This window comes from Vitis riparia, chromosome 6, assembly GCF_004353265.1.
Source record: "Vitis riparia cultivar Riparia Gloire de Montpellier isolate 1030 chromosome 6, EGFV_Vit.rip_1.0, whole genome shotgun sequence".
Lineage (NCBI taxonomy): Eukaryota > Viridiplantae > Streptophyta > Magnoliopsida > Vitales > Vitaceae > Vitis > Vitis riparia.
The window spans coordinates 19,474,130-19,529,970 of record NC_048436.1 but is presented as its reverse complement, the minus strand read 5'-3'; the positions used below and the strand labels follow the sequence as shown (position 1 = coordinate 19,529,970).

General features: G+C 36.4%; 6 protein-coding genes across 9 annotated transcripts in view; 2 read left to right on the top strand and 4 right to left on the bottom strand.

Annotated features, from left to right (window-relative positions):
* The window catches only part of LOC117916199 (homeobox-leucine zipper protein REVOLUTA), a 9,584-nt gene extending 9,437 nt beyond the window's left edge, over positions 1-147 (bottom strand). The window contains exon 1 of one of the 2 annotated variants that reach the window (XM_034832108.1): positions 25-147. The gene's annotated coding sequence lies outside the window, so the exon portion shown is untranslated. The other variant, XM_034832109.1, reaches the window with a different exon arrangement.
* A 6,651-nt stretch (positions 148-6,798) lies between these two features.
* Positions 6,799-11,511, bottom strand: LOC117916272 (double-stranded RNA-binding protein 2). The gene is made up of 3 exons (XM_034832223.1): positions 11,003-11,511; positions 8,911-9,130; positions 6,799-8,091 (listed from the first exon to the last, which is right to left on the bottom strand). Exons 1-3 carry the CDS (start codon positions 11,246-11,248, stop codon positions 7,316-7,318), a joined length of 1,242 nt encoding a protein of 413 aa, XP_034688114.1. The 5' UTR covers positions 11,249-11,511; the 3' UTR covers positions 6,799-7,315.
* A 2,233-nt stretch (positions 11,512-13,744) lies between these two features.
* Positions 13,745-30,264, bottom strand: LOC117916271 (vacuolar fusion protein MON1 homolog). Its single transcript, XM_034832222.1, has 15 exons — positions 30,052-30,264; positions 28,954-29,737; positions 27,124-27,203; positions 26,297-26,368; positions 26,107-26,146; positions 25,096-25,197; positions 24,757-24,878; positions 22,235-22,367; positions 22,044-22,135; positions 19,408-19,489; positions 19,137-19,201; positions 18,659-18,961; positions 18,446-18,540; positions 16,759-16,823; positions 13,745-14,032 (listed from the first exon to the last, which is right to left on the bottom strand). The coding sequence occupies exons 2-15, from the start codon at positions 29,452-29,454 to the stop codon at positions 13,937-13,939; spliced, it is 1,848 nt and encodes a 615-aa protein (XP_034688113.1). The 5' UTR covers positions 29,455-29,737; positions 30,052-30,264; the 3' UTR covers positions 13,745-13,936.
* Positions 30,265-30,355: 91 nt separating this feature from the next.
* On the top strand, positions 30,356-39,782 carry LOC117916274. Of its 3 annotated transcripts, none has more exons than XR_004651540.1 (4): positions 30,356-30,808; positions 30,963-31,026; positions 37,937-38,035; positions 39,326-39,782. XR_004651540.1 is itself a non-coding variant. In XM_034832224.1 (4 exons), the coding sequence occupies exons 1-4, from the start codon at positions 30,779-30,781 to the stop codon at positions 39,450-39,452; spliced, it is 315 nt and encodes a 104-aa protein (XP_034688115.1). In that variant the 5' UTR covers positions 30,539-30,778; the 3' UTR covers positions 39,453-39,782. The 3 variants fall into 3 exon arrangements, 1 of the variants encoding a protein (XP_034688115.1); XM_034832224.1 differs by having other exon boundaries at positions 30,539-30,803; XR_004651541.1 differs by having other exon boundaries at positions 30,528-31,026; positions 37,933-38,035.
* Positions 39,783-42,654: 2,872 nt separating this feature from the next.
* On the bottom strand, positions 42,655-43,541 carry LOC117915660. The gene has a single exon (XM_034831283.1). The coding sequence runs from the start codon at positions 43,431-43,433 to the stop codon at positions 42,930-42,932; it is 504 nt and encodes a 167-aa protein (XP_034687174.1). The 5' UTR covers positions 43,434-43,541; the 3' UTR covers positions 42,655-42,929.
* Positions 43,542-48,857: 5,316 nt separating this feature from the next.
* On the top strand, positions 48,858-51,810 carry LOC117916683 (60S ribosomal protein L12). Its single transcript, XM_034832832.1, has 2 exons — positions 48,858-49,418; positions 51,438-51,810. The coding sequence occupies exon 1, from the start codon at positions 48,904-48,906 to the stop codon at positions 49,402-49,404; it is 501 nt and encodes a 166-aa protein (XP_034688723.1). The 5' UTR covers positions 48,858-48,903; the 3' UTR covers positions 49,405-49,418; positions 51,438-51,810.
* The last annotated feature ends 4,031 nt before the right edge of the window (positions 51,811-55,841 follow it).

The following is a 55,841-nucleotide window of genomic DNA, read 5'->3' as shown; positions in this document are numbered from 1 at the left end:
GAAAGAGAGAGAAATGAGATGTACTGCTACTGTGACTGAGGTGTAGAGCGAGAAAGCGAAGAATGAAGTAAGCTCCAACAGTGGAATAATTAAATAAATAAAAAAACCAAAACCCAAAAAGCAGGAAACAAAAACAAAGAAAGAAGGCAATAAAACGCCCGCAAATCGAAAATCCCCGATTTGGTTTCTCTCTCTCTTTCCCTCCCTTCTCTCTGCTCACCAGCATTTACGCACTCCTCCCTCCCCACCCCCTCTCTCTCCCTCTCCCTTTCTAATCACACTTGTTTAATAATAATCTCCACATTTTCCTTTAATTTTTCCAAATTAAAGTTACTTCCCTACTTGGACATGCTTCTCTAGAAAGAATCAGGTCGGAGCCTCAGACAGCTTAATTGAAAAATCCAGCCCATCACAATTCTTTTTTCTCTCAAGAAAACGACTGATATTCAACCTGAATGTGAACATTAGTTGGAAAGTGTTTGAAGTCATTCTGTCTTTTGCATTTAGTCAATATCTTGTACGAATTAGTCCGGGATTAAGATTGAAAATGATCCCATAAGCATTTCTAACCAGCCTTTCCCTTAATGTTGGTGACCCTTCTTCATTCACTTTGGTAAAACTCTCCTTTTACTTTTTGGTCAATCTCTTCTCCATCCAATTTGATATGGATTTAAGTAGTGTGACTTTTTCTATTAAGTTAAAACTAATCTACCAATATAATTAAAATAAATTTATTATAAATATTTTTAATTTAATTAATTATATTAATTAACATCAATAAATTATTTTTAATTAAATAAAAAAATAAACATCATCTTTATTTTTTTTAAAATAATTTTATATATATATATATATATATATATATATATATATATATGCTTTTTAAAGTGTCACAATCATTCATTCTTACCCTTCAATCCAACTTAATTGTTTTCAATAGTTGAGATTCGAGTACATAAATGATGTGATCAACACTTTGGAATTGTGTGAATCTATGTGAAACCTAATTTAATGCACTCCCATCCAATTCATGTCCCTACAAAGTTAAATTATTATACATGGGGTATTATTATATGATTTGTGTCACGCTCCATAAATAAATAAATAAATAATATATCTATATGTTAAGTACTTGGGAAAAAAGCCAAATGTATTTTGGAGAATAATTTGAATTTTTATTTATTTATTTTTTACAACTATACTTCTAATATAGCACTCCATTGGACATGTTTGATAATTCAATCATTCAAACTAAACATGCTAAATGATTAAATGTTGATTTGTGTCTCAATCCTAATTCAAGCATGCTAATCACCATGATTGCTTTTATTTCAAGAAATGTTATTGTACTTAAAGTAAGTTTTTGGAGTAAAACTTGGTAAAAATCAATTTATCTTTGATGTTTGTACGGTGAAATTAAAATTAAAAAAAAAAAAAAAGTAGTAGTGTGATGGATAAGCTATTTGCTTATTGCTTTACATACATGTTTTTTTTTTTTTTTTGCATGTTTCATATGTTCGAAAGTGTGTTGTATAAGTTTATATTCCATCAAGAAAATTGAACAAAAAAATTTCTTCTTTTTGTGTTTTATTGAAATTGAATAAAAAAAATACATTTTTGTCTCCGACGAAGAAGGATAATAGTGGATTGGTCATGTGACATACCTTATTTGTTTAATTTTATTATTGAAAAAATTTTAAAAAATGAAATAAAATGAAATTGGATAAGACAACACTAGAATTCATTATAAGTTTAACAAAAAATATAAAACCACTTTTGAGTTGTTTATTTTTGTCTCAAATTTATCTTATTAGGATGGAATGGGATGGGATGGGAAAGGAAAATACCCGGAAAAAACTTTGGCTATTATCATGTCATTTAAAACGAAAATAATAAAAATAATAATAAATTACTCATAAAGTTATAAAAAAGTAAAAACAAAAGACATGCAATTCCACTGGAAAAAAAAAAAAAGGAAAATGGCAAAATTGAGAATATTAAAAGAGAGGAAGGGCAGAAAAGAGTGGAGGGGGGAGGGGGTTGAGGGACCAGGAGTAGAATTGAATAGAGAGGAGGGCGGTTTCTTAATTCCAGACCAACATTATAAAAAGCGAAATGCGCATGATAGTGAAAAAAGTGAATCCTCTTCTCTCTCTCCCCCCTTTCATATTATTTTATTTGATGTTTTTTCTCATTCCTTTTCCGGCGCGGACCGTCGGCGCACATTAGCCTCGGTCGGTGATTTTTGGGGATTTGACAAACGCCCTAAAGAGATATGTAAGAGGAAAAAAGAAGCTATTAATATACATTAAATATGCTTTGTATTTTGTGAAAACACTAAAAACATTTTTATTGTTTCATCTCCTTTTGGGCATGCGTGAAAAGCTCTCTCACATGCTTCCCACACACACCCTGCAAAATTTTATTTGTTTACAGGTCCCTTTTTTTCTTTTTTCTTTTTTTTTTGGTATTTAGTTTTGTTTAATTAAAAAAAGTAGCAATGGGGCAATATTGGATCACAAGCAAGGATGAAAAAGGGGGATTGAATTAAGAAATGGGCTTGGGAACATGGGGTTAAAACTAATCTTTTTGATACAATGATTGTATTTTTTTATGTCAATGAAAATGGGTTGGTGATCCGGTGAGGTTGGCTCCATTGTAAAGACTTGTGGAGCCTTAGAGGAAACTCCATTGTATTTTGTATGTATTCTCATGGGTAAGGGTGTAAGTGAAAATTAAAAATTCGGTATATCTGATTCAATCTAATCAAAATTAAATAAATGTGTATCAGTTTAGTTTTCAATAGTTATTAAGGTCAATTTGGTTTAAGAATTGTGAAAACAATTTAGTCAATTCAATTTTTAGTGTTTCAAGTTAAATTAATACATCATTAGAGTTGCAGTTGTTATTGCTTGTGCTTATGGTTTTTCTGAACAAGATCTCTCATTTCTTAATGAGGATACTTATAAAAAGGAAAATCCTAAGAACCCTTAGGATGCCCCTTTTAATTGTTCCATTAGATTTTCAATAATAGTAAGAAAATTTGATATAATTTTTGAAAAGAAAATTAGTCATTCTCTCTCGAGTGTCACCATAGGGCAAGTGACAACATACAATTGATTATACTTTAAATCGCATCGCAGTTCAAATTGGGACAATTGTCCGTTACTAGTTATGCAGTATGTAATGAAGAAGACAAATGACAAACATTCTCAACCATGCAATACTTATTTGAATGGTGGTTGTGTTGCAAGTTTGCCTAATTTGTCAAGTTCCACTAAGATGAGATTTTGTTATATTTTTGGACTTTCTGCCTTATATTACGTCGTTGGGGTGGTTTTGTCAAGACAAACTCCCTTCCATAATAAGTGCGCTATTATTCAACTAGTATACTTAGAAAGGTGATAGTGAGAGACAAATTTGACTCCTTACATATTATCATTTATATATCTTATGATTTGTAGATATATTTAACTAAATGAATCACCTTATCGTATTGCTACCTAGATATATAAGGTTATAACAACACAACAATAAGCTTGTATTAGTGTAACAATTAAAAAAAAAAAAACAATTTGTAACAAAAAAAAATCTAAATTCAAAGTATATTAGAAAAAAATAAAAGAGGAAATAAATATATTTTATTTTATTCTTTTTTTTGAGTGATACTATGTTTTCTCACAAGCTATTTTTGTTTTCAAAACAAAACCTATATACTATGAGTACTACGCCTATGAGTAGGTCCAAGGAATGGTTTGTTTCTATTATATTTTCCGTAGCAAAAAATCCACCCATTCAAAGGTTGGGTTAATCAATGGAACGAAATTTTCAGATGGTAATGATGAAAATATTTATTTGCAGTTTTCAAACTTTGAAAGTATTGTTGTGGATGTATTTCCACAAGTCCAATACTCAAAATAGAAAAGACCAAATGATTGAAACATATTTTCTTCCGTTTGGATTGGATAATGGGAAGATTGAAACCCCAGTTTCAAAAAGAAAAGATTTTCCAATCTCCTCTCTATGACTTTGCATTCCACTATCTCCATGCCAGTAGGATCACAAAACCATGTTGAAAATTTTGAAAAACATTAAAGTAAAAGAATTTGACCTTCCAACACTGAAAAGCCTTTTATGCTCCATACATGCTGTTGTGGGTCTTATTGTGTGTGGTCACTTTGGACATAAGTAATCTCCCCTCTCTCACACACACATGCTGCTAAGTCCTATGCATGCCTTAGATGGTTAAGATGGTGATGTTTTTAGGTGATCTACAAACCTTCATTGATTCACTAAGATCAAACCTTTGAATGGGTTTTTGAGGCTAATTTTGCAAAATATTATTACTTCATTGACTCACTATGTCAAAAAAATCAAAATATGTGATGGGTTCTCTAGGCAAAGATGCAATGGGCTTTTGAGACAAAATCATGTGGTTTGTTTTGGCTAGTTAATTGATTGAATAAGATGGGATAGAGTAATGGGTTTTTAGAGGGCAAAAATTGAGGGTGATGAAGGGGAGAGGTGGGAAAGAAGAGAGGGACAAGGGAGATGTTGGAGAAAGCAAAGAGAACACATACAGGAAGACATTCTATGAGTGACATATATAACAAGCATGTCCCAGATATAGTACAATGAATGGGGTATGATGAGCAATAACCAAAGTCAAATGGGTATATTTTTCTTTTATAAACTTTAGGGTTGATGGGATTAACATCCTTCCACTTTGTCTCCCCTCTCACTCACTCCTCATTTCTCTTTTGTTTTCTTGCTTTATTTTCCATGTCCCTATGGGTGGAGGGTTCCTATCGCCTTTTCCCTTCACCCATTTGCTTTTCTCATAGGAAAGGAATAATGCCACGGCCCTTCCTTAACCCACTTTTGGGCCCCATCAAGGTCCAATCAAGTCTCCCCCACACACACCTCTCTTTGTGGGCCCCAGCTGTCTGGGCTGGGCCCATTTTCTTTCTCTCGCATACACACACCTCCCCAAAAAATGTTGCGTAAATCAATAGAATGCTTACATGGGCTTTGCTTTGAGGTGTTGGTGTCTTTCAAGTGGAGACTATACCCCACCACGTCACACCCCATTTCCACTTGGATTTGCCACTCTGCACTCCCCCCTCCCCCCCTCTCTCTCTCTCTCAACCTTTGCTTGCCCATCACACTTATTGTAGTACCCTCTTTTTACATCATTTCACTTATCTCTCTCTCTCTCTCTCTCTCTCCCCAATTCCATGCTCTGTTCTTTTCACCATAAAGCTTTAACCCACATATGGATAAAGATGCCACTGCTGTTTCTTGGTGGTTAGGGGTGTTGCTGAAGCAAAATTGGTAGCTTTTGGGTTTTGGTGGGCTCACATCCCACTCTCCTGTAGGAGAAGATCATCCACATGATAGGCCATCTAATAGTGCTTCTTGTTCAATTAATCATTTAACTACCTGATGTAAACCCTTGATCTATCATAAAGATGTCTCATTATTAGTAGGTATGGTTTGTTATAGCCTTTTAAAATTCTATTGGGTTTTCACATGGCTCACCATAAGAACTCTTTTTTATGGGTGAGTGTGTAGGGTTGGTGAGATTTTCTAATATGTCCTGTTTTAGAGTTTATCATGGTTTAAATTTCAGTGTGGAAGGCAGAGAGACATCGAGAGCTTTTGTGCTCATTGGTATGGTGGATTGCAGAATTGGTTCTCTTTGTTTCATGTTCATGTCTTTTGTGTTTGATCATTGTGATTTGTTTCAACAAAACAGCATTCATTTTTTTCTCTTAAGTTGAAGCATGGGTAAGAGAGGGGACAAGCATTTAATGAGAGGCACCAAAGGAGATGAACATGCCAAAAAACTTTTGATGAATACGGCCATTTGAATTAAATCCCACTTTCAGAAAACTGTGTTAAAACAAGTACGTGAGGCAGTGGGTTCAAAATTAATTGACCAAATTTCATGATGAGATAATCCAAGAGTCAAGCCTCCGTCAGAACCCTGCTCTTAATCAAACCCCTCATTTACTCGCTGTCCTAAAGGGCCCACATCATCAAGCCCTTGATGATTCTTACCAAAACTCCACTCCACAGTGTTCTGGTAAGTTCTTTTTTCTCTTTAGGACTGTTCCCAGAACAAATGCTAGAAAGAGATAAAAAGGCTCGTGTCTTGGGCAGTGTATTAGTGTATGAATTTGAGCCTCTGCTGTCTTCGATATGATTCTGCAAATATGTTGGACATCATGGGCAATTAGGAGGGCTCAATAATACTCTCATTTTCTTGTTCGTATACTTGTAGAAAGGAGGATGCGTTTGGTGAGTAGGCTTGACGCTTTTGAGTCAAGGAATGCTAACCAGGGAGCCCTGTGGGGGTCTCCCAAAATTAAAGAAGAAAAAGAAAGGATGAAAACATTATTCCAGTTTGAAGTTTGAGAGATAAGCCGAGCCTTTAAAAACTCCTCTGTTTTTTCACATGAAAACCTCCTTTTTCATTCTAAGGGGGTTGTTCTAACTGAGATTGAAGGCAGAAACCAGTTCAGAGATGCATCTGGCCTGATTTGGAATCTCCCTTGAAATACTGAAAATTGGGTTGTTTGCCTAGTCATCTTCATTTGATTTCAAAGATAGATCTTGGCTTCAGTTTAGGATTATAACAGAGGCAAGGGCTAAAGCTTCTCCATCCACTTTGGCTTCAGAAATACCAAAAGCTTTCTGATCCATCTTTAATCGTACAAACACCTCATCATCCTCATAATTTCCGCTTTAATCCTAAATGGGAATCGAAGTTCAATCCAAAATAGCCTTTCGCCAGAGAAACCAAGTTGTAGCCACCATAAGATTATCACTAATATCTTATCTGTACAGAGTCACAATCCCCCATCCTAAGAAGTTATATGATCCCAGTATTGAGGAAATTACATTACAGAAACTAATTCCAATTTCCCCTTACACGCCCATGACCGACCATAGAAAGCTGCGTTACAGCATGGAAGGAACCCCAGGTGTGAACAAACACTTTATGGATACTAAATCGGCTCTACTATAAAATGATATGACCAACATGCATACATGATAAAAGTATAAATCACAATAAGCTATAGAGCATTTGCGGTGCAGCTGCTCTTGAATTGCAACGATTAAAGATTGCCGATGCTAATTTAACCTGCGAACAACGTAGCTTTAACAAAACAAAGAACTAGCAAATAAAGAGGGGGTTGAAGCGCACTCATATAATAAGATGAAAAAAAGAAGGCAAAAAACCTGAAAACCAACACAAGACCATAATATAATTCCTTGTCGATTTAAGTCCTACCCAACCCAACCGCCATCATATCTTTAGTTGTTCCAAGCTCTTTACTGCTTGAAATTCTTGCAGGTCATTGGCAGTTGCACTTCCAGTTTCCTCTACATGAGCTGGTGATTTAGTTGGCAGGGAAGGCAATGAAGCAGCTGATGGATCTTCTTTTCGAACAACTAGAGGATCTTCTTTTCGTACTGGTGGAGCAGCAAAAACTGGAACAGCTTGCCTAACACAAACTGGTGGGGCAATTCGCATATGCGGAGCCCGAATCACCTGAGGGGGCAGCCCAGAAGGTGGTGCAGAGAAAACAGGAACAGCATTCCTTATTGTCACTGGTGGTGCAATCCCATGATAAGGTGTCCTAAACTGCCGGATAGGAACATAAGGAACTGCCCCTGCTGCAGGGAATCTCTGGGGGCGGACTGCACGAACGTCCAGTGCTAGAGGCTGTGATGGTGGCACTGGGTTCTCACTTGATGTTGTTGACGTGGGTCTGCTTCGTGGCTGTGATGATGGCATAGAACCATCATTTGCAGTTGGTGATGGAGGTCTGTTTCGAGGAGGTGTCTTTTGGCAGATTAAAGGGAGAATTTTTGATGTGGCAACAGGAGGCAGCTGAGGACTAAACAATCTTGAACTCTGAATTGGAAATTTCTTTGGGAAAGACAACGTGCCACTAGGGGAGTTTGCTATTGCCATCTTTTCCTTCAGCCGATAATTCAATAGTGCTCGTGCTATTGTGATCTGCTCCAGCTCATCATTGTTCTCTGTCTCAGATGATGAACTTGCAGCCTCTTTTGCCACTGGGCATAAAAGAAAACATGTAATTTACGTAAGTTTCAAGGCTTTTGAGATGCATTGGAGGCAAAACTGAAAATCTCACTAGAATGTCAAACAAAAGGGGCAGCAGGAATCAAAATAATGGCCCATTGAATATTATAAAAATATGATATTATCAGGAGGAAATATACAGGGAAAATATTTTTTAGATGCGGTAAAGAAGGAATTGACCCAAGAGTTTTCCAACATAACAGATATTAAATCCTATAGAGAATGGAGCAGAAAAATAATATTTAAAATGGAAGACTCAAATCCTTAGCATCAACTGGCAGGCTCATATTAGAATGAGCCTTCTGCACCAACCCAGTTCTATGATATATCCACTCTTGCTTGATATACTAATCATATGTCCTAAGTTCAGGTGTGGGGTATAATGTCAGTCATCTTCCAACAACTTAGTAGCATTGCAATTGGACACGGATCATTAAATAAACATCAGACTTGATGCAAATTCTATCAACTCCAAATCTTTACGCTTGAACCCCCTTTTTTCCCTATTAATGTTAGAACCTGATTCCATTCTTCTCTAGTAGATAAATACATATATCATAAGTTCATCTTTGCCATAAAGAATTTCACTGGATAGACAGAGACTGATGGACAAAGCATGTATATATATCACTTTTCTTGGTGTAATTTTTCCTATTATTAATTTTATATATTTGATACATACACACACACACACACACACACATATATATATATATATATAACTCTCCATAAATCTACTACTGACTACCATTGCAGCTAACTACTAAAAAAAAATTTAGACTGGAACTTACATTGTTTTAGAGATGACCAAGCTGCCATTGCAGCATTCTTCTCTGCCTGTTTCTTATTCTTTGCAGGTTCCCCTGTGAATGTGATTCCAGCCAATTCTACTGTACCTGTAAAAACAGGTAGGTGCCCAAGGCCTGACCTGAAAGTTGTGTATTGAGGCAATGGTGCTCCTACTCTTTGTGCAATCTCCTGTAAAAGGTTCTTGTACACTCCCGTCTCATCCTAACAATGGTAAAACTTAATCAGTATCATGAAAAAAATATCTAATCATAGCTGTGAACCAAGTAGATCAAGGAATATGGATACACAACACATATTGAAAGCTACTAGTATATCTCCTTTTCAAGGCTGTGACAAAAGCACACAAATGGAATCTGAGGCCAAATTATCCCCATTTCACAAAGTCTTTATTTGTCTATCTTGACAGAATTTTTTATATCATTAAGTAGACAAGCAATATTGCCTTTGATGACTTCTGAAAAAGCCATGCATGGTGTGTTTCACATACAGAAAAAAACAGATAATGGTCCACGAGAATTATCGCATCAAAACAACATACAAGATGAGGACATGACATGGAGTAGTATCCCACTCTTAGTCAGCTATTTAATGACCAAATTATTTTAACAAATATTTTTACAAGGAAGTAGAAATTAAATAGTTGATTGGTTTTTTTTTAGATTTACTTTTATCCCATACTATGAAACTCCTTTCATTCTTTAGGAACTGAATATGTAAGAGGAATGACTTTTCTTTCTATAGGCAAACAGAGAATAGGCAAGAAAAATAATTGAAGCCTCACAATCAAACAGAGGCGGGTTTCAAATGAATTGCAAATTTGGAACAAATACCTCACAGAAAAGTTAAACATTCATTTGAAGCTTGAAAAATGCGTCCTTGAGGCTCATCTCACATGTTATTAAACGGTTGGGATATTTTCTGGGAGGTTTGAGGTTCAAGTCCCAATAGGAACAAAAACAAAAGCCTATCACCAAAAAGAGAAAATGAAGCTTGAAAAATGGCAATGAAAGAGGCATACATGAAATCCTATCTCCCAGAACAACTTACAATTTTTCCTCTTTTTCTAATGGTTTTTTTATCTTACAATTACATATGACAAAGGCCTCTGAGGAATTAGTATCTTACAATTAAATATTCTAACCCTGTGCTCCATCCAACAGGTTCAAAACTTTTGGAGACCAACCAAAGAAAGGAAAAAAAAGGGGAGGAAAATAGAGGTGTGGCTAAGAAAAGGTGACTACTTTTTAGGAAATCCTCTTGCGAATTGAAATGCTCAATTGACCTTTCAAGAAAATCCATAAAATGGAAAATGAATCAAACTCTTGAATTTCATTTCATAATTAGAGATAAGAAAACAAAAAACCACGCTTTAACAAAGACTAATACAGCCACCTGGCTCAATGGAGTAGTTTTCTTTTCCTCCAGACACCAAAATAAATCAACCCAAAATTTCCCTTTTTCTTTTCTCAATGGCCAAACAAGGAATGAAGAAGAAGAACAACAAAAAGGAATAGGCCCAAAATTGCTAGGTTTTACCACAAATTCCTTGACTGGAATACCCCTATAAGCAATCATTAACCCTGATGTACCAGAAGACTCAATCAGCAGCGATGGAATAATAAACACAAGCAAACTAGATCAATCTTAGTTATGGCTTCACAGATACCACACAGTTTTCACTTTCGCTTCCTAAATTAAGATTATCCGCGTCAGCTACCCAGAATATCCCACGACTTTGCAATTCTACCCAAAAATGAGACCCAAGGATATTTCGGTCATTTCAAAATCAACCCCTTTTCAAACCAATCCCCCCAAACCGCCGATCAAAAAGCATGCCGGAGTTACACTGGCGGGCGGGCGAAATATGTGAAAGAAGCTGCTCAAATGCACCGATCGTCGCAAGAAAATACAGAGCAATGGAGCAGATGAAAAACAGAAGGTCTCAAATAACACATGGCGCACAATAGCAAAGTCCAATTTTATTTTATTTAGCCTAAAAAGAAGATCGAAAAGCTTTGAGAATTACGGAAGCAAGAATATACCCTAAAGGCCGTTTAATGAAGCGTGACTCACCAGAATCCTGGCGGCGAGCGAGTGCGAGGGACCGCGGTTAGAAAGCGAGTTCAGGGCGACTTCAGCGGCGGAGTGCTCGGCTTGCCGCAGAGTGGTGCAGTAGTTAGGGCTCTCGAAGATCTCGCCGTTAAAGTTAACGGTGGCCTTGAACCTAGGCGCGTGATCAGGACCTTCTCTGATGCACGTGTATGACGGCAGATTGAAACAGCTCCTCTGCGCCAGCTCCTGAAGCTGGTTCTTGTACATCTCGCTCCGATTTCTCTCCCTCAGTCTCGCGCTTCGCTACTCCAATCCCTCCGCTTTCTCGCCCTAGAAACCGATTTTCTCACCCAGGAAATGCCTCCCGGAGCCAGATCCAAGTCGTAGTTCCCCGTTCGGAATGAGAGAAAAAGGCGCTGACTCGGACACCAGCGTTCACCGGAAATGAAGTCCGGCAAGATCGAGGTTTTAGGGTTTTTCTGTAGAGAGAGAGAGAGAGGATATGTAGTTGTGGTATTTTCTAGTGATGTTTTCTTTTTCCTTTCTTTTTTCTTTTTTGTTTTTTTTTCATTTAATAAATTTGTATATTTATTTTATTTGTTAAATGTTGGGAGTCAACTCAACGTTAGGCTTGCATGGATGTGATCTTCCCTTAGATTTTCCATGAATATATATATATATATATATATTTTAATTTTTTTTTCTTAGTAATTAGTTCTACTCGTTGTTTAGTTTATTAGTTAGTTAATTAATATTGATTATTTGATAATTAAGGAATGAGTCAGCTTTACCGTGTTGAAACCACCAAGCCTCCGTATTCAGGTCTGGGCCCAGACATCCATTTTTAAGAGTGGCCCATACGAAAGCTGGGCCTACAATATACATAATACATACGCTTAAATTAGAACTTTGTAGACTAATATGAAAGTCCAAACCCATTTTATAATCCTATACAATTTTTCTTATTTTTGTAAATTGGTTTGTTTTTCAAAGAGAAAAAAAAGAAGTTTGATAAACGTCAACATTATTCAATAGTTGATTAGAGGAACCTGAGGAAGTTTGAAGTTCTAATTTAGGGTAGGTAGCATTAGTTTGGCTGATCATCTTTAGGGCATAAATGCGTTTTTCATCTGCCTCGCCAATGAACATCGCATTCATTGACTTTAAGGCACCCCCATCAACAAATTTTTATTCCATGAATATATATATATAGATATTGTAAGAGAGGGAAAAAAAAGTCCAATGTGAAGGTGGCATGGCTTAGGCGCCGGACTTTCGCTTAACACAGAAATGATGAGGAGGAAGGAATCTGGGAGATGCAGGAAGTGAATTACAGAAATGGGCATGGAAGTGATGGAGAAGGGAGGGATTAGAAAGGGATTGGGGGGGGAGGAGAAATGGCCGGACTTCACCATCATGGGGGAGGTTAGTGGGGAACAACCTTTAATTAATCTCAGAAATCGATGAAGTTTGACCACCACCCAATAACAAAAAAGAGAGTGTGTGGTTTTTGACGAGTTGAAAATTGAAATTGCTTGGAACCAACCCCACATCCACTAATAGGCCGCGTGGAGGGTGACCCAGTGCCACTCTCCCACTCTCCACAATTAAACATTCCCTGGAATCCACCCATCAATTTTGGAATCTCTCTTTTCACTCCTTCACTCTTTTTCTTGTCAAACAAGGCCTTATGTTTTTTCGTTTTTATTTTTTTGCCCTTTTCCAAAATAGATAAAACCATCATTCTCACTAATTTCCTAGTGAATAGGGAGGAAAATGGGTATAATGATTCAAATAATGAGGGTTGTTGAAGGTTTGATTAATCATTGAAAGTGGGTTTGGGTGGAGAATGGGGGAGAGGGAATAAAAGTGTTGGACGAATTAACCCAAAGGGGGGAAAAGGGGAAGGGGGTGATGGGGACAATGTATGATATGAGTGATGAGTGGATTACAGGCCACACATGACAAGGGCGAGAGAAGCCGTTGGAACAGCGTTTTCTCCCCATTTACACATTTCCAAGGGCAATGCCCACTTCACTTAAATGCAACCCCAACCTCCCCAACCTACGCACTTTTCAAACACCCACATTCTTTCTAGATTTATCTAATTGCTTTCTCAATTTTGGATGTTCATATAAACACCTCCCCGGTGTTTGACTTACCTTTTCCTCTTTTCCCCTCTAAATTTTCCATCAAACATCATATAAATTTATCATTTTTGCGCTCCACGTCATTAGCTTGCAAATGCATGTCATCCTCATATGGATAATGGGTTACACCCACCACTAAAAACCCATGACAAAATGGAAGATGGGAGAAAGCGGGGGGGCCTCCTGTGTCATTGCAGCCCAGCCCACATTGGAGATGTGAGGGTTCGTTGTGTGGGACAGGAAGGGAAGGGGGGGCCGGGAGAGAAGGGGATCCTAATCTTGGGACAAACCTTAGATCATGCATATCACTTCACAATCTAATTCTCTATTAAGCCAGATCCAGTATTTAAATAATAATAATAATCTGGTATTAAATTCATTTTCTGTTGGATTTCTAGATTTTCCAACTCTATAGAGTTATCCACCCATGATGCAGGCTACAAAGACAGCAACACACAGACATAATCAAAATACAAATCAGGCTCATAGCTTTCTCAAATTAGTGCTTGTAATAAAAACCCTTGACCCACTGAACACTATCTATTTTTTCTTTCCAATCCTACTCAAATGGTTCGGATTCTGTTTTAGCATGGCTGTTGCGCTAGATACTAAATTACTGAAATGAATACCGCCTCAGATAATTTATTCAATATACTTTTGTATACAAGCGGGGTTGACAACAAGAGGATACAAATCATGGTGATTTCTTTTATAACAATAATAATAATGATAAATATGAGGTATTTTATTAGAAAAACAAAATTAACTATAGAGTCCATGCTGTGTTACAAAATATTTGAGAAAATCACCATGAAAAGGGGCTTGCTCCCAACAAGAAAATCTCATTTTCCACATCCTTTACCCATTGACAGACCCGGTTGCACGTCCGTATCGCCAAGGCCTGCAAAATCATGTCCATCACAAATTGGATTGCATAGAAAAAGGCAACATGCTAAATCAACAGTTGAGATTCCTTGGCATTATCAACTACATTCTTGTGCACTTCCTCACTTACCTTACGGGGTTTTTTATAAGACCTTTTTTTATTTGTTACAAAATGTATTTTGTAGGAAAGAATATTTTTTTATCAGGAAAATGGGGTGGTGAGAGGACATCACTGTAGGGTAAAAGGACTTGTGTTCCTCCCAATCTTATCAATTATTCCTTGCCACATACCTCAAGAACTCTTCAATTTCTAATAAATCATCAAAGAAAGTACTTGATATTGTCAGAAAAACAAGGCCTCCAGGTGGCAGTGGCATGTAGCAGCATTTGATGGAGGAGAACAGTATGCAAGTAGAAATCATTTTTTTTTTTCCAAAACCGAGTAACCTTCCATGACCAAGCCCTTAAGACTCTTCATAGGGATCCAAACCTCGGGGTGCTGATCGCCCCACAACCACCAGCACCAGGTAAATTCAAGGTATCATTAGTAGCAGGATTCGAACTCAAACCCATGTGCCACTTACTGGGACTACACTTCTCAGTGTTCACCCTTACCAATTGGACTACTGTCAGCTCCTTAACCTCTTGACTTAACCATGGAGGAATATGCCTCATGGGTAGGCCTTGCACCCATGAGAGCCTAGGATGAAAGCAGGGAAAGCCTGGAGGTTTGGTGGTTCAGACTCCAGGGGCTATGTGAGGAGGCCACGAGCGAGCCAGACGCGCACCGTGGTGCGCGCACTGTGGGCGAGCCAGACATGCACCGCGTGCACACCAGATGGGCATCGCGTGCGCACTTGACTTAGGTGGTGCAGATGAAGGCTGAGGGAATTTTGGAATTTTAATTTATAATTATTTATTATTCCATTATGTCTCCTCAAGAAACAATGAAAACGGCCCGTATTGCTCTCTAAGAGGGGCGGGGGGGTTAGGTGACTCAAAGGAGGGAGCCACCAAGGGAAGCCTTGACTGCACCAAGGAGGCACCATGGCACGGCCTTGGGCGTGCCTAAGACACACGGACGCGACTCGAGCATGCACACATGGGCTCCACGACATGTGTGGTGTGCACCCCGTGGCCGCAATGGCATGGGGCCTGGTGCGGCTTACCCCCTCCCCACGCCGGCACGAGGGCGCCTAAGCCTTGTGCGGTGAGCCAGCTGATGAAACCATGGGCACAATGCCATGGTTTGATGGCACCAAGCAATAGTTGACTCGCACCATGATGCCTACGCATAGCACATGAGCGCAATGCCCTGTGCACCAAGAAGGATCAGCCATGGGCGCAATGCCATGGCTCGTTGCTATGACGCTGGACAGGACAAGGGAAGCAAACAACAAGCCCAAGCCATGGGCACCTAGACATGGCACGGGCTCATACATCAGTGTGAGGAAGGCACACTGATGTACCAGATGGTTGGTGCACGCTGCCTGGCTCAGAAGGCCTTGATCAAAGACATGCTGATGGACACCCGGTCACAAGAGGCACCTTGCGAGGAAGGAGTCGGCTTGTTAGGGGGACTCTCCAACAGCTTGGCGAGCAAGACCTGAGGAGATGGCAGTGCAGCTAGCTAGTGGCAGCTAGCTCAGACAACAAGTGACCAAGTCAAGCCATCATTTGACCTGCAGTTGGCTGAGGGATGATGGCTGGTGCAAGTGGGTGGCATGTGCAGGTCACTATCTAGGTGGTGGGTGGTTATGCAAGGCAGTTGAGGGCAGTTCTGACCAGTTGCATAACCACCAAGTTGGCTCCAACATTTGAATTTGGAAATTCAAATTTGTAACTGCAGCTTGAGTCTTTTAAAAGGGCTCCTGCAGCCTTGAAACAGAGGGAGAGAGTTTGGGGAAAGGGTTCCTTCTCGTATGCTTGGGTGAGAGCATTGTACTCTGGTTCAGGAAATGATTTTATCTTGTAAGAGTGAAATAATACAAGTTGGGAAAGGATTCCCGTAACCTCGTATGTGTCCTTGTTGCTTTGTTCTTTTTGTGTTTTACTCTGTTTTTCTAAACGCTGGGAAGGAAGGTTGGCTAAGGAAGGGTCCTTAGCACCGCACACTCGTGAAAAATTAAGTGAGATATTCAGAGGTGTGACAACTACCATAACGGGTATGCAAGTGATATCATCTGTTCTCAAATGCCTGGTTGGGGTGTTCATACATTTGATAAGAACAAGCAATACATAGAGAAGTTTAAAATCGCATGTGTGATGAGAGGAGTGTGAGACCCTGACATATGTAAAGCATCTAAGTAGACCATCATGTGTTTACTATTAAGCTATCACTTGGGCAGGACCAAAGTTCAATATTGACTTTTGAGCAGTATGCTTCATAGACAAATTATATGAACAGTGAAAGGAATTTGTATACTGATCTGGTATGAGCAATAAAAACATTCTTAATTAACATACATGTGAATCACACTTTTGTAAGGGTAAGAAGGTGAAGAAAGCTATCATTGTGAACAATAAAATATACAAACCTTAATTCTCATCTCACACTACATTTCCACATAATGCAAGCACACAGCTAATTACATGTGAAAACTGAATAATTTTAGTTGATCAAATAGAGAAACTATCTAGCAGATGATAAAGTCCAACAAAAACTCTTATGCGAATCACAAGATATTTGATGTAATATATGAGAAAATTGTTAGATGTAGAGGAGGATGGAGGGAATCATACCTTATCTGCAAGTGGATCAAATGCTGCATAAAGTTCAAACTCCGGGGTAACCCAGCAGAGGAGAACTGCCACATAAAAGCAATATGGAACTTCATCAGAGGAGCCTTACATTCAAGCGATGGAATGTAACCATGAAGATTAATTATGGGTAACTGCAAAAACCATTAATTTATGGAACCTACAAACTATTTTAACAGTGCAAAAGACATTCAAACAACAGAGACAATCCTGATCACTTAATATAAGCATTTACTACTGTACAATTCAAGCATGAATAAGAAAAGTTACCACAAAGTCTCAACATCAAAAGGTTTATCATCCAAATAATAGTCAGTATGGAAATGTGCAAACAGTGAAACAAGCTTTCAATTTGACAAACATGCTCAGTATAGCAATAACAAGTAAAGGAAACTTTTTTAGCAAATGATTTACAATGGCCAGGTCTATACATCCAGTTTATGAGAGGAGAGAGCTTCCATGAATAAACACAAACAGTAGATAGGAGAAATCAAGTAGTTGAGAGAAAATAAGGCTTCCCTCCATAATTCAAAAATTAAATGTAAAGGAAAATGCTAGCCCTATATTCACAAGTTTTGCACATTTTATGTACATATATATAGACATGCAAAAGGCGCATATGTATTAATAGCACCTAAGCAAATGGGGCAGCAAAATACACATGATGTTACATTTGGCACCAAACACACGAGCTCCTTCTCCTTATTTGGAGCTAAGCCTATCGTGATCAAAGAATGATCACCTATGTATACTTTGACCCATTCCAAAAAAGTATTCATCATTCATCAAGTTTTGTACATAAATATACTTTTACAGAAAAAGGCTTTTGTTTTAATTTGTTGCTGTTATTATTACAAGGATGGCATTAGAATTAACATCATGCGTTAAATGACATCCATTTTTATTTAATCCTTTCACCAATAACGATCAAGATGATAATAACTTCCAAAAAATATGTAAATTTCTACATTTTTTTTTATTAATATAAATAAGGTTACCTTTTTTTTATGCCAATCTCATGTTATTTTTTTATAGGTTTTTGAACTCGGGTTACTGGATTCAGAGTCCAATGTCCTGACCACTAGACCATGGGACCAAGTTATGCCAATCTCATGTTACAGACAAGACATTTCAACTTCCATTTATCAATTATTCATTTTCAGTTTGGCTGTCAAAATGTTCTGATTAATGATTCCTCTGTATGATTAGTTCAGATATTATTTATAATTCATCAATTTGTCAGGTAAGTGATGCCACAGTGATGGATGATGGGCCATGACATACCCACCTTAAAAATTTTCCGAGGCTTCCTCTGCATCTAAAGAAGTTACATAGTCACGACTTTGAACCTTCTTCAAAATTTTACACTGTTCCATTATATTTTTATTTTCAGAATATTTAACTTTTGGTCAATAGAACTCAGAACCTGAAATCATATTGAAGAAAACACATTTTTTTTATAGGCATATGCAGGTGAGAAAACACATGCTTCAAGTGGTTCCAATCTCCAATTTTTAGTACATTTCTGGTGGTTCATCAGTAATGTTTTCTCATACTACATGTAATTAACATCAACAAAATGATTAAGTGAGATTAGGAAACTACTCATGCACATGCACATATTTCTCATATTTCAAATTAGTATAAATTAAAGATAAAAACATTTTACCATAGTTTTCATCCCTTCTAAACTGTGTTTTATGGGGGGGGCCCACTCCTCTATCATGCATGGAAGCATAAAGCTTCTGGTAAGCTCTATATAATCTGCAAAAGAGGAACTTGTTATTTTCCTGACAGCAACAAAGCAGAAAAGACATAGACAACAGAAAAGAACCCAGAACTCATGTCCAGTGAAGTTGACACAAAGATTTAACACTTTTACCTTTTCTGCTGTCTGGAACTGTTAATTGGTGGTGAGAACTCCGAAGATACATACTGATCCAGATATATACTGCGATATATGAAATGCCAAAGTCCAAAAGGACCACCAACACCAATACATTCTTCCCTAGATGTTTCTGGAGAATCTGTTGGAAGTTTGTGCTGGCCTAAATGAGCAGATAAAATACCAGAGCGAGGAGATGTATCAACAGGCAAATCCTCCACACGCATCCCACCATCTAGCAGGGATCTCTGAACTTCGCTGAGAACATTTGACTTCAAAAGCACCGTCTCAATACGAAGCCTATAGAATTAGTTAAATCTTAACACAGGAAGAAGACAGGAAACAAGAATAAATTATCTGGAACACACTAGGCAAAGATGTGAATTTTCCATCATTCATGTGGAGAAAATATTTAGTTAGCTTCTGCTATCAAATTTCACCAAGCTATTTATCAAGTTAAAGCGTCATGGTTTACCTGCAATCTTTGAGATGATAGAAAGCATCTGATTTAGTAGTAAGCAACATCAAGTATGTGTCAACCTGCCACAAGAAAGTAAGAAAAAAAAACCATTCATGCTCTTTCTTGCACGAGTGCTACAAATATTAAGCATCCGTTGAGTGCAGAAAGTGACTATCAGTGGTTCTTCAGTCCCAAGACTAAATGCAATAACTGAACAGAATCCAAGAAGGTAAGCATTGAATGAGTATGAGAAGAAAAAGAAGTCTTTGAGACATATCCCACTCACATCAAGATAATGGACATAAGCATATAAAAATGCCATGGGATTATATCTTGGCAGGCAAATTGGTGAGAAAGATTCGGATGTCCTGCATGAAGCCCATGGAACAAGATTACAACTCCACAAACAAGTTCAACCACAACCACCCATACAACAAGATTAAGTCCATTTCAACAGAGTAAGGATATTTAAGATCATTTTTCACATGTGATATTCTTGTTGTATAAGTTATAAACATACAATAATGACAATAAGTAATTAAAGCAAAAAATATCAAATAATGGAGGCTTATGACATCAAGTCATTCAACAATGCACAAGAATAAGCTGCAGGCCTTCAGATGTGATAAATGTAAACAACTACAAGCCTCATGGTCAAGCTGCAAGCTAAGCACGTACCTAGTTGAGCATATATTGGAGGCTTATAAGTAATTAAAGCCAAAAATATCAAATAATGACAATAAGTAATTAAAGCAAAAAATATCAAATAATGGAGGCTTATGATATTAAATCATTCAGCAATGCACAAGAATAAGCTGCAGGGCTTTAGATGCAATAAATGTAAACATCTATAAGCCTCATGGTCAAGCTGCAAGTACCTAGTTGAGCATATATACAAGACATGAGATCAGATACTAAAGCACTGTATAGCCTATCTCCATGAAAATGCCAGTGAACAGATGATGAAGCCATCAATAGAGGGCATATAAACTGACATGAAAAACCAATCATATAGGCTGACATAGAAAACTAACCATAAAGCTATTGGAGAACCGTTGGCAGTATACAAACAGCATCCAGAGTTCTAAACAATAAGGTCAACATCTTTCATGAATTAATTCCACTAGCAGAATAATTGATTATAATCTAAACTGAAGCTTAAAATCTAATACATGCATATAAGTATATTAGGAGCTCATTTTATAGAGTTTAAATTGTTTCTTTTTGTTTTCTCCAAGTGCATACTCACCATGTACTTGGGTTAAACCCCCTTTGCAGTGTTTTCCTTGCTTATAAAAAAGGTAGTCCATAAGAGAGATTAGGGTTCTATCTGTAGTTCCTTATATTTTATATTAAACAGCACACAAATGACACCCTTCTACAGTTTAGAGAACAAAAAACAATAGAAGTAGTGGCATAAAGCACCACTGCCAGCACAAAACTACTGTGAGACATACAAACAGCCCAAGAACAATGGAAAGAACATGCTAAAATTAGGAATGCAACTTGGGCGGGTTGGTTTGATCCTACCCTATGTGTAGGAGGGATTGGGCAATTGTTTTTAATACTCAGGTTGGGTTTGGATTAAGCTTTTTCAATTCGAACCAATTTGGGTTGGACTTAAGCCAAGGTTCAAACAACCGGAGCCTACCTCAATTAAATATTTTTATAATATTTATAATGCATCTTATATAATAATATTCATTTTCTTTTTAGATTCTTAAGGAAAAATATCAAATCATAATTATATCATATACTTTTTCATTTTTCTAGAAAGATATATAATTCATATTATATTTTTTTATTATCTTGAAATTTTTCTCCATTTACTATTTAAATTTTAGTATAAATATATAGAACTTTTAAATAAAAAAAAAAATTGTAGATGAATTTTGAATCATATAATCTTACTAACCTAAGTCTAATCCAAATAAGCCAAGTCTAACCCGACCAACCGGAACACAACCCAAGTTCAAAAAAATGAACTTGGATTAAGTACCTCATATTAGAGTTTGGATTAATTATTTTTTAAGTTGGATTGGATTCAAATCACTCATCGACCCGACCAAATTGTAAGAAATGGATACAACATACCCCAACACAATGAACTCAAAAAACCCAATTATTAGCATGGTCCTGACATTAAGTGTCAGACAAGCCAAAGTATCATCTAATGTTGAGAGGGTAAGAGATACTAAAAAGGTGTTCTCACATAGCCTATGAATGATAAAGCGCCAGATCCTGAAAGAGAGATGGACTGATGGACTTCATTCAATATACACATTACTTATTAGGTATCTCTTCATACAGTACTAATAAACACTTAACTTACAAGATTGGTCTTCTTAACATTGGTACTATCTATATCTTTTCAAACTGTGGTAGGCTGGTAATTAGTAGCCAGTTGCACTTGAGGACTTATTTGGGGCATACATACACCTATAAAACAGAACATGCAGATACACAGATATACGGAAATAGAACACAGATAGGGGCGCCACTAGGAAAAAAAATTTGATAGTTAAATATTGATTATATTAAACCACGCCAAAAAGGCACACAAATTTATACACGATGAATACAAGAATGCCAACCAGCCAAAAAAGCATGGCGGGGGATACACAAAAAACAAATTTGCCTTACTTACAGCCTAACCACTCCATAAAGTTCAACATGAACAAAGAGCAATCACCTATAGACACCCTGACCCATTCCAACAAAATATACTTGAAAGATTGTTTAATTGCTTGGTCAACTTCTTCAATATCTCATTTCAAGGAGTAACAAAGAGAATCACATTTAACCAGCATGTGACAGATACCCAAAATAATCTGTATGCTTCTTAAATCATATGATACCAACAAAATGTTCAAGCAAGGATCAAGGAAAGAGACCTAAATTTTCAGAGTTAATCTGACTTGCCTAAATGATTCAGATGACATAACAAAGTTTGAAAGCAGCAGCATATCATCAGGGTGAAGAGATGCTTTTTGTGCACCGACAAGACTAATGACCTACAATTGAGCTTCAAGTTGTAAGATATTAAAAAATAAGTAATATGAGAAAATGGTCCTCATAAGTAAGAAAATAAAATAAAATAAAACAGAAGAAACCTTGTGTTTACACATTAGTATTGCAAAAAGGACGCCTGAATCAGCAACATCTTGTAATATGGCACCTGAAGCTTGCCTTGTCGCATAAGCAAGGGGAAGACAGGTGTATGCATGAAGAAATGTAGCTGGGTTCCTGAAACCACAGAAATGATCAACCAATAAACAATGAAATGTAATTTGAGAATCTGATTGGATTAAATCTTCCTTGGGTACAATAGTTCTTTTTCTGATTTGTGGACCATCTAACTGGGCTAGATGGTACAAGTATTCAACATGTGAGGATGTGGTTCTACAGTTTGATAAGTTTGATGAAAGGCCAGACATCGAAAATCTTTGTCCACAGAACCCCACAAAGAGCTCATAGGCGGCACTGGAAATCTATAATTTCAACTGTATCTAGTTGTTACTAATACATGTTTTGGCACCCTTGTATGCATCATGTGTACCATTTTTGTTTCTTACCTATCAAAAAAAAATGTGTACCCTTTTTGTAGACTTTTGACAAGAGTACGGTAAATTAAAAAAATTATTCTTAAATTACCATAGTAGGAAAAGTAATCCAAAATCTACGGCAATTTTCACCAGGTAGGAGAGCGGAGTTTGCCAAACTTGGAAATCGTCTTTTGAAAAGACGATTTGCATCAAAACAAGTAAAAAAAAAAAAAAACTAATCCCTCAAAAATCATCTTTTCAAAAGACGATTTAAAAAAAAAAAATTATTTAAGTGGAAATCATCTCTTTAAGAGACGATTTCCACCCAAATTTCAATTTCATATATTTTAATATCTTTAATTATCTCTATTTTATAAAAACAAATAATACAATTTAATATAAAAATATATTATAAATTCATTTTAAAATTACAAAATTAATTATACTTATACAATTATTATAAATATATATTATAAAATTAATTAATTTAATTTACTAAATATAATATAATATAAATAATATTTATCTATTGTTTTTTTTTTTCTTTCACTTTGCAATTAAAAAAACTATTATCAATTTATTTGAAAAAACAATTTTTTTATTAATTATTGGCAAAATAAAATTTTGTTTTAATTTTTAAATTAATTATATTATATAATTTTAAGATTAAAACTATTAATCTTTTAAGTTAAAATTTAATGTGTTTTTATAACTCTTATAACCTATTATACTTCATCACACCAATTTGAAGAAGACCGTTTGCTACCCTCTCATAGCTAACAACCATTACTAAATTTATTTATTTTATTTTATTATATATTCTAACATTTTACAATTATATATTTCTTTTCTTTTTTAAAATGGATATTTAAATGTATATAATATGTTAATATTTATACCTATGGGTTAGCTATGAGAGGATAGCAAACGGTCTTCTTCAAATTAGTGTGATGAAGTATAATAGGTTATAAGAGCTATGAAAACACATGAAATTTTAACTTAAAATATTAATATTTTTAATCTTAAAATTATATAATATAATTAATTTAAAAATTAAAACAAACAAAATTATTTATTTTGTAAATAATTATTTAATAAATTAATAACAAATTTGTTTTTTAAAACTCATTTTTTCATATAAATTGATAATAGTTTTTTTTAATTGCAAAGTGAAAGAAAAAAAAACAAAAGATAAATTTTATTTATATTATATTAAATTTAGTAAATTAAATTAATTAATTTTATAATATATATTTATAATAATTGTATGAGTATAATTTATTTTGTAATTTTAAAATGGATTTATAATATATTTTTATATTAAATTATATTATTTGTTTTTATAAAATAGAGATAATTAAAGATATTACAATATATGAAATTGAAATTTGAGTGGAAATCGTCTCTTCAAGAGACGATTTCCACATATATATATATTTTTTAAATCGTCTTTTGAAAAGACGATTTTATGAATTTTTTGTTTGGTGGAAATCATCTTTTCAAAAGACAATTTTTGAGGGATTAATTTTTTTTTTTACTTGTTTTGATGGAAATCGTCTTTTCAAAAGACGATTTCCAAGTTTGACAAACTCCGCTCTCCTACCTGGCAAAAACTGTTGTAGATTTGGAATTACTTTTCCTACTACGGTAATTTAAGAATAATTTTTTTAATTTACCATACTCTTGTCAAAAGTCCCCCTTTTTGTTGGGTGTCGTTTCATTTTAATAAATATATTGTTTGTTTGCCTCTTTGAAAAAAAAAATTAAAAAAGAAAAAAAACACCTAATAAACATCAGACTCCTAAAAATAGATAATGATTCTATTTGATTTTGGTTATAGGTTTCAGCATTGCCTTTTAATTCCTTCTACCATGTGACTGATATTTCCTTCATGTCTAAACAAGTTCAATGAGCTACAAAATTTATTCTTAGGTTAAACAGAGAAAGTAACATATAGATTAAAGTATTCAACAAAGCTTAAGCAAAGACAAGGAGTAGATTCCTCTATACCAACCTATAACAAGGAAATTTTTTTTATCTATTTCCAGCTCCAACAAACACAAAACAAGCTAAAAGAGCGAGAAACAAACCAATTGAAAGAATGAATGAGAGAAGAGAAGACAACATCTGTTCCTCCGAGCAAAGGGGTCATATCAAACTTTGGATTCTTCTCAAAACATCTATTTACTGACTTTGTCAGAATAAGTAGCATCTGCATCCATGTCAAAAAATATTTTTGTTAAAACAGAATTGGGCAGAATGCTTAAGCAGTAAGCAGGTCTTAATTAAATCTACTTGTAATCAGAATAACCAGTAAGCAACTAAAACTTTAAAACAAATGCACATGCAAAAACAAAAAGCATAGAATAGTATAACACACCCAAACACAACTGAAGAGGAATTTTGTGGCGAGAAATGACTAATGCTACCTGACCATAAATAAGCTCCAACTGACTTCTTAATGACTCGTAAGGCTCTTCTGTACAGCTGATGCAAACTAAGTAAATTGGTCCTTTCACTAGAAAAACCACCTGAAATACAAACAAATAAGTAAAATGTCAATCCAGACAAAGTGACCCCAGATATCAAACCATCACACATTCTATAAAATGCAAAACCAAACTGTTGCAGACTCCTCTGTTCTTCCTCCCTTTCCCATCATCTGAATTTGTCACTATCAGGCAGGGCACTAAAACTAGTTAGCAATACTAATTAGGCAGAACATGTTTGCAAGTCCAGTCAGGTACTTCCTGAATGTGACCAATTCCAATGTATCGGTAAATACACCAGAACAATTTCATCTGTTAAAATGGAAGTATTGGTATTCTTTCTACCAGAAACATTTTCATTCTGACCAATAAATCCATGGTCAAATCCATATGATACAGAATGGAACATACCAGAGTAAGTCCTTTCGTTCAGAGTATATGAAGGAGCAACGAGACAGAGGTTGAGGGGGCTAGTTTGGATGTGCCATTATATTCTATATGTCTAAATCTTCTCTATTGAATGACAGATGTCATTTCCAATTTTAAGTGTCAATGCATCTACATTTTCCCATCGTAAAAGGAGTGCATTTCTATTTCTTCAACTGAAAAACCTTATAAAATAGTGGATTAATACCTTTGCACCAAACATAAGAAAAAATATACATACATCAGTGCATTTCAAACACTAACTCCCTCATTTAGGCATGAGTTCAGAAAAATCCAATGTTCAAATGAGAGTGGCCCATGCATGGATGGTGAGAAAACAATATTATTACTTATAATAAGAAATACAAAATCAGTTTTTTGAGATAGATAAAATAGGTATTTCCTTCTTTTTGTGTTAGGCTGCCCAGTTTTCAAAGATTTATTCATTAGTGCTTAGGCTGGCTCAATATCTGAAGGGTCCAACAACAAAAAGTTCAAACGACTAAAAAAAGTTAGTAAGCTAACCTGGTGTTTTCCTGCCCTTATTAATTGGACACGATCTCCCCTGAAAAGAGATTAATAAAGGAAACTGTTGAAAGTTTTTTTCAAGTTTTTCTTCAATGAAAAATTAATCCACCAATAAGCATATACTTGCAGATAAAACTTAATCATATAATATAAATTAAAATCAAATAGGTAAATCATAGCAATATACCCATTCTCCACAAACGAAATGATAGCTTGCAATGTTGCTGAGAATCCTGCGAGCTTGTGCTCATCTCCATATCTTGATGTAATAAAAGAAAAAAGAAACAAAAATTAAACAGAGACTAAGTGGGCATTTGGCAAAACTTAATAATTATTACTTAATTACTTAAGTTGACTTTAAGTTAAATTGTTCTTAAGTTAAATTAAAACTTATTGCTTATTTTTTACTTAGTATTAAGGTTATTTGGTAAAGTTAACTTAAAATTTATTTTAAATCATTAAATTAACATATTTACCCTCATTATTTTTAACTGCAATTTATCCTCATTGATTTTAACTTATATTTATTTTCATTAATTTTATGCAATAAATTTATTTGTAAAACATCTATATTTAAAATATCTCAAATACCTAAGATAACCATAAAATAGTTTTTATAAAAACAAGTCAGGACGTGGAATCATAATTCTAAAATATATTTTCACTAGTGTGGGCAAATGAGACAAAAAAGATTTGAGATTAAATATAAGTTAACCATTTTGACTGAACACTTAAAGTAAAAATAACGTTAAGTTGTAATATTATATTATTTTATCAAACATGCTTAATCTACTTAATGACTTATATTAAGTTATTAAGTTGATTTACCAAATACCCTCTAAGAAAAACTGAAACAGAATGCACATCAAATCTACTGAAACTCTGCATTGAGATTAGTCCCTTTTTTTTTCTTTTTTTCTTTCTTTCCTTTTTTTTTTGTATCAGATCTCTGCATTGAGATTAATAGAGCCTACAAAATTCATAATATGCATTTTCTTGGCAGCAGAACCACACCTGGAATATATTGGTTTCCCAGAGTGACTCAGAATGAAAAAGTGCTTCTTTCTTTTCCTCCATGAAATAGAAGCATCGTCCTGCACTTCATTTATTAATCAAACAGGGCATGATATTCCATTTATCTTACTAAAAGTATTTTCTGAGTCAGCTGAAAAAAATAAATGAAGGTTATATGCAATGGAACTTTGAAAATGTTGTGTATTGCATAGAGCTTACTATTGATAAAATGACTGAGAACTGAGGTGTAAAGTTAAATGATGTGCAGCAAGGATGAGTTATCTATAGAGGAATGGGGAGAGGCGTCCTAGAAAGGGAAAATCGTATGCTGAAGCAGTAAGAAAGAGCATTTAAGCATTGTATAAGCGCTATGGGCGAAGCAGGTGCATAGAGAAACGGAGGCAATGGAATGATGTTGTCCAGTGTCAGGGGAACTTCTCTAATCAAGCCCCAAACTTGCTCTCTCTTAAGAGACAAGCATTGCTAAGTGAGAAACCGAAGGGCTATCTTCAAGGATAAACCCTTGCATATGGATTGATGGGTTCCAAAGGTGGGATGATTAAAGGAAAGTGTTCATGTAAGATAAGTGGGTGAGAGTAATAGGGTTGCCTCTATGAGCATAAATTCAAGACTAAAGAGCTTTACTAGTAGCATCCTCTATAACCTTGAGCTACAACTATAGTGTTGTACACAGGCTCTGATACAAAACAGATGCAGAACCATAAAAATTCCAGCACTATAGTGTTTTTCCCTGTTGTATAATGAAATGAGAATGAAAGAAAGCAGGGAAAAAATGTAAAGGAAAATCAGGTTCTTGACAATCACATCTAGGGTTTTCCTAAGTAATCACATATAGGTGGAAAGAATTTTTTTTTTTTTTTTAAAAAGGAAATAGATCCTTGGCAATCTTACCAAGATTCCTAGACAATCATCCCTATGGAAGGCAATCATACCTTTGAAAGCCTACATGGATACTAAATTCACAATAAATTCTATTTAGTGAAATGGAAAAACTACATAAGTCAATATAGAGTCATGTAACTCATTTTTCTAACAAAAACTAAGACTACTTTTCTAGTAGGAACATAACCTTTTTTCCCTAAAAAAGTTTGAAACTAAAACAAATAGAAACTTGACTAGAAAATAAACTACTAAAATCAATTCTAGTAAAATAAAATAAAAGACTCCAACTAAAACCATGAAATGCTAAAATTACAAAATTAATTTTGTTAAATATTGTTAGCCATCACCAATGGCTCAGGGTCTACAAGTTTTAACAATCATAATTCCTTGACATTAAAATTCTTTCAATTTTCCACTCTTTCTGTACAGTCCTCACACTCTGACACTTTGAATTCCTTTATGATACAACAAACACTCTCTCTATCTCTATTCTCTCCATTCAAAATTAGGAGCTTATTTAAGGAAGTTTCTAGTTAATGAAAATCAAATATAAAAATGTTATAACAATTCTATTAATTAAGAAGTTTTGTTAATGACATTCACGGGTTTTTGGGCACCAGTGTGTAGCTTTGAGCCTTGAGATGAGTGACCACATCATGCAAGTTGAAAAACAACTTGGCAGTAAAAGTTGAAAAACTTTTGGAGCAATTCCATAGGCGATGCACGGATAGCCAAAAGTTCCAACAATGCAAAATGAACTTGAAACTTACTCCCATTCCCAATTTCTTGCCACATTCTCTACCATTCCTAATTTCTTCAACAAAGAATAAATTTTTTGATGATAAATCAAATGAAATTAATTGCAAAACAAGGTTGAGTTGGAATAACATTTGAACATACTAAAATAGCACCCCACACTGAACTCACCTCATCGACGTGACGCTTCCCTGGAACCCACGATTGCTGTAAATCCGATACCCCATCAACGGAATCATCATTCCTAACTTCGCGAATTTCATCTTCACCACCCTCCCCAATCCCAGACTCACTCGTCGCACTACTACTGCCCCGTTCCCCAGCATAGCCGCTACTGCTAGGGCTGGAAGGCGCATCAACTTCATGCTCCGAATTGTCCCTCCACACCACTCCATGAGTGAAGCTCTCACTCACCTCTTCAACCACCGCCTCACTGCCAGCAGCTTGATTATTCTGAACCACTTCCTGGATCTCCTCACTGAACGATCCGTTTGCGACCCCGGCTTGAGGCCCCTGATCCGATGGCGATTCGGCGCCGCCGTTGGGCTCAGTCAACGCGATCGAGGCCAAGCGATCTTGAAGGGAGTCGAGGGGTTTGGCTGTGGGGCTAGGGTTAGGGTTTTGGTCAGTGGAGCCGTCATTGGATGTGGAGGAGCTCGAATCGGACGACATTGGGTAAGATATGGGGGGCGATATTTCGGAATTCGTTGGAGCGCAGTGGAGAAAACTGAAAACTAGGTTTAAGGATGGTTTGGTCTTGGAGAGAGGAAGAGGACGAGAGTGCTTTCAGCACCAGTCGGTCACCGTCTCCAATGACCAGTAGGTGGATGGAGCGTGCGAACCGGTTCAATCGTCTTAACTCGCCAATGGAATGAGCGGGCTGGCCCCAAGTTTGCAATGATGGGCTGCTTCTTTGTCGGATCGTCCTTCGACCTGGGCTACCATGGCTCATGGTCTACCAAGCCCAACCCACAGATTTTAGTCTTATGGCCCATATGGTGGAGTTGTATTTTAGACTTTTTAGTAAACCTTAACCATAGTATTCATACCCTAAACAAAATTTAATTTAAATTTTTAAAGTGATAATGGTGAGTCTTGCATTATTATTATTATTATTATTTTGAAAATTCTTTTCCTTGCGTCGGAAACTATTGAAGGGGCGTCTTGATTTTTAGGATCAAAATTTATTTATTTATTTATTTTAAATCAAATATGGATTATATTGATTAAATTGTCATATCTAATTAGAAAAAAAAAAAAAAAAATCACCAGTCTTTCGAAGATCTCGCCGTTAAATTTTGATAGGACCTTCTGATGCACGTGTATGACGGCAGATTGAAACAGCTCCTCTGCGCCAGCTCCTGAAGCTGGTTCTTGTACCTATCCCTCCGGTTTCTCGCCCTAGAAACGTATTTTCTCACCCAGGAATTGCCTCCCGGAGCCAGATCCGGGTCGGAGTTCCCCGTTCGGAATGAGAGAAAGAAGGCGCTGACTCGGGCACCAGCGTCCACCGGAAATGAGGTCCGGCAAGGTCGAGGTTTTAGGGTTTTTCTCTAGAGAGAGAAAGAGAGGATATGAAGTAGTGGTGTTTTCTAGCGATATTTTCTTTTTCCTTCGTTTTTTATTTTTTGCATTTTTCATTTAATAAATTTGTATATTTATTTTATTTGTTAAATGTTGGGAGTCGACTCAACGTTAGGCTTGCATGGATGTGATCCTCCCTTAGATTTTCCATGAAAATTATTTTTTATTTTATTTTTAAATTTTTTTTTAGTAATTAGTTCTACTTTTTGTTTAGTTAATTAACATTGATTATTTGATAATTAAGGAATGAGACAGCTTTACCGTGTGGAAACCACCAAGCCTCCATATTCAGGCTTGGGCCCAGACATCCCATTTTTAAGAGTGGCCCATACTAAAACTGGGCCTACAATATGCATACACTTCAACAATCTTCTAGTCATTTTCCCTTCTTAATCATAATCATAAGAAGGGGATGTTTGTTTTCAGAGAAAAAAAAGGTGGGGTAAGTAAGTTGTCAGTTCTAATTTTTCATTTCCAAATTTATTTTAAACTTCTTATGGCATAATTAAATTAACCAGCTTCCAACAATCAAATATATTAAAAATATAATATAATTTTTAAAAACATAAAAAATGACCCTTGACGGTATGGGCCAGGTCATCTTCTGAGGTTCGGAGTTGAGCGAGCCACCCAGTCTGGGAATTGGAGAAGAAAATCTATGTAAGTTTTCTCCGCGACCTCTGTTTGGTTTCTGGTAAAATGCAGGAAACAAGAAACGAAATCAAGTTTTTCCTTCTTAATATTAAAAAAAAGAGAGAGAGAGAGAGAGAGAGAGCTTTAGAGAGTTTGTTGGCATTTTCCTGTGTGCTACTTCTACTTGTGCAGAAAAAAAAAGGTTTGCTATTTAGGGGTTCACATGACTTACGGTGTCCGTTTAAACCCATTTTAAACCCTCTTCTGCTCTAATCTGCCAATGTTTCGATCAAACTGATTCATTTGATCACAGAAAATCCCTAGCGGTAGAAAGGCATTTTCCATTCTCAACTGCAATATATGGGTTAAGCACAAAGGAAGAAGCTTATGATTATTTAAGTGGTGTCTGTATATGTTTTCTTTTATTTTCTTTTCTTTTCTTTTTTTTCAATTTACAGTTTTAATTTGCTTGCATTGATTTGAAATTGATGCTATGTCGATGCCTAGTATGTGGAAGATCAATGCAGGGTTATTCTTAAGCTGTGGGGTCAGACCCTGAGTCCTTTTATTATCATTTGTGATGGTTTCCGAATATTCCTCACTGAAGTCATTGTTTTAGTCAGTTTCATTATTAAATGTCCTGATGATTTTTATCCACAAACAGTATGAGGTTTAGATTGCATTGTTATTAATAGAGTTAGAAAAAAAAAAAGGGGACTTCAAATAATCAAATAACATGATCCACAAGGTTGCTTCAATTATTAACTGCTGGAGTTGTAGCTGGAAAACTCAAAAACCAAAATGCAATCACAAGGAGCATAAGGTTGCCTAATGTCACGGACTTAGTCGTTCACTAAACTCGTGCGGCACTTAGGCAAGTCAAGACGCTTGATCTTGCTAAGTCAACCTTGCTCCCAATGCTTAGCTTGCTAGGCTAAGATGCTTACGATTCGAAAGCTTAAGAAGCTTAATAGGCAACTCTTAGAGAATGGAAACTCTTATTACTCAAGGAAGCCTTTACAAGTGTCTGGAAGCTCACTTGCTTGGTTAGGAAGTGATTTGGGTGGTGCCTTGGCCAAATGAGGGTCTCACCTATTTATAGGCACTAATGGAACTCTCTGAAACCTTGGAGGGTTCCTTACAAATCAAGAATATTCTAAGACTCCCTACACTAATCTATGTACAACCCTATGTACAAGAATATACAAGAGATCTCTAGAATTCTCTAAAAAGCCTTAGACTCCTCTCATGTCTTCCACCATAGTGTAGAAATGTGTGGACATCTCTAGACATCTCTAGAACCTTCCACACTCTTCCAACCAATGTCTTAGTGTAGATGGCTCCAGGAGTCTCCAGAAACTTCCCTCCTCCTATATAAGCCCATGGGGAGGGTCATTTGAAGCATCTTGTGACACTCTCCCCCACCTATGTCGTCAACGTCCTCGTCGTTGCCTCTTTCTGAAATCTCTCAATGTGTTTCCAAAATCTTCTCAAGGAATCTACATGTTCCTAACTTACTTGCCCCGTAGGTAGTCTTTTCCATTGGATTAGATACTCTATCACAGGAGGGACCCCTTATCTCCTGGTGACCCGTTCAGCCAGGATATTCTTCACCTCCTTCTCTCGTAAGGCTTCAGATGGATGCAAACCCGTGCGCTTTCGATGCTTAGAGTGCTGCTTCCTTTTACCCATTGAGTTCACCTTTCCCTTAGTGATCTCTTCCATATGTGTGCGGGCTACCTCAGCCCGCTCCCCTTTTTCCTCCTTTACTTGCACCCTTACTAATAAGGAGGTCTTAGGCGTACTAGGCTTCGGGTTGAATTGGAGGGCACCTAGTAGCTGCATTGAGCCCATATGTGTTTTGTCCTCCTGCTCCCTCTCCTCAATCATGGCACTAAGCGCCTTCCTCTTTAGACAATCCCGTGCCTAATGTGGACCGTCATACAAGAAGTATTTGATTTTAGGCGTAAACTCCTTCCTTTCCGCCTTACCCCTTCCTTCTCGGACGTTAGGCGTCTTGCCTGATCCCTTTTTAGGAGCATTGTGGTCCATTGGAACCTCGTCTCCCCCACCCATGGCGTGGCTATCCTCCAAAGACTCAACCTTGGAGGAGTCTCCCTATTATAATCCATTAAAGACTCTGCTGCTGCCATGGCAATGGCTAAGTCTTGAACACCTCGACGCCTCAATTCCTGCTCGGCCCACCCTTGCAGGTTATCCATGAAGTTGAATAACAACTCCTCCTCAGTCATGTTAGGAATCTCAAGCATAAGCAAAAAGAATTCCTTGACATAGTCGTGTATCGAGCCTGTGTGCTTGAGACACCTCATGTTTTTCCTAGCCAAGTAAGCCACGTCCTCGGGGTAGAACTGCCTCTTGATCTCCCTCTTGAAGTCCTCCCACGTCTCTATGATACAAATGTCTTTCTTCATATCGGCAAACCTCCGACGCCACCATAGAGTAGTTGTGTTAGTAAGGTAGAGGGTTGCAGTTCTTACCTTAGTCGCCTCATCCGTCAATGCGATAGCCTCGAAGTATCGCTCCATATGCCATAAGAAGTTGTCCAACTCCTTGGCATCCCTCTTGTCACTAAACCCATGTGGCTTCGGCACCTCCACCCTAGATGCCTCCTATGTGACCATGACCCGTGCCGACACAGCAATCTTGTAGATGGCCAATTCCTGCCTAACCTCCTGGTCTTGGGACTCCATTTGAGTGGCCAAGACCTCTATCCTTGACTCCATGCTAGCAAGCATGCTCAAGACCTTTCCTTGGAAGGACACAAACTCCTAGTGCAACACTGGTTGAACCTGTGAGACTAGCACCCTCTCACGAAGGTCTTGGATCCGCTCCCTTAGATCCTCTAAGCCCTTCTCCATGCCTTACTCGATCAAGTCCAACCCCTCCCGAGTGTCCGCCATGGCTAGCTCCACCTTGGCTAACCTTGCCTCCATGTTGGCAACGGCATCACGAGATTTATCCTTATTGCCCCTACCCCGTGTAGTAGGCTCAATCTCCCTCCCACGGGTTTGCTCGCTACTCTCCTCCATGTTAGAGCCCGACATGCTTCCTTTACTATGCCCGCTTCATAGCCACGCTCTGATACGACTTGTCACGGACTTAGTTGTTTACTAAGCTCGTGCGACACTTAGGCAAGTCAAGACGCTTGATCTTGCTAAGTCAGCCTTACTCCTAATGCTTAGTTTGCTAGGCTAAGATGCTCACGACTCGAAAGCTTAAGAAGCTTAGTAGGCAACTCTTAGAGAATGGAAGCTCTTATTACTCAAGGAAGCCTTTACAAGTACTTGGAAGCTCACTTGCTTGGTTAGGAAGTGATTTGGGTGGTGCCTTGGCCAAATGAGGGTCTCACCTATTTATAGGCACCAATGGAACTGTCTGGAACCTTGGAGGGTTCCTTACAAATCAAGAATATTCTAGAACTCCCTACACTAATCTATGTACAACCCTATGTACATGAATATACAAGAGATCTCTAGAATTCTCTAGAAAGCCTTGGACTCCTTTCATGTCTTCCACCATAGTGTAGAGATGTGTGGACATCTCTAGACATCTCTAGAACCTGCCTCACTCTTCCAACCAATGTCTTAGTATAGATGGCTCTAGGAGTCTCCAGAAGCTTCCCTCCTCCTATATAAGCCAATGGGAGGGTCATTTGAAGCATCTTGTGACACTAAACTGCAAATCCCTACTGTTGGTTAGTTTATTAAGAAAACTATCCCATGTAAAGTGCTGGTTTTTTGTAACATAAATCGTATCTTAGTCTCAGTTCCTAAGAATAGTGTAGAAAATTGTTGAACTTCAGATTGTCTATTTAGCTCTGACAGGTCTATGCCCTGGAAAATAGCCCTTTTCTGTGGATTTCTAACCCTTGTAGTATATACGAATCTGAGGCCCAAAGTGGAACTATAAATCAAAGGATCAGAATTGGTTATGCAATTATGGTTGTTGAAGGCTGGGCTTCAAATGTAGGAGTTGAATTCAAGCAAAAATCAAGATATTATTTCTGTCAAGTGCTCCAGGCATTTTAAACCTTGTGGTTAATTCTTGAAAGGACCCGAGGCAGGAAGTTGGATGAAATTTCATTACATGTGAATGACATAGTTTCGATCCTGTCACTTAAGGAGTTGAGGACCCGGTCTCATCCAAACTTCCACATCGGTGTGCTATTTTGGGTTCTTTTCAAGATTTTCGAGGGATTGCATTTCATATGGGATTAAATGCGTATCAAGAATGTTTCCTTATTTTTGGAAATAAATAAATGGGTATCTTGGATGGTTAGGAGGGCTATGTTGCATGGGACACTAGCATATTGGGCAACTTCACAGTGGAGGCTACAATGAGCTGAAGTGAAACTGGTTGTATAAAATAGGTTGTCTATGCTAAAAAAGCTCCACAAATAGGAAAGATAAAGGTGAAAATTAGCAGACTAGTGTTCAGTACCTTCACAGGTGATAAAGAAAAGAGCATTGGCTGTGATGCTGATCATGGACAAAGAAACCTGTTACCATCCATAAAGTACTTTGGTGGTGAAGACTTAAAAGAGGCCAAGGGATTGATGACTTAAGAAAGGCAGTGTTGGAAGTAATGAAGTAATGAGAATTGACTTGTGATTTCACTAACTTGATAAACATATGGCTACGAAACAGAATGGCAAAATGATGGTGATTGCATTCCATGCTTTTGGTAGTAATGCTAGGAGTAGGTTGCAATGGTGTGTGGCCACTCTTGCTTTATCTTAGGAGATTTATGCCAAGAGGAATGCCAGTATATTTGAGGATAAATGGAGACCTTCAGAGTTGGTATGGAATGTGGTGTGTTTCCTCTATTTTCTATGAGCCTCTTATATTGTCCAGTCTTTTAGGTATTTTGTTGAGCATGATATTATTGGACTGAAAAACTGCTTGATCTGATGGTAGAGTGGCAGTTGGCATGAAGTGTGGATTTCCTTGCCACTGGGCTGCCTAAAGCTTAATTTGATGGTTGTTCTCTAGGGAAACTAGGGGAGGCAGGTAGTGATGGAGTTTTCTGGGATCATGAGAGAGGAGTTTTTAGAGGTTTTTCCATGCCTGCTGGAGTGGATTTGGGCTGTAGAGACTGATGTGTGAGCTTTGTTGGAAGGCCTAACCTAATCAAACTCTTTGGGTCTCTATAACTTCTCATAGAGGGTGGTTTAGATGTAGTTACCTCCTAGATATCTCAAAGAAATAGAGGACCTTGACAGTTGGATTTGTCCATGCACAGGATTTTAGTTTTGGTTTCAGAGTAGCAAATGTTCTTTCTTGTGGATTCCATGCTTGGTCAACCAGCAAGCAATTCTTTGACTAAGCATCACACAACTAATTGTGATGTTTTTGTTGGGGAACTTTCCCCCTTTGTGTTGTATCAATTTATTTTGCATTGGGCTTTATTTCTTTTAGGGGTCTTCGTCTTCCCTCCCTTTTGTTCTATTTTGAAGGATAACTATCCTTCTCGCATTTCTTTTGATCCATTCCACAATGAAATTGTTGTTTCTACGTTTTTTTTTTCTTTATATATATATATCTTTACAGCAATATCTACTAATCCAATAGAGCAGGGGAACCTCATTGTGTTATATAGGTTCAGTTGGGTAACTAAAAATCATCCATTCTAATGAGAGATTATAGAGGGAGATGATTGTAGGATATATTGAACACCAAATGTTTCACAGGATCAGGAGATATAAAAGTCCACTTTACCTTACCCTTATAGCATTACTCATCTTTGGTATATTATTGTTGTGTAAGATGTTCTTGCTTTGTTGTTAAACCATTGCTGTCTGTTCTGAGGGGTGTTAATTTCATAGTTATCCCTACTTATTTCACTCTAGTGAACCAAGAATTCATTATATACGAGTACTGAGATCTTGTTCTGGTATTTTTAGTGATTTACATCTTATATTCCAAATTCTATTTTAAATGAAACACATGTTTTCAGTTTATTTTCCGATATGAACTCAATTTTTCTCATAGTATAAGAGAGTTTGCATCTTATGTCATGGTGGTAACTCATCCAAATTTCAAGGAATTAACTTTCTCTCTTTAGCTTTGCCCAAGAATGGACTTGTTTTGTAATCAAGCAGTGCATGAGATGCTTGAAGATATCAGTGTGTTAGATAAAAAGAACAGTTTAGCATAATGTATGTGATTATATGAACTGGGGCAATCAGCAATGTTAAAACAAAATTGATGACATCTTGGCTTACTGATTGGGTATGTCAATGGTGCCTAATAAGTTTTGGAGGGAGTTGTTTCTACCAATTATTATCTGGTGTGAAATAATGCAAGAGGGTCCTGCCCTGTTTGGAGACAGTAGACACTCACTTTTGACTTATGAACACAGAGTAGGTGAAAGACTTGGCACCCCCCAACAAAATACAAATCCCAACTACTCCATTGTCGCCTTTCTCCCAAAGAATCGAAAAGAAAGCCGTAGAGTGAGACCAGTAATATCGTATTTATGTTTGGTTGTTTTTGTATCTCTTCTTTTCTTCATTCCTTGATTCAAGTATTTGAGGAGGCCATCTTCTGAGTTATGATTTGGGCTTGAAGCCCTTTTTCTGTCTTCAATTTCATTCATCATCTTTTATTCCAAAACCATAAAACCCTAGGTTTTCATTACAATTTTACTATAAAAAGAAGTTTTTACAATTTGATCCAGTCTTAAAAGTGAAAGTAGCATTTGGTCACTCATAGATGTTATATTCTGATGCTGTTGTTATATTTTACAACTGATGGAGTACTATTACCTTACTCTCTAATAGCAATAGAGTGCATGCAAATTCCACTTCGTTAACTATGGTTTATATTGTAGGTGGCAAGAGCTAGTTAATTTCTCATTCTTACAGAATATGTTCTTCTGATACTAACTTTTTGCCACTAAAATGATCCCAAGGCAGGCACCCACGGATATGCTCCTGGCTGAAGTTGGCGTGCACTGTTCATTTTTGTCATACCCTAGTTAGTCCATTTTGTGTGGGCCACAGTGGAATGGAGCTGTAAGCAACCTTATCTCTTCATCTCAGTTTTTTTATCAATGTTATATTATTGTGGCTTCATTTAGATCTTAGAAACTGCAGGGAAAAGGGATAAAATCAGAAGAAAAATGATGTTCTTCTGTTTGGTTCTGATGGAAAATATAAAGAAAATTGAAATAGAAGAAAAAAATGTGGAGACTCATATTTTCCAGTTCTTAGTTCTGTTTTGAGAACTGAATAAAATTGGAACAGAGTGGAGAGAAAAACTTGTTTTTCCTTTCTTTTCCTTTTCCCTTCTCTTATTCTCTCCTCCATAGTTTCCCATAGTTTCTAAGATCTCACCAGAGCTAACCATCCTTTGCCAAGCAGAAATTTTTTTCTGCCTCCTTTTCGCATGCAGAAAATATTAGTGGGTGTAGTTTGGAAGGGATAAAACAAGAAACCATGGGTTAAAACTTAGTCGCTTTGGAAGTTCATTTATCCACAGAATTTTGGAAAGGTTATATTCATGGTTTTGATTATGTTCATACAAATTGAATGATACCATTGCTTTTGGCTCTCTATAAGCAAAAGAAGTTCTCTTTAGAAGTATGCTTCAGAAGCCTGTCCAAGTGGAACACAAGTGCCCAATTGAATTAGGGAATCCCCTGAAACGCTTTCTGTTAGATTTCTTGCAGTCTGATTTGCTCTGCACTTCACTTTCACTAGGCGTGTTTCCATAGTTTTCCACTGCATAAGTGGTTGACATGGAATTGCATGATTATTGTACTTTCATGGGGACCAGGCAAAGGGCCTGTTTCATCTTATCTGAAGAGATTAACATCACTACAGTTTTTTATTCAGCAATAGTCTTGCAACGCAGCTCAATCAATCTGCCCTTTCCCCTTTCCCTTTCATTAGGAGATCAGACCAATTTTAGCCTCAGCCTCTAACATGGTCATGGAGAGAGCAAGGAAAATATTCGAAGAAGTAATCTAAAAATGAACTCCTTTCACAAGTTATTTTCAAAATATTCCTCCTCTTTCAGTCATTCTATCCAATATAATGAAGCAATTGAGAGCATCACACTCATTGTCAATCCTGTCTTCTCCTCTTCCCTTGCTCTTCCTCTGTTTCCAATTTCCATAGATTTCTTTCCAGATAATTCAAGGAGAAGAGGAAGGGAGGACAACATTTTCTTTAAGTTCAACGTGAAAGGCGATAAAAACATTTGCTGCCTAACCTAACCCAACCCAGTTACGTGCATGAATATTAACTACTTCTTAATTGCTGGAGAATCTAAACTAACATTTTTATGTGTTCTTCATGCAGGAAAGTGAAGTGTTTCAATACGGCAACTCTTCCTATACGGCCTTTGCATATGGTAAGAGAATTATCCATATGGGGAATGGAATGGATATGCACAAAGCCTACAGAGTTGGCACTTGATCAAAACTGAAAGCTGCCAAAACACACAGTGCCTAGATGATGACACTAGTAGATTATCCAGTTTTGAACTGTTATCATTGGAGTTAAGACACTTGTCGCAATCATATCCTTTACACATCACCAACCCCATCTTGTGAAATAGATATACAATGGGGCACTAGGGACTTACAGCCGTGGGTATATGGACTTCTTCCATGAGACCATTACGGTACTGTGACAGAAAATTTGAGGGCCGAATAGACCCTAAAGTGGGTTGCTTGGGGCATCCAATATTTTAATACTCATTTTTAGTACAGTGGGTTGTCAAATCGGCTGTTTTTAATGCAGGATTCCCATTAAATAAGCTGTCATTTGCAGGGGAAGAGTCCCATGCAATAGCTTTTATTTAAACTACTTAAAAGTAGTTTAAAGTCCCTTAAAAACCCAAGTGGACATTGGTACTTGAATTTTGTGATACCCCATTAACATTGCTGCCAGTTTAAAATTGGGGCTCTGAGTCATGAATGGATTTATATATTGAGGAATAGAAATGAATATTTTATTTTTATTTTATTCCTATTGGATAGGATGAAAATATAAAATTATAAGGATAACTTATTTCCATTTCAACATTAAATAAAAATAAAAATAAATAAATTGTTAATAATATCCTTATATATGATTTAAAATCGGATTATACAAAATTTGAAATAATTTTTTATGTTTATTTAAAATTATCCTTGAAACTTTTTTTTTGGTTAAATAATGAAAACCTAATTAGACTAGGGGTTCTAATTTTTTTCATTAGATAAAATGAATTTCAAATTTATATTGAGTTTATTAATAAGTTTAATAAATTTTAAAAATAATTTAAAACTATAAAATTATATATAATGATTATAAGAAATAACAGATATAATTAATGCTTTAAATTCTTTAATAAAATATGAATTAAACTTAGTTTATATTATATAAATTGAATTTACCATTTGTGTTTTTTATAAAATCAAAATAATTAAAAAAAAAAACAATTTATCTAAAAAAAAGTCTTTTAATATTTAATTTTTTGAAAAGCATTTTTAAAAGTAACTTACACTAAGAATCAAAATATTTGTAATTATAATAAATTGAAATCATACTTATAAATAAAATTTTATTTTCATTTGAATCATTTTTTTTTCTATTTTCAGAATAATTTAAGTTATCAAAGGTAAAAATAAGGAGAGGGGAAATGAGATATCAATTTTCTCACTCCTTATTTCTACGTACGTTTAACTGTTTATTTGGATAAAACTCGTCGGAGTTTACTTTAAAAAGAAAATAGTCTTAAAAATTATTTTTAAAATATATCAAAAAAATTTACTACCTTAAATTTTCACATTAAAAGTTCAAATTAAACCCTTAAAAAATATTATGTTTAATTTTCAGATGATGCTTTCAACTTTAAAAAGTCGTTCCAAACAGGCCTCAGCATGTCCTGGAAAATGATATCCCGTTGTCTGGCTTAGATAATATGCAATTTTTGTACGCGCATTCCATAAATTGTTGGAGATATTTTGGTGGCATTCATGGTTTTGGAATAACTACCTCAACCTAGTCCTCATACATTTTAAGATAAAAATACATAAATATCATGGACCAAGGAGCCTTCAACGTGGACAAAGAGATGCCAGCTGGATCCAACACCTTACACACGTCATGGCACCGGGCACCGGGCACTGGCCTCTGGACTGTGGCCTGTGGCCTCTGTTCCCTGGCATCACCAAAACTCCATGAGATCGAAGGTGACACCATCATTGATTCAGTGTCAGCCCTTCACACAGTACATATTCCCATGTCGCCATAAAGCCAGAAAACGACGTGACGACGAAACGACGGGCGAACTTTTGTAAAACGACAAAGCGTCCATATGATAGAAAAAAAAAATGGTAAAATAATCATTCAGAATCTGAGGGCTGTCTTCTCATCTCCCCCAAAGGGACGGTTCTCAATTCTTTCGCTTTTCTATGTGGACCGACTTTACATACTTTCCTTTTCCTTTTTCCTTTTTTCTTTTTTGAATTTTTAAGTCGCTGTCTTTTGTAGTGGCTTGGAATTTCCTCACAATTCGCATAGTGACAAAACTGCCCTTCCATTTTGTGCCCATAAATAAAATAGGGAAGGTGCTTTTCGGCATTTCGGTGAAGTCGTTTTCTTGTAAAAGTGAATTTTGGTGCCCATTGGAAGCAAATGGATAAGTCCACACGTGAATTTTAGACTTACCCACCCCTCCCAGGAAAAAAGGGGTTGGGAAAGGTATTATTCCTGTTGGAAATGATTTTATTACAAATGGGGGTATGAGTATGACTCATCTTTAAGTGGTCAAATGATGAGCAAAGCCATGGAACCCATGCTGCTAATTTTTGTGAATTTGTGGAAAATTGTTGAGAAATTGCGCCTAGAATTTAAGCTAAATGAGAGACTTTTGGGGAGGGCATCTAGTATTCTAGTGTGGTCTAATTGTCCCTAAAAAGGGGGGGTATAGATGTTGGTAATCGGAAACGGGTGGCCACAAAATTTGTGGACTGAGAAGCCAAAAAAGAAAGAAAGGCTGTCAGGCAGGGCCATTATGTTGGGTCATATGCTGTCACCATGGAAAGAGCCGAGACGGCTGTGTTGAAGTGACTGCCGATCGCGACGCTTCCCGACTCCCAATCATGTCTACACTCTACAGCTACCCTCCGTTTCATTCTCCTCCACACATACTCCCCTTCCCTCCCCCCCCACTCTACACACTACAGATACCCTCGTCTCATTCTTCTCCACGCGTACTCCCCCTCCTCAGTTTCCACCCCACCCCCACATTCTCATTTTTATTATTTACCTTCAAAATAAGGTATTTTATTTTTATTATTTACAAAAACTGGATAAGGCTATCGTCCTTTCCCCCCTTTTTTGGATAGAAGATCATTATCCAATTATACGCGAAATATTCTAAAAATAACGCTATCTTTGTTCAACAACTTCTGCCACCAAAAACAAAAAAAAAAACAAAAATATCGTGATGAGTAGGCGAGGCATACTCGGCCACAAGTAAAAAACTCGGAAATTCAAAAGGGGCTTTTCAGTCATTTTCGCCGAGATGCATTTTCCCCTCATCCGACCTACCCTCCAACGCGAAACTCAAATTCCACCAATCATTAGCATCCAACCCGAAATTCCCCAAAACGCCCTTTGTAAAACTAATGAGGAGCAGAAAAGAAAACAAAATACCGTTACTTTCTCTGTAAATTCGAATACAGTCTCAAAGAAAAGTTAGAATTACAAGAACTGAAATCATCCTCTTCATCACATCCTCGCAGTCATTAACCCCAAAATAAAATAAAATGGAACAAAATGACACCAAAAAAAAAAAAAAAATCCCTGTCAGGAGAAGCAAAACTATGGAGAAGAAACCTCTCTTTTTCTGATGGACACTAACGTAATTTTTCGCCTGCTATTTGTCAATTTTATTTTTTTTTCCGTCGTGTTAATCTTGGAATCCAGTTTTCTCCCAGATTGCATTCCTTACCCTGCTCAGATCTCTCCCTTTCAGAGTCCTCCCAATCCCTTCGTACACCGAGAAGGAAGCGATCCGAGTCCTCGCAAACTGCCTTGCCAGGAACTCGTGCGGAGGGACTCGGCTGGCTGCGTCGCCATCGTCGTCATCGTCATCATCGTCGTCGTCTGCTTCTCTGCTCCGATTGTCTCTGTAATCCTCTCTAAGGATCTTGGACCAGTCCGGAATGTTTACCGGCAGCGATCCGACCGTCGCGGTGCTGCGATCGCCTGACTCTCCACGCTTCGACGGCTTCTTCGCGAGTCGCGAACTCGGCACTGGATTGCGGAACTCGGGCGAGGCAGAGTGGGAGGAGCTCCAGATATCGGACTCGTCAAGCTCTATGACGGCCTCGGAAGTGATCGCAGGAACGTCACGATCGCCGGAGAGGAATCGGTAGTTGGGACGAGCGTAGTAGCTTTTGCCAGACGCCATTGATGGAGATTGAAGAATTCAAATAATCAAAAAAAGTTGGCTACGCAGAGTCTTATGTACTCCCTCCTCCTTTCTCTCTCTCTTAATGCTTTGTTTTGGTTCCTTGCATAATGAGATTTGGTCTGCTTTTATAAAGGCTGTAATGGATAAGGCTCTCCCTCATTTTCTCTGCAACTTCTTTCTTTCCGAAACTACCAAAATGCCCCTTCCTGCCTTTCACAGAAATGTCGCGGCAGCCCACCTGTTTTTATCCATCAGCAAGTTGATTTTTAAATATTCAATTTAATATGTGGGTAAATATTCAAGTTAATTTAATACGTGGATAACTAACAATGGGTTTTAACTTTTATCTCTAAAAATATTTATATAATTTACACGCTTATGCAATATATCCATGTTGGCAATTTTTTATTTATTCAATTTTTAATTCAACTTGTCGTCTTTAAAAAGGAGAAAGAAAAAAAGAGTCTGACCTGTCACCAATATATACGAGGGTTAAAGACACGTGTTACAAGAACAGCGACAGGGGAATAAAAGGAGTAAAAAAGGGAGAGCGAGTGGCGACAGAGTCAGAGCATGAGGGGGGCCTTTTGGGAAGAAGAGTTTGTCTCTTACGAGAAAAAATAAGTGGGTTTATAAATTTGTCGCGACGTGTAGAAGGGGTTTCACCTGGTTCAATAAAAGAGAGGGGAAGTGGTCCCGTTGAGACGTTCGAGGATGCTGCCACGTGTTGGCGTACATGAGTAATCTGCCACGTGGACGACCTTAGGAGAGGGGCGTGATGGCACGTGAAGCGGGGCCCGCACTCGGATCTAGAGCGACCCCTGCCAGCTGCTCCTCTCCTCCTCTTGTCCTCTCATCCGCGACACCCTAAATTTCTCCTTCCCTCCTCCGTTTCCTTCATCCAACATCTCCTTTCGCGATAATTTGAGTACTCTTTCTCTTCAGTAATATGAGTTTGGTGGGACGTTCAATCCTCGATGAAAGTGGTCAGGCTTTACTCGTGATCACCTAGTCCATCATCCATGGACCCTAAACTTGTTTTCTTTATTTTGTTTCATTTCATACATATATATACATATGCAATTATTTTTTCTATGTTCCATAATGCGACATTTCTAAGTTAGGTAATGACCTTACCATGCTTGGAAAAATGTTCACTTTTCATACTATACATTCCCATTGCAAAAAGTCACTTGTTATCCTCTTGGATGGGTCCATATCTGCAATATCGAAGATGATTCTAAAAAGTACTTTTAATTTTAAAAAATATTAAAAAAAAATTGGTAGAATTTTTTAAAAAAATTTGAAAAATCATTTTATAGTATTTTAAAAAAATATACTTAAAATATGATTTTCTTAAAAGTACTTGTATTAAAAACACTCTTGAGACTACCAAAATAAATACTTTCATGACACATGACTTCAAGTCACTCATATAGAATAGGTACCCACGTATAATCGACCTATAGCACTAGCAAATAAATCAAACTAACTTTTAAAATGATGCTTAACTAATCCTTAACATTATCGAGAAAATACTATAACACTGACAGATAAATCAAATTGACTTTTAAAATGATGTTTTACCAACCCTTAATGTTATTGACAAAAGGCTGCGTCACGGGTTGTGGTCCTTGTGTAAATTATATAAAAGCAAAAAAATAAGATTAAATAAAAAAATAAAAAACAAATTTTTTATATCGTTTTCAACTCTCAAATGGGTTTTAAAAATGCATTTGGTAAGAGTGTTTTTAAGAGACTTATATATCAAATGTTTTTTCATAAAATATTATAAATGATTTTTTAAATTTTGTCAAATACATAATTTTTTAAGCTAAAAAATTTTACTAGACGGGCTAGTCAAACACTTTTTTAACATCTATTAAAAAAATTCTCTTAACTCCAACCCAAATTAACCATGACAACGGACTGTGGTTAGAGCTAACCCAAGTTAAGGCCATGGTGATAACTATGGATGGTTTCCACCTTTTTAATAATTACTTGATTGATTTTCGTAATTATCATTAATGCATGAGAAATTAAGTACCCCAAAACTCATCTCGTGTGCCAATCACCGAAAAACCATGGCATCGACGTCACGGTTAGCCTTGTTTGGATGTGAAATCCCATAACAAATAAATTAATATTAACGCCCAATAATGACTCCCTAAGCATGTATTTTTTTATTGGTTGCAACTTGAAAAATTCAAATAATCAAATCTTAATTATTATGACACGCCATCACAATCCATCTATCAACTTGTTTAATAATTCGTATAGAAATGATAACAAATCAAAGCATCTTAATTGTACAAATTGTAGGCCCAATTGCTTTCCTTCTTGTTGCTTTCCTTCTCGGTGATAGGGTAAGAACATGAAAATATAGGATTTACAGGTTGTTGACCAAAAATTAAAATTTAGCTCATAAAAATTGAATAATGGATAGAAATGATACAAAATATGAAGAGATCAATATGCCCTTCAAAATTATTTTTTATAATTAAAAAACTTTTTTTTTTTTTAATTTTTTTAATAATTATTCTAAAAATTTATTATTTTTAGAAATTTAATTTAAAAAAAATATATTATAAAACATATCATTTTTAAAAAATAAAATTGACATATTTTCAATTTTTTATATACATAATTTTTAAAATATATATTTTCAAAGATGTTTGATTTTTAAATAATAATAATTTATTTTTAATTTTTTGGAAAATGGTGTATTTTTTAAAAAATCATTAAATTATAATAAATTTATTGAGGTTTGCAAAATGAATCAAATTTAAATTAATATTTTTCTATTTTTTTATAATCAATAAATGTCATTTTTTGAAAGATAAATTTTTTTATCATTTTTCTCAATTTTCACGTTTCTTTTATGTATTGGGCTTAAATAGTGAATTTATATGGATCAAAACTTAATTTTTTTGTCAAATTAGGTTCAAAACACAATTATCTCATTTATCAGACGATATTATTTTAAAATAGTTTTATTTGTTTTTATGTTTTTAAAAATTAATTTTTATATATAATATTTTATTTTAATTATTTTTTTATATTTATATAATTATTTTGATTGGACATTATTTCTTACATGACCATGAAAAGCTACTTTTTAATATCATGAGAAAACTCTTAAATATAGCTTTGAAGTGGTAGAAGATAACGACAAGGTCCCTTCATTAAAGAACAATATGTTGGAAAAAAAGGCCACACAGTGGAATAGATTAGAGGGGTAGGATTAGAACTGCTTTCATTAATACTAATAGGGTATATCTTTCATGCCATAAAGGAAGGAGTGGGGGGGTTGGCAGGCTAATCACAGAGCCTGTGAGTCTGTGATTATTAAAAGGGAAGTCCCCTACAAGAAAGGTGAATGGAGAGGCTTAGGAATTAGAATAGGTGGGTTTGGTTGGATAGCGCAGTATCCCTTAATTTCATGCCAAAAAGTAAGATGTGGGCCTTAAACGAACAAACAGGGCATATCGCTATTGAGGAGAAGTGGAGGTTTGAAATTGGAACTGGGTCTGACCATTATTGGAGTTGATGAGAAATAGAGAGGGGCGGTTGAAGTGACCCCTTGATCGATACGGGTCTCTTGTTGAACTTTAAATCAAGCCTTCAACACCTCACAGCACAGCTAGCTGTCACCCTGTCACTGCGCCAAGTGCCAAGCCACTTTAAAAAAACATTCAGCAAGCCTCATGGTTTAGCGTGCCCATCTTGGAATTTGCTCTTCATTATTCATTGTTTCGTTCGGGGGTGGTGATTCTGGTGATACTGCTGGCTGATGGGTTGTTGCAGAAGCAGTGCATTTAGTATGGGAGTATGGGAAAATTTGAAGATGGAAGTGTGATGATTCCTCTGTGTGTACTGTTTTTTTAACCCATTATAGAGGTGAGGAGCGATAAACCAAATGTTTGAGGATTAGGTTATGTCTGGTTAGAAGAAAATTAGGTAATTTTAAATCATTTTTAATGAATATGAATACAAATAAAAATTTTGTAATAACTGCATAAATAAATAAATGAATAAGATAAGGATAAGAGATATCGTAAATTGTTTCCATGTAATCTCGAACTATGTGTACTTTCTCTACGTTTCAATACTTTCAAAACTTTGGACTAAAGTCTTGAAACTTTTTCTTTTCTTTTTTTTGAGAAAATTATAAGGGAATTTAAGGCATGAAAAGAGAATTTATGCTTATTGGAAAGCAACTTTTCTCAATGTGTTCAAATGTATTCAGTTGGACTCTCATTCTAACTATTGATGCTAGTGGTTTCGGGAACCCAATTATAGGATAACTAGGAATGGAGAGATTTATTAGTTTTTATGATGAATGATTACCATTTTTTGACTCTTACTATTTAATTTGAGAGCAGATTATTAATGTGTTCTATTTATTGAACAGGGTTCTATGGTTAGTCCACGATTCTTAAATGTCGAAGGCGCTCTTGGACTGATCTTGTAGTTTTTATAGGGTGGAGTGATGGGGTTGATAAGTAGAACGGTAAAACGTATTTATAAAAATAAAGAACGTAATTGAAAAACAACAAAGACATGGTTTTTTAAAAACAAAATTTTGAAAACAACAACAAAGAGTTGAAATTGATGGTTAAAATAAATTAAAATTCATCCAATTATAGGCATGTAAATTTCATCAATTTTATTATTAATATAAATTAGTTGAAATATTTCGTTTTTATTAATCTAAAAAATAAAAATTTTAAATGAAAATCACGAAATTGTAGCAAAATAATTTATTTGGGATTTTATGTACTTTAATAATCTATTACAAATTATTTAGGGAACTATTAAAGGTATTGACACGATGCTTACCTTATTTCTAATACATTGAACTATTAAATATATTAATGCGAATTAAAAAAATGACATATTACCAAGAAATGTGGAAATAAGCCCAACAAGATATATTTCCCTACTTGTTCCAAGTGGGTTTCAAAGCCCAGAGAGCTGGGCCCTACTTTAAATTGTGTTGGTTTGTATTCCAAGTAAGTGGGCTGGGCTTTGAAAGCAACACTCCGATCGGTATAAGTCAAGCCAATTCTTTATTCTTTAACGCTCTGATTTATTTAAGGGCCTGGACAGGTTATGTAATTGGTAGAGGGCTTCGATATGGGCCTTTAGCATATCAATCCAGCCATTCTAGGCCTATACAAAGCCCAAATGAATCATTCTCACATGCTGTGTTGTGCTCCCCCGAAATGAATAGTATGAAAGGACATATTTAGAAACAAGCAAGGAAAATCGTCCTTATGATGAATTTACAAAAATAGCCACAAAACATCTCACAAAGACATGAATTCAGATAAGAAATTCCCAACAACCCCAGGCGTAAAACGGACATTTCATACGGACCTCTGCAAAACCCTAGTCTATAGCAACCATTTCTACCCCACGCCACACTCTCTGTCTCTCTCAGAAAACCTAATTCTCCGAAACGATGCCGCCGAAGTTTGATCCCTCACAGGTCGTCGACGTCTACGTCCGGGTCACCGGCGGGGAGGTTGGAGCGGCGAGTTCACTCGCTCCCAAAATCGGCCCACTGGGTCTCTCTCCAAAGAAGATCGGAGAAGACATCGCCAAAGAGACAGCCAAGGACTGGAAGGGCCTCCGAGTCACTGTGAAGCTCACCGTTCAGAATCGGCAGGCCAAGGTCTCCGTCGTCCCCTCTGCCGCTGCTCTGGTCATAAAAGCTCTCAAGGAGCCCGAGCGTGACCGCAAGAAGACCAAGAATATCAAACACAATGGCAACATCTCGCTTGATGATGTGATAGAGATCGCGAAGATCATGAGTCCGAGATCGATGGCTAAGGATCTGAGTGGCACCGTGAAGGAGATTCTCGGCACTTGCGTGTCCGTAGGATGCACGGTGGATGGGAAGGATCCCAAGGATTTGCAGCAGGAGATTGCCGACGGCGACGTTGAGATCCCTCTGGACTGAGAGCCAGCACTCGAGTGAGATTTTTATTTTTTGAAAATTTATTTTTGGATATTTGGGGATTTTTGAGGATTTCTAATATAAATTTCGGTTTGAGGTACTGACATTAATTTGGTTAGATTTGGGAAACACTTGTTAGGGTTTTGATGGTGTAATTGTGTTTGTCCCATTATTTTTTTAGGCGTGGCAATTCAATGATATCACTCCGTTTTGCTTAAGATTTCATAATTAATTACTCCATTATTTCCCTAATTCCATTGAAAAGATTGTGCTGAGAAATGGAAAAGGGCAACTTTTCAATAAAAGCCAACATTAAGTACCCTTTTGTGCTGCCGCTCCAGTTGTAGAATTCCATGGGATGCTCCAATGCCCAATTGCAGCATGTAACCGTGTGGAACAACTGTTACATACCGGAACAGCTTGTGAATGCAAGTCTTTTAGTTGTTCATGAAAATGAAATGAAAGACTGAAAGTTCCCATGGAATCATCAACATTCTATGAAAATGTCCAAATCTGTACATTGAAATACAATGTCAATTGGGTAGGCAGTTCGGATTTCATGGTATCTAAATAGTTATGATCAGTTAGTAGTTTTTGGAAAAGAGTTGGGAATTTTTTGCCTTGCTATTGATGTTTCTTTCACTGAGAAGATCAATTTTTTTTGTAACCATATCCGATCTTGTAAATTTGAAGGGAAAAAAACTAAAGGGAGTGGAACTTCTATTGCTGAACTGATATTTCTTTAAGAACATAGTTTCACCCTCATTTTTCAGGTGTGTTTTACATGAGCTTCACCGCATCCCAGCTCTTGATGTTTAGTTTACCATTTTGTCGGTTGGACTAATTAGGTTGAACTAGGTGGTTGTGTGAATAATGAGGGAGGGTTTAGGTGCTTTCTAGGATGCAGAGTGCATATTTTCCAGGCTTGGGTGGACTTTCTCCTTTGCTTTTTGTTTGGCAAAGCTCTTTCTCCATAACATGCATTATGTTTTATTCCTTGAGTTGAGTAGGTTAGTTTCTTGAGGCACCCACTTAGGACTGAACTAATGCTAGTTTGTTCTGAACTTTTATAACTTGGGATTGCTTTGGTTTAAGTTTTGAGTTTCAGTGGATGAAGTTGCACCATAAGCTTCAATCCAATATGATTGCATGGTTCTAATAGGTATTTGGAGATACATGATTCTGCATGAGTTATGTCATTAGCTTTTGTTTTTGGGTTGTTATAGAGAGAATCAGCTGTTGCTGAAGAATGAGGTCTGGATAAGATTAATTAGGAATCAATGGTATGCATTCAGTTCTTGGTGGCCCAGGTCATTTGTTGAGCTTGAGGTCTCTAAAACAGCTTTTTTGGGGTGAACTTGAGAAGATATTTGGTGAAGATACAATTTGGATATAAGTTTCATATGGGGAAATTGTTGGACATCTCGAATGGTCAATATGTAAAATCTCTGCATGAGAAGTGAATGATATAATTGATTCACTAAATATTTTATGTGAGATAGTATGGGGGGAAATGAGATATTGTGGTGCTTGTAGATATGGTGCTTTTGGATATTCCGCGGCCTTGGAAAATTTCTTCATGGAAATTTGAAGTTGGGAAATATTTTAAACAATACTCATTCTTGTTTAGTTATTTATCTTTTAATGTTCAATGATTGTTCTGTTCCATTTTTTGTTTTTATTGATGTAGAGTTACCACACTTTTCAGGCTAATCACAGCTGCTGTTGAAAAATTAAAGGAAAATTTTCTTTCTTGAATGGATATATATTACTTGAATGAGGGTCATGCATTTTACATCTCAATCAATGAGATCTCTTTATTGGGGTAGAGATGCTTTATGTTTTTGCCTTGGCTGCAAGGCTGGAACTAATTAGTAGAGCATAGTATTTTCTTAATACTTTTGCATAGTTCAAATTTCTATTATTTGATTTGCAAATAAGATCATCTACTACATAGAGCTGTTGTGGCAACAAACTGGAGTCTTTTTTGGTTTAGTTAATGCTATTGTGACAGTTCTTCCTCCATACCTTTACAGATTAAGGCCACAAATTTGTGGCATCGGATGCATGTGTCTGGGCCAAAGACGTAGTTGTGGCAGATTGGTTTTTCATTCCACTGGACTTTGCAAGTGATGTAAGAGTAACCAAGTTGAGGATTCTGATTCAAACCCTAGCATCTTACTTCTTACTGTCAACTTTCAAATTTCAAGGATGCTAAGTTTTACACCATGGCATTTTCCCTATTGAGATTTGGTCATAATATTCTGATGTATTTGCATAACAAATCAGGATGTTCTACAAATAAATGCTAAAGAAACCGAGTCTGTGCATTAACTCTGACACTGGTCAATTCCAAAACCATGGGTGTAACATAAGTTATGAGTTTTAGTGAATTTTTGGTTGTGATAATGCACTGCATCCAAGCAGCTTGTGCACCACATCCCCACATGGGAATGCAGTAGCCTGATAAAGCTGGGTTTAGTTCAGCTTGAGTTCAACTTGTTGCCATTGTCTCTCTGAAACCCAAACTCGCCTGCAAAGTAGAATTGAAGCATATTCAATTTCATGATCCGAAAAGTTGGAAATGGAAGAAGGAGCCTTTTTGCAGCAACAATGCATTTGGTTTTGTTGCTTGTGGCTACCTGCAAAGAAAACGCCATTTGGATATATGCTATTCAAGTGCCGTAGGTGGTCTCATTATGTTTATGGTACAACTCTTCGATGGTTTTGGGCAGTTGGGTAATAATCCAAAGCGGACTTGGGATATTATGGTCGGTAACTAGGTTTATTTGGACGATGTTCTTGCAGTTTGGGGCTTTAGTCGAAGCATATGGAAGCCTACAAGTGGACCCCTTTTAGATCTAACCTTCGCCAGTCATGAGATTGAACGAGGATACTCCTTTTTAGGGCATGCAAGTAATGGACCCTAGATCCCTCTCCAACAACACCCAACTAAATCTTAATTCTAATGAATGCATGCCTACAAGCACTGCTATAAAGACAAAGTGGCTCAACCAGAGGCCCGAGGATGCAGCCAAGGTGTAACTTATGGAAGAGTCAGACTGCATTTCATCTAATTCCGACGAAACGAATCAATTTTCATTCCACACCACACTCTTATTCCCATTCCAAGCATTTCAGATTTTAATCCAATGTATTTGCCCTTGTAAATTATGTGTGAGAACAGAGATGGTCTGAGTTGATGGGATTTGTGGCAGGTAGGAAGTTGGCCTTGAGATTGGAGATTGTTTCCTAGATCTCAGGAATATGTTTTAGTAGCTCCAATTCTGGTATGAAGCATACCCAAATAAAGCCCAAGCTGTTATCACCAGTATCTTTCTCCTCCCCTCGTTTCCTTAACCCATCTCCTCTCTCTACTATTTTCAGCATCTATTCCCTTATTGCCATGGATTAGCTCCAATTTTCCGTTCCCCATTCCCCACCCACAACTCTATATAAGCACCCCTTCTTTATCATTCTCAATCAACCCTTATTTTCATATTTCTCCTCCTAAATCCTGCAAGCAGTTTGGCCATTGAGACGCGTCTCTTCCATCCACCCTCTCTCTTTCTCATCTAAAAGGAGAAAGAGAGAAACCAGTTACCATTTTCTGACACCGACTCTAATGGCCAAGGAGGCCAAATATATGAAGCTCCGGATCGAGGTTGCACCACCACTTGTTGCTTTCCCAGAGAAGTGCTCAGCTTCCCCTAACTTAGAGACGATTAGGGAGGAGAGAGCAGAAGAGTGTGATGAAGATTATGATGATTGAGCGACCTCTGGTGATCTGATGCTGCTTCAGTGTTGGTGAAAGATGCATCGATTGATTCGATGGGGTAAGCTGTCAAGAGAGGCTGGCCAGGCCTTTGTCTTCATGTTGCAGAAATGGAATCAGCACCGGAGAACGGATCAATTTTCCAATGAGAGATAGAGAGGGCTTATCAGGTTCCGAGACGCTCACCATCTCTCCCACATTTTTTGTTGCAATCTGTATTGTAAATTATAGTGTATATTCAAATTGTATAAACTACATGTAATGTGTAGAAATCTCATCCTAGTAGCAAATCAAAATTTCATTCACATATATGATTTGCTTTGAAGCCTCTAAACCTGGCTTCTACCAAAACATGTGTCTGAACTTGAGCCTGAATGTTTGCTTTAGCCACTAAAAACATCAAATCATCCACAGCATTTCACTTCTTGCTTATTATCATTATGGGACTTCTCCTTTTTACACCTTAATAAAAGAAAAAAATGTCACAAAAATGGCAAAAGGGGAAGACGAAGCTCAACTTTCAATACACCATCAGGACCATGCTTTTCCCTAGTCTAAGGGGATGAAGCTTCTCTTTGTCAAGGTCCCAAGGATAGCATGAACTTTAAAAGAAGAAGAGATTCTAAAATGGTCTACAATGAACTTTAGGTTAGCTATTGTATCTTTTGGAAAGAAAAAGGAAGAACTATGGGCAAGAAAATCAAGTAAAAGAGCCTTATATAATGGTGGTGTAGTAATTTAGGGTGTTCAAAAGGCACGTCTCTCTAATTGAGTCCATCATCATCATGGCACTTCATTAGTACGGTGATGAGAAGCCTCCCATAGCAATTCTCACACACTTTCATCATAATAAAGTCTGACAATGCCTCACACTATTCTCAAACGGATGGCTCCCCATTAATAATGAAATGGTTAAGGTTATTAGATTACAATGTAAGCAAAACAAACATCCTTTAGGCTATGTTTGTTCCCATAAAATCAGAGAGAGAATGTAAGAGAAAAAAAATACAAAAGAAAAGTAGAAGGAAAGAAAAAATGAAAGAAAATAAAAAATAGATAAAGTCGATAAGTTATTATTTTTGTTACTTCAAGCTCATTTTATTTATTTTAATTCATCAATATAAATATTAAATAATTTAAAAATACAAAAGTTTTTTATTATGTTTGATTTTTTTTTCTATTTTTTATAGGGCAATCAAACATGAAAAAATTATTTTCCTTTACATTTTTTTATTTTCTTAGTATTTTTCGGGAATCAAACATAACCTTAATGATGTCACACTTGATAACCCAAAAGGTGATGTAATATTTTCCTCAAAAATTATAAGGATTGCCAAACTACTTGTCAAGAGGTAGGTGACGAGACACATTTTTATATTAGTTCTTTTATTAAGAATTGTTGATCGTTTAGGAGGGGGTCGCCTAATTGGCTCACTCCATATCCTAACCTTCTTCTTGCAAGTCTTTCTTCAAAATTTAATTTTTATAATATACTTCAAATCAAGACAACTTCTCCTTGCTTTGAGATCGTAGCAAGGGATTCATCCTTAGCCATAGTAACTCTGCATTTGATTCTTATCAAATTTAAGGGAAAATGCGAGAGGAAAAAAAAGAAAAAAGAAGAGAAAGTTAATAAATCATTTATATATATATATTATTTCACTTATTTTTCTTTTTTATATAAATATTAAATAGTTTAAAAATGTATGAGTTTTTATTTTTTTTATTTTTAACTAATTTTAATTATATTTTATCTTTTTGGTATTTTCTACTATAAATTAAATCTGAGAAAAATCATTTTCTTTAACATGTTTTTTTTAGCACTTTCTTGGAATCAAACATAATATAACATCCTATCATTTTAGGAACACTAATAGTTATCTCGAAAGTTTGAAGAGGGCCAACTAGCTCATCGATTCTAATTGAATCCATATCTTTGAATTCACAAATAGCGATTCCCATAATATTAATATTAGACCCATTTGACAATGGTGTTGGAATTTTTCTTGCTACCTTAGATTTTGAAGTTGGTTCACTTACGTAAAGCTTGAGTTGACTATATGAATTAATTTCACATATTATTTTCAAAGACTCATTCTCTTTCATTTGAGTTGATTCAAACCTAGCTTTGTGCGTTTGTAATTTATAGATTTTCACAATATTTCATTTGTTCATTGATAATGTATAATATATCTCATGTTTCTTTTTTGGAATCGCAACACTCATATACTCTTTTAGTATTAATTTAATTGGGTGAATTCCCCCCAATTTATTCTATTTGAGTTTCAATCTTTCTTTTTTCCGATTTTTCTCTAAAATCGTAGTTGGTGACTAAACAAACTCAATGGAATTTTATACTTTCCATTTTGTATTTTCAAAAAGAATTGTCTTTTAAGTTTCTAATTATTACAATTATCATCTTAATAAGGAGCTTAGATAAGAAGCCTAGCAAAGAAGACTCTCCCTCTTGGCACCTTTAGATAGGAATAGTAATAAGATGGATTTTTTCGAATACCCATTTTTTTTTTTACCAATAGCAAATCAAGTTTGAAATGAAATAAATGAGTTAGAGATTTAAGATTTTTTTTAAAAAATCCAGTATGGATTCAAGTCCTTGTCCCATCCCATATTATATATATTATTAAATAAATAGAATTTAATTTAT

Coding starts and splice junctions, on each gene's coding strand:
- LOC117916272 (XM_034832223.1), bottom strand. CDS start 11,248: ATGTACAAGAACCAGCTTCAGGAGCTGGCGCAGAGGAGCTGTTTCAAT. Junction 9,131..11,002: donor CGCTCGCCGCCAGGATTCTG/GTGAGTCACGCT, acceptor TACCATTGTTAG/GATGAGACGGGAGTGTACAA. Junction 8,092..8,910: donor TTGGTCATCTCTAAAACAAT/GTAAGTTCCAGT, acceptor TTTTATGCCCAG/TGGCAAAAGAGGCTGCAAGT.
- LOC117916271 (XM_034832222.1), bottom strand. CDS start 29,454: ATGTCGTCCGATTCGAGCTCCTCCACATCCAATGACGGCTCCACTGAC. Junction 26,369..27,123: donor GGGAAACCAATATATTCCAG/GTGTGGTTCTGC, acceptor TATTACATCAAG/ATATGGAGATGAGCACAAGC. Junction 14,033..16,758: donor TTGATCCACTTGCAGATAAG/GTATGATTCCCT, acceptor ATGATTTTGCAG/GCCTTGGCGATACGGACGTG.
- LOC117916274 (XM_034832224.1), top strand. CDS start 30,779: ATGTTTGTTTTCAGAGAAAAAAAAG. Junction 30,804..30,962: donor TGTTTTCAGAGAAAAAAAAG/GTGGGGTAAGTA, acceptor GGTATGGGCCAG/GTCATCTTCTGAGGTTCGGA. Junction 31,027..37,936: donor AATTGGAGAAGAAAATCTAT/GTAAGTTTTCTC, acceptor ATCCCAAGGCAG/GCACCCACGGATATGCTCCT.
- LOC117915660 (XM_034831283.1), bottom strand. CDS start 43,433: ATGGCGTCTGGCAAAAGCTACTACGCTCGTCCCAACTACCGATTCCTC.
- LOC117916683 (XM_034832832.1), top strand. CDS start 48,904: ATGCCGCCGAAGTTTGATCCCTCACAGGTCGTCGACGTCTACGTCCGG.